This window comes from Apus apus, chromosome 7, assembly GCF_020740795.1.
Source record: "Apus apus isolate bApuApu2 chromosome 7, bApuApu2.pri.cur, whole genome shotgun sequence".
NCBI lineage: Eukaryota > Metazoa > Chordata > Aves > Apodiformes > Apodidae > Apus > Apus apus.
Genome location: NC_067288.1, coordinates 19,043,755 through 19,115,843, shown reverse-complemented (window position 1 = coordinate 19,115,843; position 72,089 = coordinate 19,043,755). Strand labels below are relative to the sequence as shown.

At 38.6% G+C, this 72,089-nt stretch overlaps 1 protein-coding gene across 1 annotated transcript; it reads right to left on the bottom strand.

Annotated features, from left to right (window-relative positions):
• Positions 1-27,985: 27,985 nt before the first annotated feature.
• Positions 27,986-70,504, bottom strand: LOC127386984 (vitellogenin-1-like). Its single transcript, XM_051624786.1, has 36 exons — positions 70,465-70,504; positions 70,127-70,147; positions 69,848-69,999; positions 67,162-67,413; positions 64,848-65,009; positions 64,030-64,181; positions 61,147-61,297; positions 60,890-61,047; positions 60,611-60,776; positions 59,458-59,580; positions 57,692-57,910; positions 55,434-55,651; positions 55,251-55,348; positions 51,160-51,284; positions 50,973-51,074; positions 50,767-50,886; positions 50,322-50,517; positions 50,139-50,232; positions 49,841-50,026; positions 44,589-44,733; positions 42,815-43,034; positions 41,758-41,927; positions 40,676-41,114; positions 40,305-40,603; positions 40,165-40,221; positions 39,233-39,430; positions 37,965-38,171; positions 36,748-36,890; positions 36,088-36,226; positions 34,747-34,882; positions 33,842-34,028; positions 33,388-33,485; positions 32,712-32,806; positions 32,447-32,606; positions 31,085-31,246; positions 27,986-28,104 (listed from the first exon to the last, which is right to left on the bottom strand). The coding sequence occupies exons 1-36, from the start codon at positions 70,502-70,504 to the stop codon at positions 27,986-27,988; spliced, it is 5,709 nt and encodes a 1,902-aa protein (XP_051480746.1).
• Between the last annotated feature and the right edge of the window lie 1,585 nt (positions 70,505-72,089).

Here is a 72,089-nt window from a genome sequence, read left to right as displayed (position 1 = left end):
ACTGACAGCAGCTATTCAGTAAAGAATTGGCTGGCTTTGTTGTTTGAACCTGATGTGGCAAACCAGCCTGCCTCCTGGATGCTTGCTCAGAGGGGGAGCCACTGTCACCCTTCCAGGTGAAATGGAGAAGCATCAGGAATGAGGCATTTATGTGCCCTGGTTGGAATGTCCCATTTCCCTTTCCAGCTCTTTCTGTGCAGGACTCTAGCATATGGTGCTTCCACAGTGCCCTCTGCTGCGGGCTCATGCTTTAAATCACAGCAGAGCTCTGTCTGCTGTACATCACTCGGGAAACTACGTATTTCTCAATAGATCAGTCCCCCACATTGAAGTATGTCTGTGCATAAAGAAATCCTTGACACAGTAGAGAGATTGTGGGCTGAGTGAGTTGTGGCATTGAAGTGCTTACCTCCATCTGTCAGAGTACACAAGTATTAGGATCTTTGTTGGAGATAGTGGTGCATTTTCTTGTGATGCTGAAACACTGAGGCTCTCTGTGAGAGATAGAATACACAGCCTGGTGGAAAGCATACCAGATGTACGTGTTTCATTAGTGTACACTGCACAGTGTCTTACGTTCTTAATGGTCTGGTAAGAAGTAATAATTAAAAATTCTCTTAAATTGAGATTAGAATTGGTTCAAGTAAGTTCAAATTGAAGCATGCACATATATAAAAAAATATATACGCATATATGAAGCCTGTTATTAATTCCTTGCTTGCCACCTGAAACAATCAAGATCTTTGAACTACAGAATGCCTGGGTCCAAGCTCAGCTGGACTCTGTCAGCATAGGTGTGTGACAGGACTAGAGAGCATTTTGACATAATTCTGCAGCTTTTGAAGGGGTAAAGATACTTGAATCCAAGGTCAATCTACAGGACTAGGCTGACTTTTGTCTATCTACTCAGATTTTTTCTGACAGATGCAGAAAACCTGATTTCAGTTTCCTCAGGGAACCTGTGAATGGAGGGATCAGTGTCCTGGTGTAGGGCAGTAGCCACCTCTGAAACACTTTGGGTATGGAGGGACCCTGGTGTGGATGTGCTGTGCTGCTGAGGCTTCTGTCTTGGACAGGAGAGGGACAAGGCAAGAGGCTGAGTCCCCTTTCTGGCTGTGCCAGCAGGATTATTTACTCCCTTCTGCTTTTTTGTTTTGCTGGAAGGATGGCAGGATTTCTCCAACTTGTTCATTTCCATTTCTGACAGCATTTGTAGTAAGTGGTGAGCGCACAAAATTATAGCTCTTTAGTGGGTGAGAAAGCTGCTTGCTGCAATTGAAATGAGACAATTAAGACACTTGACAACAGCTTTTGGTTCTTGCACAGAAAAACAGAATAAATGAGACATGTCAGGAATGATTCTGATGCCATACCGAAAGCGTTGGGTGAGTCTTGCCAGACTTCAGGCCAGATGTTTAACCCTTGCATCTTCTGTCATTACCACTTGTTAATAAAATGTCACCACTTCAGGAAAAAATAATATTTTTTCCATCTGTGACTGTGCTAAATGCTGTGTCCTATGCTGAGATGTTTCAGAGGGATTAGAGTATTCTTTGGAGGGATTGTAGCTGCATCGCCTTCCTTCTTGTAGGGAATAATCATTCCTTTGCAAAAAAATATGGTCAAACATCCATCTACTACACTCTGTAACAAAAGCCTCAGCATATCTTCTTATTAATAACAAAAAACAGTGAGCACTGACATGCTACTTAGTATTAAAATCTTAGCAAAGATAGGAAAAATTAACACTGATCAATTCATGAACCAGGCCTCATCAAAGGAACTATTAAAATCTGGTTAATACTCATTGACATTTCTGACCATGCCACAGCTGGCTTGTATTTTACATAAGGATATGATAATGTGTATTTCAGATATGGTTAATATAAGTGATTCGTTATTAATAGTTATTTTCTTAAAAGCAGACCCCTGTGTTATTTATTACAAATATACCAGCAGATCAGTATCAACAGTATGTGTCTCTAGGTAGTAGTTTCTACTGATTTACTTTGAGTTCTCCAGACCTTAATAGTATTAATATATAAAGCATGCTCTTCACTTTTTATTTAATTAGTTTATCTAAACTGGTAATATAAAGCAGAATCCTGTGGCACTGATGCTATCTTGTTTATTACCAACCTGCTGCCTTTTTGGCAAACAACATACAAATTTATCTCGGTAAGAACTCCCTTTGGATATACTAAGGAGCAAGAGAAGGGAAAAAGAGAGAGGATGAGAGGATGTAGCATAAGAATGCTATATTTGCAGCTTGTGCTCATTTTCTGCCCCCTGTGACAGTATAGGTTTGATGTAATATTTAAATACAAGCAAAGCAAAGTCATTGATACAATTTCTTTCTTGTGCCATGATCTATTTAGGCTGAATTCAGTTGACAGCTGCATAACACTGTTACCTGCCAGTATGATTACAGCAGTGTCCGCCTTTATTTTGAAATCCAATTTGCATTTAATAAAATGAAAGATGAAAGCAACCTGGCTGAAAGTGCATCATCAGCACTGACTTGCTGAATAATGGATTTGAAAAACTAGAAAGAAGTCACCAAACTAGTTACAATGATGGAGTGAATCTAGGGCAGGGAAATTTCACCATGACTTAGTGCAAGCTGATGACATAAATCATCCAGGAGAGGCCAGTGAAGACCAGCTACTAAGTGTATTTATTGTAGAGAAGACTGGCATTAATGAGCTGGAGAAGCAGAATGCATTCTTCTGGGATCAAAATATTGACGTGTCCTTCGAAGTAATGGTGACTATCCAGAAAATGCTATAGCCTAAGTTTCCAGAAAGACCCCTTGCTCCAAAACACAGGAGTGTGCTGCTGACTGCAGTGTCATACCAACAGGTGACATTGACCCTCTGTGCAGCACTGGGAACTACAAGAGCTGGAGATGGTGCAGCAGTGATAGCCTGGGTTAAGCCATTGCACTGGCCAGGATAACAAGCCTGTCTGGGGAGTGGAAAAGGGGGGGATGAATGTTGTATCTGTTGCTACTTTTACAGCCTGGCTTTCCTGGGTTCAACTGATGTTACATTTCTGCACTGCTGCTGAGAGTTTGGGGGCTGTGAGGTGGCAAAGTTACACACAGTAAACCAAAAATCAATCCCCAGTGAAAAATGCTGGGTGTCTCTCACTGTGATTCTTCTTTTGGACAGAGGCAGAGAAAATACTGCAGCTTTGATTCATGCAGGTTAAATTATTACAATTTGCTGCCTTTGAGCAGAGGGGATTGAAAGTTTGTAGTTTTGGGACTAGTCTTGATTAAGGCCTTTTTTCCTTCTCTGGGAAATAAATATTCAGTGCTTGGTTGGACTGAGATATTTTCCAGCGCAGTTCAGTTTTCAGCTGTGATTTCCATTTAGCTTCCATTTCTAAATAAAAAACCTTCACAATGATGATTTTGGACACAAAAAAATGGAAGTAGTTAGGTTGGACTGTGAGGGATTGGATGTAAAGCACCTTCCCTGACAACCTGTGTATTTTACTTTCTTTCCATTATCTGCTGTACTTGTAAGGTCTATTACCTAACTGTTATTTTCCTGGCTGGATTTCCTGTTTTGTGTTCTTGCACAGGAGTATTTATTGCTCTTCTGTCTACACCTGGTGCTCCTAAGTGTCTTAATTTTGTTTTTCCCCTGCCATGCTTTATTTTATAAAAGAGGGGACCTGGCAGGGAAGCCTTGTTTAGCCCATCAGTTCCCAAGACTGCTTATTGAATCAAAGAAGTTCCTGATGTTTCTGAAGGCGTAAATGAGTTTGGCTGCATCTAACATTGAGTTCTAAGTTATTTTAGAAGTGGTCTTCTTTTGCAAGAAAGATAATTACACAACAGTAATTTCTTTCAAGTTTTAGTATCACATGGGTGGCAGGGCATGGGGGAAGCTGTTTGGTTTCAAAAATCCAAGTATCTTAAATGGGATATGACTTTGGATGTTACTGCCAGCATGGTCCCTAAAATGCTTGTCATTTTAACAAGCTGAAGTAAATATCTAAAAGATAAGCTATATAAAACATACTTCTGAAGCAAGGAAGGAGGACTGGAATATACCTAACCAGTAAAACTGAGCAGAAAAACTGTATAAATCTTACTCTGAGAGCTGATGTAACTGCAAGCAGTATGTCAAACTTTTCAAGGGCCTGACAGCTATCAGCAGGACCTTAAGTGAGGGGAAGCTTTTGTTCAGTGGAGCTGATGAGCAGCTCACTGATGTTAATAGGATATTTTCTATGTGCTTCGAATTTTTGGACTTTGAATCAGGTCTCACATTCTCACTCAATGTGTGATATTGCACTCCCTCTGTAGTCAGAAGAACGACACCTTCTTCAGAGGAGATTATTTTCTTTTGGAAAGGGAGGGACCCATGAAGGAAATAATTGATAGTCTGAAATCCTGTACTTTGGAAATTGAAGTTCTTTTTTATAATCCTCACAGAATAGGAAAAAATGACTAGCAAATTCACAATACTTAAAGCACACCTGATAATGGCGTAATTATTTTACAGAAGAGCACACTCTTTATTGCAAAGATGAGCATTTAGTTCTATCTATACACAGCTTTGTAATAAAGGTAATAATTTCCACCAGGACATGATGATTAACTGAGCGAGTCAGTAGAGAGTTGTCAATCCTCTGGGTTCTGGTAGCAAGGAAGGAACAAGGACACCTTGTCTCTGATTAGTGTTATTGGGGTAGGTAGAAAGATCTTATGAATGTGTCCACTCACCTTAGGTGTATCCATTATATCCACAAAATACAGAATATAACAGAGAATGGAGGATAAGGGGAATAAAGGAGCTATAAGGAGTGCCTGCTTGCTGCTGAACAAAGCTGTCCCTAGAAAAATCAAACTTGAAGTAGAGGCAAAAGATGGGGGAAATGCTTGATCTGTACCTGAGGAAAAAAACCCAAAACATTTTCTAAACTAAAACTATAGAGCCTTGAAGATAATACAGATATTTTAGACCATCATTTCCCCCATTGTGTTTTTTTTTTCTTCAAATAAGTAAGTCAGAAAAGTGAAGTTCTAAGCCATTTTGTTAAAAGATGCAGGAAGCAATATTATTCTTCCTAATTATACATCTGAATTGATTAGTATAATTTTTTTTAAATTTTTTTTTTTTCATGCTGCGTAAGCTGGTAATTGCATTAATGGTTTGTAATCTACTAATGGCAATGTTACTTTGATGTATTTTGGATAAAAGACACATTCCAAAAAAAAAAAAAAACACATTACAGATGTGCACTACAATCCTCAATGTGCTGGTAAAATCCTAAAAAAATTGAACATAGTGGAAATTAAAGTGATTTTTTTAGGAACAAACATTTGTAATTTACAATTTATATAAATTGCATGTTTTTAGAGAGCTGTGGATCACAGCAGTAGGAACTACTTGTGCCTGTTCAAACCACTGACCCAGGAACATCTATGGGAGGTGACAACTGCAGCGCAGTTTAGGCTAAGTGGCTTTCTTGTGCCAAGCACTGCACCTATCACCACAATACAGGAAAAAAAAGAAACCTCATTTTCTCATCCCTGGGATTTTATATTGTGTGGCTTGAATTCAGACTAGTTTTTTTCTAGCATTTGTGTAACTATTTGCAGTATTTCAGTTTGTTTATGACCTGTGGCATTGAATTTCACAGACTGCATTCGCATGAAGTGGTTTTATTGTTTGTTTCTTCTTTGTTCGATTGTTTTGGGATTTTTTCACTTCTGACTTTCCTGTTATTTCTCACTTTGAACATTAGTTTGAGAAGACAAAGGAGTGTGACCTCTGTTCCTTGAGCCCTGTTGCAATGGGAGTTGTTTTATGGGAACAAAGCACCAGCAGAGGACAAGGGCATTGTTCATCTGCTGATTTGCTGCTGTTCAAGTGCTGTCCCCTTTGGTAGGAGAGATGGCATCTGAACTGATGAGGCTTCTCTCTCCAACTTTCTGAGGGCCTCTTGACTTAGGTGTTTGCTACCTGTACTTACACAGGTACTTGTAATTGAGGTGTTAATCAGCATGTAAAGGAAATAATCTGCATTCTGTATATATTGAGTAATATGACTAAGAAGGAACCAGCTGTTTCTTAAGGTGTTTTTAGTGCTGTGATTTGGTATTTTCTTATACAACCTGAGGAGGTTTTATCACTCAACCACCAAACAGCTCAACCGGGTTAGTGCATTTTTGTTCCTTTTTTGCAACTGGTAAAAGCCAAAGCCATCTCATTTTGGGAAGCTTTTATTCATTCTGTTATTTTCTGCTCCTTCAAGCCGCTGGTGTTTTCATTTTTCTACTGAAGGGAAACTTGCAGACCATAGGGAAGTCCATGCTAGACTCACTAACTCATTACTACTTATTCCAAGATGTAGGCAAGTGCTACAAAGTTGTGGATTTGAGGTTTAAGGAAATCTAAGCCCTCACAGTAGAAAAAACTGCTACGTGACAAAAATGTAAAACCCCAATTATTTCAGAATCCATAGCTGCAGACCAGACTGTGAAGGTTTAACACAGAGATGGAAGAAAGCAAGTGGCATCCAGGGAAACTTCACAATCCTCTTTCTAAAGGGGATATACTAAATGAAATAGGGACTTTAAGGTATGTGTGAGAGGAAAGCCAAAGTGAGTTTCTGCAAATCTAATGTCCCTAAAAACAGAAGGTTGAACCGTGCCTATATAGATGTTCTGTGGATGAGAAAATAGTTGGGTTTAAATTTCATACTGGTTAAATCCTGTTATAAATACACAGAATGGGCTCTGAACCCTTGCCTTTTTTGGTTCAAAATTGACTTATATGTTTAACTGGGTATATATGCTTAGAATTGGTGACCGGATCCTTAACGTTACTGCTAGACCCTTTCAGCCATCTCAGGAAGGGTTTTTCTATATCCCATTCTCTGATCAGCTAAAATCTTAATGAAATCCCACCTTTTATACAGAGATAGTTTTAAGAAGGGATGGGACATAATGAAGCTGATATTTTTAAGCTCCCAGTTTGCTCAGAGTGGAAAAATACACAGATGCAAATATTGCATGAAGAATATTTTTTTCAAAGAAATATCCCTTAAAATGAATATTTTCAAGAAGCACACAGTAAAGTTTATCATTGAATAGTTGAACCCAATGCTTGTATCTATGAAATCTTTCTTGCAGAAGGTATTTACAGTACCTGTGGTGAACCTGATGTATGTCATTCTAAGCATAGTTACTGCCTTTTTCTTAATGCAAAGGACTTCTATTTCCATAGGACTGTAGCAGTGCTACCAAATGCATAAGTATACATCAAGCTGCTCATTCTTCACTGCAGCTGTTTGTGAGAAACTATTCTTTTGATTTCTGTAATTTTTTTTTTATAATTGAGGGTTTTTTGGTTTTGTTTATAAGTTGATTCTCTACAGTGAGATGACTAAAACTTTGTATAAATCAATTTAGTGAGAAGGTCTGAATGACAAACGTGCCCAAAATACTTTATAAACAATTTCCTTAGCTTTTCAGAAAACAGTTTATGATCTCATTTCAGATAGTATTCTGTGTCCAAAAGAGCTTGTGGGTCCCTCTTGTTAAGCACAGGGCAGGACTACAGCAGTGATTGCAATCTGGCGGCTGTGTCAAAGCATCCCTAAGATAGGAATATCTTCATTTCTTTGGTTATTAGCTCAGCAAGGTGGGAAAAAACATTATAAAATTACTCAGGAAGTTACTCATTTTAAACTAAGGTGACGAGACTGAATACATCCCTAACTGAGCATTTCAGTGTCATGCCTAAGGCACCAAGGGGTGGCTAATGGTAACACGACCAGGGGGCCAAGTGAAGATGCAGTCATCTTGGTATTTGCAGGATCAATTTCTTGTCCCAGCAGGAGAACTTCCATTAACTTCAGTGGAGTCTGTGTCCTCAGTTCAGAGCAGTGCTTTCCAATTTTTTTCCTCTGAGTGTAGCATACAGAAAACTTCAACAAGCAGGGCATGCTACTTATCTTTTGGATTTATCTGCAAATGCATTGAGCTCGTTTTTTTCTCTTACAGCATAATCTCTCTCAATAGAAGTGCTCTTGGGACAAGAATGCATATATCTATACTTGTAGCTCATTATCTCCCATCCTACATACAAATAAACATTTTATCACTAAATTCTTTGGAAAAAAATAATTGAAGATTTAGTGTATGAATCCTGTCTAATTGCATGTAAAAAAATACCTTTCTTCTAATGATAGCTTTGTTGGATCAATATTTGTGTTCAAAATAAGTGATCAGAAAATGGGAAGTAAAATAAGTTATTTTTTAACATGCATATCTAAGCCACGTCACTCAGGCTTTAGAAATGACAGAACTGTCAGGGATACTTAGCAGACTTTCAGTGCTGTAAAAACAGTGGGGTGCTATCAGTCATTAACCAGAAGAAAATAGCTTTGTTTTTTTAATTCCTTCATTCGATAGTGTCAACACTTGGAAGTTCCTATCAGGTAAGAAGCTCCTGGTCTGACCCTCTTCTCATCCATATACACAGAAATTCAAACCGTGTATCCAAGTCATACCTCAATGGCTGAGACTGGAATGTGCCTTTGGAAATACTTGCTCAGTTATGCCCATGCCACACTGTTAGTCCATGTCCTGCTTTATCTGAGAACCTCAGGGATACGTTTCAGAGTTCAGGCAGGAAAATCTGTGACGAACAGCCACGGTGTTACCACATCCCTCTCTCTCCATCTGCAGGAGAGGTGAACCTTCAAGTGACTGTAATGCAATAAATTAAAGCATTCCCCTCAACTGCAGAGGTTACCATTCACTCCGTGTTGCCAGGCAGAAGCGCAGACACTCGCTCCCTGCTGCAACAGAAGTGATTTCAGAACAAGTGTCAGGGAGCAGTCAGAGTGCTGCTGTGAACCACAGGTTTCTTGCCTTTTCTATCTTTTGTACCATTTTTAATCTGCCTGGATTTGGATTATTCAGGAAATCTTGGAAACATTCTGAGACTGAAAGGAAATGACGTTGTGCATGTTTGAGGCAAGGTATATGCATTGTGTCACATGAAGTTTCATTTTTTAGCATCATTATCAGAATTTTGGCTTATTTACAGGTAGATGATCTAATGATTCAAAGACACTTTTTGATAATACACAATAAAAAAATGTAGAAACAGTCTGGCACACTGGTCAGAACTTTGCAGGCTAGACTAGGCATACCTAACCAAAAAAGGACACTAACCTTGTTTCCTGGCCATTTTTGCATCTGGCTGAACAGCAAAGAATCATTTTGGCAAAGCTGCCTGTGTGGAGAGGGGAAAAGGGCACAATCAGGGTGTGACAGAAAAATAATTCAAACAAGAAAACAAACAGCTGGTTTGAGTTGGTTCAACCCAAATACCAGTTTATGACAGCCGTGCAAAAAAGAGAAGGCAAGTTGGCTAGGAAAATGGACAAATAAAATTGATGTGCTCTTTAAAGGATGCAATTTGCTCGAATTCTAGAACTTGAGATGTTTTTGTAGGCAAGAAAACCATCAGCAAAACAGTCTGCTCTATGATCAGTCTTTATAGAAACTGTTATTAAAAATATTTCTATAAAAATTTATAAGTAATGCAAAAGATTAGTGGGGATGTGGATATACTTTTTCCTGTGTAGGACTGACTAATTTGATGCTTTTTGATGGCCTTAATAGATAGAGAAAAACAGTTACTGCAAAGATTACAAAATCCATGAGACTGTAGTGCTTTATAGTAGTTAAATATTTGTCTTCTTGTGCTTTTCCTTTATCTGGAGGTATAAATGTTTGGTAGTCTTGCTTGTTCTGACTCAGGGCCTTGATGACAAGGACTATCCTTTCTCTTTTGGCAGCTAACCAACTTCAGTAGCCCTGACCGCAGGCTGGTGTTTCCAAGCACCACAGATAAAGCTATAACAATGTTAATATTACCAGTAATAGGAATGGCATCTGACAAGGGAATATATCTGCAACTTTTTTTTCCACTTCCCCTTTCAAGAGAAAAGAACTATCTACAAATTACTGCGATATCATTTTTTAATCTCTTCTTTATAAGAGCAGTGTCCATGGTTACCTTGCTGCAGCCAGTCACATCAAGTGTTAGTGTCTGACTGTTGCCATCACACTTAATAAAAGTGATTGTGTTTATGGAGGTTTTATTAATCAAAATTATATTTCAGTTGAAAGATTTACTAAAGATTAAATGGAGTTTCATGTTGCATTAAGCAGGAAGGAGAGCAAAGGAGAAAATCCTATTATAATAAGAGAAAATGCACTGTATGTGGGTTTATGAACTTTACTCTAATTTTGGGAATGATTCTCTAATCTTGCTGTGCTAGCATCGCACAGTAATAGCACAGCCATGACATCAGGTTTTTAAAACTGCATATTTAGTGTGACAGACTTCTTTGGAAATGATTTAATTTTTGTGGACTGTGAGTCAAAGGCAGGTTAATGTCAAAAAAAGACGTTTATTGTGGAAACTGTGGAGACATACTTTTAATGTTGCACTCCTATATCTCTTGGTTATTTGCAACTGTCTGACATTTCCACTGAGACAAATTGCATGGTAGTTAATCCTTGCAACAGCTACTCATGACTATTGTTGGGCAAGTGGCTTTTCTTAGGAACTAGCTGAAGTAGACTCATGTTCTCCTAGGAAGTCATCTAGTTGTCTTTGATACTTGAATCTTAGGTACTTCTCCATCCCTAAAAATCTAAGTGCCTTGCAGATTTAAGTGCACCTATGCTCAAACTGCTTCAGTTAGATAGGAGTAAAATTGAGGGATAATTCTCTGAGGAGATACAAGATATTCTGTGCTTGGGATGGAGGTATCCAGCTCTTGGGTGCCCTGATACCCCATAGGATCAGTAGAGCTACGCTCCGAGCCAGTTCAACAAGCCACAGGGAAGTATCCTTTCCATTTAATAGGCGTTTAACTCCTGGCTGCAGGCAGAAGCCTTTGTACACCAGAGGCTCCATCCAGGAAGGAGGAATGAGACAGTGTCTCTTGCATGCTCTCTGATCTTAGGGTGCTGACCTGGAAATGTAACTGTCCAGTAACTCTCATCCCCATTGTAGGGAGGGTGAGATGTGTTAATAAAGACAAGGGCAGATGAATTACAGCATCTTACTATTCCTTCTCAGATCATCTTTACTCTAAAATACCTTGAAGATATTTATTAAAAAATCCTTTTGGGTATTCATTCCTGGGCAGGGGCTTCTCAATTTTGCATTTTTTTTTCTGTTATCTAATAAACTTGTAACAGGGGGATGATGCCCCAATTAAATGGATGACTGCTGTAATCACAGAACATTTTTGAAATTAAACAGAAAGAATTCCTGCTCCAGGTGCAGGCAGTACCATGGATACCAAGGCTATGTATAGTCCCAATTTAGAAATACATAATAATAGTGAAGCAGTAGTAGTTACATTAATGTTACTGACTATTATGTATAACTTTGCTCTGACCCAGGGAATGGTAAGGTAGTTTGCACCGAACTGCTGCAATAAAAGAGAAGAAAGTTTGTCTGTACTGTGCCATGGAGGGGCAGTATGGAGACACAAACCTTGTGACATTCAAGCTGCTGCAGAGCTGAGATAATCTATTTGCATCAGCACGTTGCAAGTAAGCTCTGCCAAGGGGACTGGCATCATTATCTAACCTAGTGATTATGGAGCTTGGCCAAGAGTGATGTATTCTTGGTCCCAGTTTCTACGTCCTTGATTATTTCTGGCTTGTATTTGTTTTTAATTCAGATGCCATCTAACACTCAGTGCTAGTGTTAAGATGTTAATGTTACTGTTAGAAGCAGAAACTAGGTACTGCGTCTCTTCCACTCGGTTCCAAGTTTGTGCTTTTTTGTAAGCTCTGCCTAGCCCAGTCCCTCCTGTGTTTTCCCACAGGAGGTAGAAGACATAGTTTCAGCCCTCCTCAGCAGGGAAAAGTCTGGAATCCAGGTTTACCACTTCCTAAGCAAATACTCTACTTGGGTATTATGCAAAATGCTGTGGCTGTGAATAAAAACTTGGCATGCATTAGGATTGCTGAAAGCATACCAAATAAATGAGACTCTTCAGGAGGGACTGCTAGTTTGTAAATCCCAAACAGCCTTTGTTGACAGAGAGGTGCTTAGATTGTCAGCTCAGCTTGGATTTTTCAGAAATCTAGTGAAAAATCCCTTTGTGTCTTCAGTTTTCATTACCCCTTGAGCTGTGAGGCAGAGTATTTCGTGTTCAGCATTCAGGATAAAGCATGTTTCAGCTCTTTGCCTGTCCTGTGCACCTAGAGCAGCCAGGCCCCAGCGCTGCTTTTCAGTAAAAGGTTTTGTGCCCAGAAAGCAGGAGTGGTGTGAGAGCAGGAGCTGTGCTAGTGCTGTTTGAGGATACGAGCCTGGCAGCACCAGGACCCAGTGAATCAGGATTCAGCACAGGAGGCTGATGAATGTTTCAACAGGAAAAACACAAACAGATCCCTAGTCTGCTTGCATGTTCAAAAGCTGCTGCTGAAAACAAGGAGAAAAAAGGTTATAGAGAGAATAAGGAAGTTAATTTTAAAAGAACTGTGTGAGCACAAATGGCTAGTTTGAATTCAGTCCTGAAAGGAACTATTAATACACACTTGAGCGGTTAACACTCAAAACTTACTAGTTTCCCAAAAAGTGATGCTTGTTGTTTGCAGGAGTGCTTAGAATGGCTGCCCAGAGGCTGTGGCACACACCTAAGCAGCCAGGTAACTTAAGCAACAAGTCCTTTTGTGCAGCTGTGCTGCACTTGGGTACTGCTCAGGATGTCATGGAAGATAATGTCTAATGGCAATGGCATAAGTGAGACATTTGTTTCTTGGTTCTTGTTTCAGAAATGTGAAATTAGAAAGGTTGACCTGGCTGTCCTGGGTACTGTTCACCTCACATTACTGAGCCACTTCATACTTCGATGGCATCTTTTTCTGGACAGTATTAATTCTCCAGTTGAGCTACACAATGGCTCACACATGCTAAATCTATTTATGTGTTCACAGTATAAAGCTTGCCAGGCCTTATTTGCATTTGTGGTTTATAAAACCTGAACGTGATTTCCTGAACGCATGGCGGTGCCATATATTGTTCCTGATATGCTCTGAAAACCAACCTCCTAAAGACTTTTAGCCTATTCCTAAGGCTGCTTACATTATTGTAATGTTGTTGAGTTACCTCTAACAGAGCCAACAGCTCACTACAGAGATTTCATTCCCTTGTGAGATGGCAAAGCAACTCTTTTTCTCAGCTGCATGAGTTGTCTCACTGCAGATAACTCGGCCCAGATTTGCATAGGTGTTGAATGTCACAGCTGCATGTCCCAGTGGCTGCAAAAGGCAATGGGGAGTGCTCAGTGCTTTCTGAAAAATGAGACTATTCAGATTTCAAATTTACCACTGCAAATTAGAGAAGCGGAAAGAATGGGGCAATGAAGGATGAGATTCATTTGCATTCTCCTGATTCCAGTATACTGGTGTGACTACTAAGAATATTTTGAGATCTCCTGAGTCCTTGAGAGCATGTAATATTTTTGTCTCGACAAGGAATGGAAGAAAATGATGGATGAAATTGGATTGTACAAATTTTATTTAAGCATGCTGTCACTGATTTGCATTTTATTTCTTGGTCCAACTGGAGAAGGAAAAACCTACTTTTTCAGCTCTGCATGTTCTATGATTACATGAGAACCCCCTAAAGAGCTGATAAAACAAGTGTGACAATTCAAGATAAATAATTGCTTCTGGCTAATTGTTTCCAAACTACAGATGCAGTCATATAGTCAAAAATCGTCATGGCCAGTTCATGGAACAGCTGTTTCATATAGAAGTGCTGTGATTCATTTTGTATTCCTGTCCATTATGTGCTTTTGGTGAGTTTAGTGCAATTATGCGTAGAAAAAGGCTATAGTTTTTTTGAGGAAGGCATTGGAATCTGCCCTTTTTCAACTGTGTATTTCTGTGCTGTATTATTCCCCCCAACAAAACACAGCCAGAAAGGTGTGTCAGAAAGACAGATTATCTTGAAAAATGCATGAAAGGTGGCAGTCTGGTTTCAACATGGTTCTGTATAATTTATACTTGTTTTCTGTCACCTTAACTGTTAACTGTCCTATTTGGTAAAGATGCATGTTGAAAGGAAAAAAATTCAAATGAGAAGCAACAGGATATTCTGAAGAAAAATTGCTTGAGAGAAATTTTGCTGGGCTGTTCACTCTATAGCAACAAATAAACAAACTACCACCAAAATACAAGAGATTCTGCCCAAAATTGGCTCTTCACCTGCAGGAATGCATGACAAACTGAAGCCATGGCTGATCCTGGCTGTTAATTTTCCTGAGTGTTTTTTCTGTTATCTCATTTTTCTCCCTGTAAAACTGGGATATGAATCCTTCCTTCTTTCAGACAATTAGTAAGGTCTTATACAGTTCTTTGGCACTATTAATGGAGGATTTCCCCTGCAATTTAACTGACCTCTCCTCCTTTGTGCAGATACTCCTGGCTGCAGCAGGCACCTTTCTCTGCAGAGTCAGATTCACTGTTTTGCATTAGGAGCTGATGAATGTAAAGCTGAGATTTTCCCCAAGAATCTGGAAGGGAAGCTGAAATCACTTCAGTGAAAAGTGAGCCAGCATGGTGAGCTTTATATCCCCAAATTAGCACTGAAGAGAAGGAGAAAATAAGTAATTTCACAGTAAAGCCTCAGTATGCTGGCGAGTAGGAAAATAAATTATTTTCATCCATGAATCATGCTCACTCCCGCCGAGGAGAGATAGATACTTATTGCTCTTGCCATTTGCCCTCTAGCCTGCTGTCTGAAGAAGAGTCATGCACCTATAGCCACATGTTGAAAATATCTTCTCTGCTCTCTCAAGTTGTTGTAATGGTTAGAGCAGAGGGGAATTGTGAAGGACTTCATTATTCTCATCATTTAATCTTGCACAATGCCCTTTGGTGCTTCTGCTCTGCAGTACATCAGAGTCATCCTGATTGATGTATACACCTGGTGGATACCAAAAGAAGGCTACCACTGCTAGTAAATACTGACTTCTATGTTGTGAATTTAAAAAAAAAAAAAAAAAAAAAAAAAAAAAAGAGCTCCAAGACCATTTTGGAAATGCAAAGTAGCAATGATTATTTATTTAGCAGCTATAGCACAGAAGGAGAACACCAAAAAGCAAATAAAAAACCCCTAAAGTATGGGAGTCTAGTGATAGCAAGCACCAGTTTGGTCTTATCTCCTATGGATACAGTTGGACACAGCAGCAGGAGTGTTATTTTCTCCCTGCATGATATGAGTCACTTCCGCAGAAGACAATATGCAATCCTAAGAGCTAAGCACTAGGTATTTCGTATTTGCTGAATCTCTTGCTTTAAGTCATTGATTTCTTCACATCGAATCTCATCTCTGGCCCAGTTAGTGAGCCATTAAGTGAGGAGTCTACTCTGTTGATAAAATAATAATTCTGTTTACAGAGTGCCTTTTCACCAAGGCACTGTAGATGTAGCACAGTATCTGTTTAATTCACACTTTTAATTATTAAAGCTTTTCTACCTAATGCCTTTGTGAAAAACTGAATTCTTGTGCTGTCTTCAACCAGAAGCAACAGCAGAGAGGCTGCCTGGGGAGCAGTTCCTAGAAGGTTGCCCATTTGTTTGGCACCAGAGCATCCTTTTCTCTAGAATGAAGAAAACTTTTCCTTCTTTTGAGGAAGATGCTCCAGCTGTGTACACGAGCACATCAGTTGAGAAGCAGAATGCTGTGGTACTCCATTTCTGCCATACTTCTGTCCCATTAGGGACCACCATATTCATACTTCATGTGACACTTCAAAGTCTTTTTTCCCCTTCTACAGATTTAAGATATGCTGACATTATACTTATTGGTTACAGAATAAATTGGCTGATGATAGAAGAGAAAGATACTTGGGAAAAATAAGGACTAGGATGACTTGCTACATCCAGCTGAATTACAAATGGCAGGAGTTTACCTACCCAGCTGAGAATTCCCAAACAGAAGGGAGAAAAATCTTGTTCATACAGTTTCAGACAATCACCTTCTACAGTGCTCAGTCTTTAATTTTTTTCTATTATTTTCATGTCTAAGTAGAGAAAGAAGGAGAAAGGAAGGAACTGAGGTGTGCTGGCTAAGCAGCCCATGTGTGGTCTCATCCCCTAACACTTGCACACTGCTGGATTAACTAGGAACAGTTTCTGGGTGCTCTTAAGAATCCATAGGAGCACACTGTCCAGAGATTTACTTCTTTGGCCTACCAATGCCCATTTTTGTGTGTTTAGTGAATCCAGTTCAGGAGAGAATAAAGGTTAGTTACGAAGGCAAAATATTCCTTTGACCATAAATACTTCGTTTTCCAGAACAAACCAAAAAAAAGGATGTAAAGGATCAGATGTCATAACCCTAAAGTGCTATCACTAGTGACTTGCATCTGTAGACCAGCTCTTGGCTAATACAGCATAATTAATTAGCTATATTGGCTGGATACAGCACTGAGATGACCATCTGCAGTTTTGTAGCAGAGTTTAGGCGTTAGGTGCACATTACTGCTTGTGTTTGAAATGTGCTTTGAGCAGGAAGAAAAACTAGCAGTGAAAAGATGACAGTCCATGTAGACAGGAATGAATTAATTTGCTACTTGCACCCATGTGAACAGTGATTTGAGGAAGTGGTCCATTCCTGCTGCCTTGGCATGTCTCTTGCAGGCCATGTCAGAGGACCACTGGCATACCCTACACATTACACTGGTTGAGCTGAAACATCTTGAAAGTGTCCAGCTTTCTCTTAATGTTCTTTTATTTCTGTCCCTGCTTTTTTATGTTTGAAAGGTCCCTGGCTAAGGAGGGGAGTAGAGATAGTAATTTCCATTCACATTGCATCATCCCAAACACTTTTTCTGAAGGTATTAGGCTGTAGTAGTAAATGTAGTAGTTTAAGTGGCATTAGCCCCCTTCTAAATAGTCTCTCTTTCCTGAAAGCCATCACGTGTCAGGGTGTCTGGGTGCTGACAGAGGGCTGGAGCTCCTTGCAGGCAGGGTCACCAGGCCCTCAGGAGACATGGTGGCTGAGAGCAAAATGTCATTGGCCAAACTGCACCTGAGTGGCATTGCTACTGGTGTGAGGGCATGCGAACAACTAAAACTGAGTCTCTTCAAACAATGCTTTTGAAAATATGTTCCTAAGACTTTTTTTCTTTCCTTCTGTCACAAAAAGCAAGACTGGAAAATAGTTTGAGAGCTCTTTCAGATAAATCCTTTTGTGCCTTTCCTACAGATGCAGGTAATTGCAGAGAGATTTGGGATCTGTCTTAAGTCAGATCCTGCCCATTAAAAATATATATCTCAGGGTTGGATTTGACATGCAGTGTTGACATCCTTCTTTCTATAGCAAGGCAGATGATACGTTTAGCAGACAGCTACTTTGACAACTTCCTTTCTGAGAAGCTGAAGGAAAATGCTGCAACTTTCCTGTAGCTTTTGATATTTTATGTGCTTGCTGCGCTAATCTTTATAAAATCCTGACACTGGGGGGTCACATTTACTGCTACCACAGGCTGATGCAACTCCAGAGACATCAGTGGAATTGCATCTCATTGCAGTTATGCAGCTGGACCTCCCTTTGAATAAAAATATTGTTTTGCTTACATTAAGTGGAGAACAGACTTGCCAGCTTCTGAGCTTTGATACCAATTCTGCAGGTTTGTATGACTGCAGGATCTTTCCAAACCTATAATTTTTCTCCATTAGGAGAATCACCTGCACAAACCCTTCAAGAAATTATGTAGAAAAAAAAAATATTTCTTCCTCATATTTTAAATTACAACCTGAGTTATTCCCTGTGCATTGTCTATGTTCTTTACTTTCTTCCTTTCTGTTACATGAGAAACTACCTTCTGTATCCTAATGTTGAATAGCTAAATGCCTGTATTATGTGATAATGACTAACTCCAGAAACAGGCCCTGGAGACACTATAAAGAGCTATTGGATAAGATTTGAACTGCCAGTGTGCTCAGAGTGAGATGAAAGCCAGGCAAGTGCCTTGCAGAGGGACTCAGTCTAGATGTTTCATTTTATCACCTCCTCCTTTAATAGGGCATGCCCAAAGCGTGATCTTAGCTGTTTTCTGTAAACCTTCCAACTGATTACTCTGGATATATTTTTCAAAATAATCCTTTTCCACAAGGTGAAATGTTATCTAGTTTGTTTTCACTTGTATTGGTTTGAATCATATCAAGATGTATACTAGCTATTTACTTGAGTGTTTGACCTGCCTATTTATAAGATCTTTAGAGCCACATAATGAAATGGCAATGTGTTTTGGTGCAGTTCCAACTGTGAATACTTTTAGTGTGTCTAATATTGGTGTGTCTGGTAAAATGAACCATTAAGGTATCTTTTCTGAAGGCAGAGTTAGACAAAGAGGCTTTGCCTCGCACAATAAGCCATAATTTAAATGTATTACATATCAATATAGAAGGATTTATTTTCTTAAATGCCTTGGTCACGTTTGCCCTCTAGTGGCAGCGAGTTTGCAAACGAGGGACCTCCAGGAGTCAGGCTAGAAGGTCCCTCTGCAGAGAGCACAGCCAATGGCTCTTAAATAACTCCCTTGATTTATGGTTCGGTCTATTTATCAGCCTCTGTTGTGAGCATATAACTATGCAGGGAGGGCTCCTTCTCACCTAGAGGTCAGAGTGAAGTGTGAGAAGGCCTGCTCTCCCACTGCTCTGTTCCCTCCAAGGCAAGGCCATAGAGACTACCAAGTCTCTTATCTAGAAGATAAGTGCACCAGCAGCTGGTGGCAGTAAGAGGGGGCTGCAGTGAGGTTTCCTGAGGGTTTGCTGTAGGAATCTCTTCAGCTTGTTGAGACACACTTGATTGCCTAGTTCTTTCAGTACAACCCTTATTTCTGTCTAACAAGGGAAAAATAAGCCTTACAAATAACATAATGAAGAATTCAGGCAAAAGAACTCAAAGTAGGAAAGATCTTTTCATATGAAGGAAATCTTTTGGGGAGGGAAGGGGGTAATGAAACCCAGTAGCTGTGAAATTGCTCTGTGATAACCAAGTAAGCAACCTCTCAATCTGTCATTCAGAAAAATTATTGCAGTTTTCAGACTTGACTCATTGGAATAGTGCAGCAGACTATGCTATGTATTTTATTTCTCATATACTGTTTTAAAAGAACTACCAACATTTTTGCAGCAGAAGAAACTTTTTTTTTTTTTCCTAGAGTGCATGTTGATGTGGAGGAAAATGGTGAGGTTCAACGATTTCTGTGCTGTTAGTGCAACTATTGAGGAAATAATAGAAATTCAAGGGTGGTGTTATGTGGAAATTATCAGGTAGATTCCGAAGGGTTTTGACCCTGGGTGATCCCACTTCATCTGTTTTCCAAAAACCCACTTTTTATTGTCTTGGTTGCTGTAGGATGAAGTGCTTGTAGAACAGTGGACGTGTAATGAGAGCCTTATTGGATTAAGGACTTCTCGAGCTAAAATGTGGATTTGGCAGCTTGTCTGAAAAAATACATTTACATCTACCAGTGGAGAAAATTTTACATGGTCTACAGCACACAGGTTATCAGAGGTTATGCAAATGTAAGCTGTTGTGGCAGTGCTATGCTGGTCTCTTGTAGTCGAGATGGAGCTGCTGTTATAAGGGGACTGGAACAATGGTGAAGGAGTGAACACAGTTACAGAAAATATTTATATTGCCATTATATATGGGGCAGTTCAGGCATACAGTCCTGATCACCTGACCTCAGAACAAATAATTGAAAACAAAAAATCCCTTTAAAATGAGACTTTTAAGCCAGGAATGTTGCTCAAAAGGATGTTGATAAGGCAAGAATTCGAGAGGGGCAAAACGTATACATTTCAACCACTCCTCAGTGCCATGCTGAAAATGTACAACATGTGAGTGAAGGTGACATTTGAATGTTTATACCATAAAGGATGTAGCCTTAGAATTTGTGGCAGAAACTTTGAAAGAAAGCATTTATATGCTTATTTATATTTTTATTTATATTTATTAAATATGTAATATAATTTTTCTATTTATACTTAATTTATATAAATCAATACTACAGTCTGCTATGACTGCCTTGATCAGTCCAGGTTTCTCTTTGTAGGTGTTTGTTTATGTAAAGCTGCAGATTTGGAAGGCTGAGTAACATACAAATCACAGAGCTTTGCTTGTGCCGGTAACCTAAACCTTGATCTTTAAATCAACTACTCTGTGCCTACTCACCAAAAGAAAATTGGAATGGGATGCTGAATGATGTACTAAAAATTAGTGCTTTGGGCTTCACATGCTTTCAAAATCATAAATGAAATATTCTTATCACATGACACCTGAAAACCTCCTGCATGACTGAAGAAGTGATGCAGGAGCAGCCTGAATGTGCTGCAAAAAGGAGGGGTGTCTTGGGGGACTTTGGAGCTGTTACATCGTGTCCCACCCTGCACAGGAGGGAGGTGTTGGCATCCCAGCATTTCTCATGAGTGGAGCAATCCATTTTGTCAATCCAGCAGCTGGCCAAAAGGTGAGGGCAGTGCCAGGTTCCCTGTCTGCCTGGTGCTAACCAGCTGGCCCTGGGCATGATTAGGAGCCTGCAGAGCCAAGCTGAAGGCAGGAGGCTGCATGTGGGGGCTGGCTGGTTGCTGAATGTGGAGCTGGCAAGCTCACCCCAGGAAGCTGTGCAATCCATACTGCTGCAGCTGGGGATCTCAGGACTTGGCAAAGGGGTCAACCTGCCTGCCAGATTTATTTTGGTCTGTCAGGCAAGGTCACCAATTAATTCCTCTGGAGCATTTAGGTTTGGTTGCATCAGGATTGTCCAATGAGAAGCTGTAGCATTGCAGAGACTGATGCCCAGCTTCACAAAGGAAAGTAAGTTAGCTGCAATGTAGGTACTTACACTCAAGACTGAAATCCTTATTACTCACCTCTATACCTTTAGATAGGAAAGTCTATTGGTGCCTAATTTTCACAATCTCTTCAGCTTTCCAGCATCCTAAAGAACAGCCTTTCTTCTGCTCAAAAGTGCTGGAAAAGCCACAGGGCTCAGCCCCTTCTCAGATATAAGACATGAAAAGCCTCACACAAAGTGTTCTTCTGTTTACACCCCTTAATCTCTATCAGTAAGACTCACAAAAGCACAGTGTCTGTGATTATGCACATTCAATGATACAGCTGTGGCTTTCACCTCTTCTCATACAATGATTTAATGGGTCAAACAGTTACTTGAGATGTGAGACTTCTCCCCCTCCCCACTATCCCCCACCTGTGTTTCAAAAGGGGCAGTGCAGCTGCCAAACCCTAGATGATTATTTCAGATATGGAAAATTGTTCTCAGGGAGCCCAGGGCCTTGGGAAATGGGATGTGTACAATGACCTCTTCAGCATTTTCTATTGAATAGTCTAGGTAGCCATCAAGCTGGTGGGGACAGATACCTTAAAGCCCACCTGTAGTGCTTAGCTCTTCTTAGTATATGGAATTTAGTACATCACTCTGAGGAGAAGATTATATTCCAGCTTCAGACACATGAAAGTCAGGTCTTGTAATGCAGCGATTCATAATATCAGAGACAGTGGGGACACTGACTCATAGTGTAGGGATGGCCAAGTTAGCATCAAATGGAATTGGTGTAGCCACATTTTGCAAAGGTGAAACACCATTCAGAGATACTGATGTGCCTGCATTGAGTCTGACGTCATGTAGACAGGCTAGTGTCACAGTGAGATAAGCATTTGACTGCTAGTTCTCTCCCAGCATGAGCCCGTAGTGAATCTAATCTGTACATCATTCCCTAGGTCTCATGGTCATGAACAGATCTTGAATATTTATAGTTTTGTTTTGCCAACATAAGCAGAATGTAAGTAGAAATCTAGTGTGTTATCTTATTCAGCCCAAATTCTTGGCTCTATTTCTTTTGCTATAATTATCTTTTTATCATCTGGCAAGAAAACAAAGCATCAAGGCAGCTCTAGCTAGAGTAAATTCTCAACTGCATGAGAGAGAGATAGGACCACTATTAAACAAGGCACTTAAATATTGTTTCATATGAAGTCTATAAAGAATGTTGAGTTACTTGGGAAGATTAAGATGATATGTGGAGGATATAATGTAAAAAAATAATGGAGATGGGTTTGAGGGGAGCTAGTCACAACATTTCCCACATTTGTCACCACTGACTATGTTTTGAAATTAATTTCATTACCAAGACAAAGATTTTAAGAGTCTTGGAAGTTCCCTGAAGCTTCAGAATGAAAAAAGACTGTGATCCCTTTACCCAGTGAGACAAAACAAAATGTGGCAAAAGCCTGAGGGCTGTTGTTTCAACACCCTACTTCAGCGCTGTATTTGTGATAGTGACCCTTGCAGAGTTCATGCAGGACTTGGGATATGATGGTGCAAGTCTCCAATTAGTATTTTTCACAAAAGCACTTGTGATTTACCTAAAGGCAAATATGATGGAGAACTTGGCTATCGAGTAACAGGAATGAAGTTTACTTGGACTAATGGCATGCCCAACGTGATGAATTCCAGTTAGATGCTACTGTAAAGATTTTGATTTCATTTTGCCTGTTATGCAGATGGCAACTGGAGTACTCCAGGATAATCCATAGAGGTCTTGCATGTCCAAGCTCCTTTAGGGCCCTGAACTCAAACCTTGCTTAATAATCAACAACCCTCCTCTACAACAACCATCATGTTACATATATCCCTGGCCCTTAGCCTGAATCAGTCAATGAGTGAAAGATTCTGCAGAAGGAAAGGGCAGAGAGGAGAGAGCGAGCAAGACTGTAAAGTTGCAAAAGCTTCAGTGGGTTAATGTTTTAGCATGGAGTGCAATGTGAATTTTGAAGCTGCCTGAAGAGCTTCTAGGTGGAGCACAGTGTATGGCTGCCGGGCTGCCTGCTTCCCCTGGCGCGGCGTGAAGGTGTCCTGAGGTGCCCACCTTTGTTCTGCTGAGAGAAGCTGGACAGGGCAGTGGACACAGATAAATAGAGAAGGGAAACTGGGACATCAGGAAGAAAAAGGCTACAGATAATGAAGAGAAGTGCTGTGATCAGATCTATCTCTATATAGTTCCTGCTTCCTAAAACCCATATGAAAGTAAACTTAACAATATTAGGATATGTAAGTGTTCACTGTGAATTATAGGTAAGTGAGCTGCAAGGGAAAAAAAGAGGGGAAAATAAATAGATTTTTGTACATTACAGAATTTTCAGGTACCAAAATAACAACTTTCTCACATTGATTGAGGAAGAACTGTAAGTACTATTTTCAAACAGCTTTGGGTTTTCTTAGTAAACTGTTCTCCTAGCCCTGCTCACAATGTAATTACTGCCTATCCAGCAATAACAGAAATGAGAATGTCTTAGGCAATGTCTTTTTCCTCCAGAGACAATGTGAAATGGTGTTCAGAAAGGTATAGAATTGTAATGGACTCACAGGGAAAAAAAACAACATAGTAATCAAGTGTGGAGGTTAGAGTGAAAAAATCCGCCCCAAAACCTTGATTAGAATTTATATAAAACTGCCTGGAATGTATCAGACCTATAAATAAATCTGGAGGGAAAAAGCTTTAAAACATCGTTAATAAACAAAAAAGCCAGTAGATGGCATGAGAGACCTTAAAATTCAACATAAACTCAAAAGGCTACTAATAGCTTCTCTCTTTTGCAACCTTCTGTGCTGTCTCTGATTTTAGCCCTAACCACTGTATTTGCTAGATTCCTGAGGTTTCTTATTCATCAGCAGCACTTAGATCCATGCAGTACATTTATTTTTAGGGATAACTAAAGTTCATTTAATAAGTCATTCAAACATGCTGAGTAAAAGCCTAGCTCTGTTGAGTTTAACCATTGACTCCAGTTGGGTTAGAATTGTACGCGTTATTTATTTTTTAATGCTTGTGCTGTGGAGGAAGCATTTAATTTCCAGAAGGGGTCTGATATTAAGAGTTTTGTCCTTTTCTATCACGCTTCAGCTCCTTTCTCTGGAGCAGAATGACCGTGCTTTCCTATGAGTCACTGTGTCATTTAAAATTAATGAATCAAAAGAGCCAGGTCTGATGGACAAAAGGCGTGTTGCCTTTGTCTAGGATACAAAAGACTCTGTCTCCAATAGCCTTTTGCCTATCCCACTGTAATAGCAGGATCCAATTCTAGGCTTTTACGAATAATCCACTAAGGTTTAACCAAAGCTGACCATGAACAAATTAGGTACATTGTTTTGATTTTTTCCAAATGTATAGTTATTTTACAGTTGGATGAATCTGAAAATGAAAACCTTCAACTTAGCAATAAAATATACTCATGTGGTTAGAATATCTAGTGGAAAAATTTACTTTTCATGTCTAGAATCACTGGAGAACTTGCAAGAGACATATGGGACTATAAATTCATAAGCATTTCTGACTCCATCAAGTAGGTAAGTAGTCATATCCTTCTGATGCAGAGAATGAGGCACAGAAATCCCCAGCCTCTTGCAAAACTGCATTACAGAGCTGCAAAGGCAGCTTTAGGACTCAAGTCTGGCCTATGCTTAGGCCTGAATCTTGTTTCTGACACTCTTTTTAAAAACCATTCTGGTGTACTGTAATTGCAAGGTCATACTCCTTGATTACTACAGTGAGGTCCAGAGTTCATTAATTCATATCACTGAGAAGCACTAGACATGAAAAGTAGAGAGCATAAAAGCTCAGACTGTGAAGTACACATTTTAATACTCGGTAGGCTATATAACTTTGCTTTGCTTTATAAGGCAGGACAGGCATGATTTCCAAATGAGGTTTAAATCTGGACTGCAGATATCCTCCCAGATGGGTTGGAAACGTCTGTGTGGTGCATTAGAAACTCCAGAATGGCTTTTTCACACTTGTACTGCTAATGCCCTTAATTCCTCTGGCAAAATGAGTGGGTTCTAAGTGTTTTGCTTTGCCGTGCCCACTACCAACCTCAGGTTTTACTAACTTTCATTATATTAGGATTTTACAGCTGCAACATCAGTGGGGTCTTTCAGTCAGTCAAAGGCATTCAGCTGTCACAGCAAGAAGGCACTAAGGAACAGGCACTGGACAGAAATGAAAGGTGCCCCTTCAAAATGGAAATAAGAGCTGTGTGTCCCTGTGCCCTGCCCGAGGGGTGAAAGGAGGGTGCCTGGGTTTTGCTAGCGATTGCTTTTCCTACCAGCTGTGTTGCTGGTAGGATGATGGTGAGTGAATTTGCTGGCCATGCTTTGACATTGTGGGGCATTTGCACCTTTGTTTCCGTGTGTCTGGGACATTGCCTGAGCTAGGAGTTTCTTTAGGACTTTTAGGCTCAACCCATCTCACGCAGGATTTAGCAGTTGGGAGCTTTATTCCTCGTGAACACCACAGCCAGTAGAAAGTCCTTACAGAGGAGCTTGTGCTGGGGGAAAGGCATATGTCTGTGGTTTTAGGATGGGCAGGATACCTTTTCCCAAGCATGATGATTTAGCAAAAAAAGACATGTAGCTGTTCTGGTGGCTCCCTTTAATTGGAGTGCTGGCGGGAGGTACCTCCTTATTCGTGCAGATTCCAGAGTGTGACTTCAGCAGAGACAGGCTGGACTGGCACTCTTATTGTTTTTTAATGTTGTACAGTATGTATTGTTGTTAGTTTATTCAACAACTAGAATATATAATTCAGGACCGCTGATCAGTCTCTACCTTAAATTTTTTTTTTTCAATGTTTTTCAAAGTAAATTTTTTCAGGGAGAAGGCATTTGCCTATTTGCTTATATTTTTTTTGCAGTGTATATCCAAGCTTGATCATTGTTAATTAGTGTCATGCTTCTGTCTAGATGACTGTGTTTTACTGTGAGCAAAATTGCTTGTCTTATTAATAGATGTTTGCGGTTACAAAATTCCTGTTCTAGGAGTTGAGCATGAAAGTTCATTTTTCTTCTCTAGTAGTAGTCTTCACTACCTTGGTCTTATCATAAGTGGTTGACTGGCAAAAGTTTCTCTTTTGCAAACAAGAGGATTAAAGAGAAAGGTGTTGGATTAAGGGTGCCAGTCTGATCCTATGAAAGTCAATGGCAAATCTCCCATAAGCCACAGTGAAAACAATACCAGGAAGAAAAGGTCTCTCCAAGTGCAGTATTAGTGTGATTTTAAAGGAAAGTGAAATGCAGTATTCTTCATGTCCCCTCTTGCTTGGGGCTACCCTGTTTTGCAGTGTAGTACTTCTGATGAGTTAGCAAAACACAGCTTTAATACAAGGAATTTGGGAATGCTTAATTGCAAACAAACAAACAAACCACAAAAAAACCAACCAAGCAAACAAACAAAACCCCAAAAAAACCCTAGTGCAAAAACCCATGTGACTGGTCTTAATTTGAACATCCTTGCATGAAAAAGAGCTGTTGAACAGAGCACTGGTTCTCTGCATGCAGACCCAATATACATTTCCAAATACAACTTAGAGACAGAAAGGAAAGAGGCCTCTCTGTGAGTTCTTCTCAGGAGAGAGGCTTAGAGGCAGAGGGAAACATGCTTGCCAAAGGGTATGAAACAGGCATCAGGGCTCAGCCCACTGAGCCCTGGTTTGAACAAACTCATCATGGCTCACTTTCTTCTGGAAGTAATGAAATAAGCACAGTACATTTAGGAAAAAAAAAAAAAAAGAAGGGTGTTTTCTAATTTCAAGTTCATGGCAAGCTGCAACTTGAGAGAGAGAAGAGTACTGTACATTGCTCACTATACTGCTCTTGAAAGAAGAGAACTGAGAAATGCTTTTCTGTAATTGTTCAGTTATTTAGTCTTCAATTGTCTTTCTGATAGCTCAGTTCTTCGTCAAAAAGAAAAGTATTTTCTTTAATGACAGTTTCCTGACAGCATTTGTGTTCAGCAGTACCTTGCCCATGCTAAAACTTCTCTTGGAAGACCATGCTGCCTGCTATTGCCTGCTATGGAAAACATACCATAGCTCACTGCAGGGCTCATTTGTGTGCAGGGTGAAGGCCTGGGCTGTTGCTTCGGGTTTGAAGGTGCCCCCCTATTCCTGGTCCCCTAGGTCAGGAAGGAATTGCCTTTCTGCATAGGTCTGGTGAAAGCTAGCAGATTGACACTTCACTGGTTAAACACAGTCTAACTGTGCTGCTTGTACCTTATTTTAGCTTTATGATGCTATTGATCTTACATATTTTTCTATGTATTTCTTTTTTTTAGTATTTGGAATGGTACATGAAGTATTATTGTTCCCTGAAGTTTTTGAAGGCATCATTGTCATAAATATAAAAGAGGAGATGGTAAACTAAAAAAGAAGTTCCTATTCATACTTTTAGCTTATGAAGCAACAGCGCATCCATTAAAATTTAAATTAAAATGGGGACTGTGTCACACACTATAGCTCTCTGGAAAGCTACAGTGGGAATCTAGCAGTCGAATTCATTCCTTTGTAGAATGTACGAAGGCTAATGGTCTTGCTGGGAGTGAAATGTATTTTTTTTTTGCAGAACAGTTCCAAGAACAGACTATGCTCTTTACCAGAAAACATAAAAGAAAACAAATGCTTACTGTGTGTTTAGTATGCTAAATATGAAATTCTTTGCACAATGGAATGTTAGCAGTAGCTGTAATCATGTTTTCCTTTCATCACCTAGTGAACATAATTTTAAGAGAGGACTGCTGTAATTATATTTCAGATAAAAGGAAGCAGAATTTCTGGATAATATTATAGTTGGTCTGATTGTTTTGTTGATAGGGAAAAATAAAGAGAGAGACCACATGAATACTTATTTAATGAACAACATATTTATTAAGCAGTGCGGACTGTACATAATGCATTTGCCTTTGGATGCAGTGCAGTAGGTTTATTTTCTTCAAGCATATTTCTTAATATTTTACTACAGCTATTGCACTCCCTTCTTATCCATCCAGCGATGCAATTATTTGTATAGTATGTCTATAGCACAACAGTAAAGCTTTTAGCTTAACTACAGTCACCAGTGCAGGTACAATCAATGTCAGCATCCACAGACTCCACAGCATCCTCAGACGCAGATTTCTTATCGCTGCTTCTCTGCCATTCCAGCAGGCTTACAGCAGCATCTGTCAGAAGAGTGAAGCCATTGTTAACTAACATCAAGCAAATTAACACATTTCAAGGAAATACTGTTTTGATGGCTGCCAGCTCCCTCATCAAGTAAAGAATGAAATCCTGCCCCCACAACTGACATCTAACTGACTCACTGGCTTGGAGCAGGATTTTCATCCATGATATAATTACTATAATACTTCCCTAAAACCAAAATGAATAACATTTCAGGAAGCACAAAGACAATAGCAGGAGGCAGTGAAAATGCTGGAGGTAGCCACCATTGATGTAAGCCCACCATGTACCAATACACATCAGCAATCTCTTTTAATGTTAGTGCTGCTTATCACTGCGTATTTCAGCTGACTATTTGTCAAAGTGCATTCTGAAGGATAAGCCCTTTGGAGAATTTTCAGAGGTTCATAAACTTCTAATTAAAGTTTCCCATATATTGTGAAATCTGGCAGAGCATTGTCAGTTGCAGTATTAACCCTACCACACTGCTTTATCAACAGCCATATCCCTTAATGCTGAAATAATCTAAATGGAATAATGATATTCATCCTCCCAATAAATATTCTTAGCTAGTTGGAGGTTTATCATTGCACCTAGAAGAATATTAGGACATCCATTTAGATTAAGTTTGTATAATAAGAATGGGTAAAGCTTTCATATTTTTACCTCCATTTGTTTTATCCCTAGTTGGACAATACATTTATAAAGTGCCATCTCTCATCACAGGGAAACCTGGCGACCACTGTAAGGGTTCAGGTTGTATCAGTCACTTATGTCCTGAAATGCTGACACACTCCTTGGCTAAGTTACTGTCCAACCTGAAGCACAAGTTTTGCATAATAAACTGGATAATACATATTTCCCAGAAAGGTGCTGAAGATGTTTTTAAAAATACATATAATATTTTCAGGCTGTGAAATGAGAAGTACTATAAAATTTCTGAGTTGTATTTATTATATACAATCATTCTTGTTATGTCTCTTACTCTTGGGCACACTGTGGATCTGATCACATTCATATCCATGTAGGAAACAGTTCTCTTGGCAAACTGGATCATTGCTGAATAACTATGATCCCTATGGGTAGGGCTTGTGGAATGTTTTAAATGTAAACCCGTATGTGGGACTTAAACTGGGAGTGATGATGTGTGCCTCAGTCAAGACTACAGTCTCACTAATTTGAGGACAAAAGGGAGAGTTCTGCATCCTTGTACTTAATTTTGTCCTTGCTCCACTGGTGACAGTGGAGTCCCTGTCTTTTGAAACTGCAGACTGTCAGGTCTGAGGTCTCATATGCAGAAATGAGATAAGGCCTTTGTCTAGTGTATGCAAATGCATGTTCTCAGCCCGAGAAAGATGACAATTTTGTTTCTGCTGCTTCTCCAAGTCATCAAAAAAAGAGAGAAAAAGAACAGTTTTTTAAGGATTGGCCTTGTATTCCAATTGATCCTTAGCCTGAGGAAAAGCAATTGTCTTGCAAACCCCCCCCCTGCAAATATAATATTTTCTCTTCTTCCTCCTCACCATCTTCCTCCACCTCCTCAGGATAAGTCAGTTTTAAAAGCCCTTGATTAAGAGCATTGCTAGCAGACTTCCCAGTCTCTGGTTCAGTAAATGAACCAGAGAAGCCTGCAGTTGCTGTAAAAGCAGCACTGGCTGTGACAACTAACTTTTTTTTTTTTTTTTTTTTTAAACGGAATTTCCTCTTTTCTCACACATTTTTTGTGAGAGAATGAAACAGCTTTATTATAGCTTAATATTCTGAGGCAGTGAGCAGCCCAGGGTGGTGACATTTCAGAAATACAGAATTGGACACACAAAAGAAACCTGTGAAACATGGATATGACAAGATTTTGGAAGATTTTTTTTGTGGAGGGTGGGTTTTTCTTTTCCTGAAAGGATGCATCTATTCACATCTCAGGGAGCTGTCAGAAAACTATTAGCACTCTCTCTGTGCTACTTGTTGAATAGGCTGTTGTAGATGGTTGACTATTATAGAAGGATTCTCATTGCTTTTATGGGCTGATTCAGCACATTGTGGTATTAATAACATTAATAACAGCAAAGTGCAAAGTTCTACACAGATGTTGTTAGAAATGAGGCACAAAATACTCGGTTCCTTTCCATTATTACTCAACACAGGGATCCATTTGCTGCAGTGAAACTACACACTGGATTATCCCAGCTAACAATAGATTTGGGCAAGAAAGATTAACACAGAGAACTGATCACTTCAGTAGATACTCCTAAATGGTAGGTTTTGCTCTGAGGTATATTTGTACTGTGCAATTAATGAAAAGATTGAGGAAGGAAGGCACAGAAATATTTGTATGTTCCAGGCTGGATTCTCCTCTCATGCTTAGATAACTTCAGTGTGAACATGTGTTAGGTAGCACACCAGATCTGTGAAGAAGTCATGTAAGTTAAAGGAGAAAAAGACCCAGTATTTTTAAAAATCTGGAGCACACACGTGTGTGTACAAAATACCTTCAAAACCAAACCATTTTTTGGAACAATCTAGAGAACATTTCAGCAATGTGTTTTTTGCTGATGTATTGCACAGTGGCCTAGCATGGCAGCCTAATCACAGCAGTCTTGTCACACTACTTGACTGACTTTCAGTTGCCTTGCTTGCCCCAGTCTACACAAAATTGCAGGCTGCAATGTGCATAAAAGGACTCTGTTGCTTCTCTCAACTTATGGAGATCCTGAAAACAGGAAAAAATTCTATTGATCACTGCTGCATCTTTTACCAGCTCAAATGTTTCTCGCAGATTATGCTACCTGCCGTCATCTAAACTGGCTTTTAGCTGGCCAGTAGTGTCAGTGGTTATAGCAAACACTAATGGGATTAAAAACAGCAGCTCAGAGAGGAACCAGAGCAGTATCGGTCTGTGCGTAGCTGTGCTGTGTTTTGTTCTTTCAAGTGCTCTGACAGAGTGCCTACATTACGTGACACAGAGTGAGAAAAATATCTTACCTTTCGGGAAACAGTGGAAGCCAACCTTAACTGAAGCTTTTTCGATTGGAGTACAGTCTTTCCTACATTTCAGTACTGGGTCAACAGAGTAGCACGTAGATTCCTCACCATCAATAGTGGGATTTCGATTCAGCTTCACATAACTGCGCTGCAGCTTGCACCCTAAGAGGAAAAGGAAGGGTAGTTAAAATTGTAGAAATAAATCCCAATTGATCCTTGCAATAATAAAGGTCCATATTTTCTCCTCAGCTTTTATTAAAACACAGATGCCTGACAAACCATTTTCAGAGTAGTGAGGTTACCAAGATAGGATGATAATAAGTTGGGGGATAGAGGAAAGAGTCTAAAAGGGGAGCTATTTTTAAAATCTAATTGCACAATACAACCCAAATGGAATAATGTATGCCCAGTGTTTTAGAACTACATAATACACAGAAAATAACCTCTCATGTCTGAAAGCTATTAAGAATAGATACTGCAAGGACAATGGCTACTTCATTGCATTAGGAAAAATGTCAACTGAAGTGAATGGATTAAAAAAAAAAGGCAGCATTTATATAATAACATCAAGGATAATTTTTGTATTGGATGATTTTTATAAAGCTGCAATTATCTCACTAGAAAGGTATAATGTAACTTAACAGGATCCCAGTTATAACTCCGTTTCCTGACACACAGATAAAGTACAATTCTACTGCCACTGAAGTCAAGGGGAAAACAACTATTAACTTCAATAAAGTTATCTCTGGTCCAAGGTAAATGGAGACCTACAGAACAAAACTCTATTGATGTTATGGGAAACTATCATCATTTTTCCAGCTGCATGTGAAAGGAAGCCCTTTTACTTTAGAAGTATTTCTAAATATTTCCCTGAGATTGCACCCTCAGATGGTGCAGAGCAAAAATGAAATTTTGTGCACTCTGAAAATGTACATAAACTTAAGATCTGACACTGTATTCATAGCCTGCAACTTCTTTGATATAATTAAGTCTGCAGACAAGTGCTGAAACTGCTTTAATTCAGTGGTAAAAAAATCACATCTACTTCAGTGAGAAGCAGATGATACCTGATTTTGTCTCTCCAAGAAAGAAGCTACTCAGTGTAAGAAATTATAGTAGAATCAATTATTTATAATTGAACTGCACATGAGACAAAGAATTTTGCTGTAGCATATATTCTCTGTGTTCACAGGCAGTGTTTTAAACAGTCAGTGCTTAATTACATTAAAATGAATATATATTGCTATTGTCTTTTCTAGGTAAAAGATATCTGCTGTTTTAAAAAATCTACTTTCTAGCTGTTGGCTGAGGAAAGTGAAATTGTATTCTCTCTAAGCATAAATTGTTTACAGATCTACTCACCACCAGTACAGGTTTCCTCTATCAATACCCATGAATGAACAAAGGCAGAACAGCTGTGTGCCAGCTTATGATTTGGCATTAGGAGTTCATTGTGCTTTTCTCTGTCGTTATTTCCACAAACTCCACAGGTCTTTCCTCTCATCCATGAAGCAACAGTAACCTGTGAAATAGCACACCTTTGCAGTGAATACTGAAGTGTTTGTCTGTTACACTGCCAAGGTACTAAACAGAAAGAAAGTAGTAACCTTGAAAGTAAACCCAATACCTTAAGGATTACACCATCAAACACTACATTCTTCAGTCCATGTGTTGGAGCTTCCACGATAACTGTTGTTCCATTCTTATAAATTTTAACATCATCTGTAAAAAGGTAGTGAAAAATTAGGTGATCTGCTTAATTTCAAATTAATGGAGGAACTGAGTAACACAAAATACACCATAATGAATTTCCTTCACAATGACAATTTTGCTATTAGATTGGGATTTTTTTTTTTTTTTTTGTGGAGAGATAAAAAATAAAAGAAATTATCTCTTTAATTTGTAAAAATATTCCACCGCTTTTCTCTATCGTTAGAATGGACTTTTGTATCCAGCCTAACTCTCATAGTTATGATGACATTGGTGGTGCTCTGGCTGAATATCTGAACCAAAGTGTCTAAATTTTACCATAAGGAGCTCCTTTTTTCTAAACAGTCACCAACCTGGACTTACCATATATATAAAATGTCTTCTATTTATTTCTTAGTTATGCTGGGAGAAAGAGTGTACATACCACAGGAAACAGGAATGTAAGTCAATATGAATCTTAAGAAAGTAAAGTCTCTAGTTTTTCTTTGAACTAATTCCACTTGTGTTATCTTTACATTGAGGAGTTTTTTCCTGTGGAATTTATAAAAACATCTTGAAGATGTCGGTCCTGGAAAAGCGGTAGCACAGTTTACCTTTTTCATACTCAGAAACTCCACTATGAGATAGAACTGGTTCTTCATTGCATGCTACAAGGAGTGATGAATTTGCAGCAGGACAGATTGTGATGTTCCTTCAGAAAACCAAAAGAAAAAGAAGAAACTAGTAATTAATTTAAAATGTGGAAGGTAGAGATATTTGTGACCAAAACTAGCAGAGAACCAATATGAAAACCTGAACTTTGAATGAATTAATGACTTGTTTTATTTGCAAAGTGCAAAAATAATTTGGAATGTTAGAGTATGAGATTCAAGCTTTAAAGACAAGACAGTGTGGGGACCTAATTATCTGGTTATCAGATAATGGTGGCTGTGAAATTGAAGGCAAGAACAGTTAAACCAGAGAGTCTAAGATGAGGATTTCTTCTGGAAATCCTGTCTTTCCCCAAATATGCCTAATCCCTGAGCCCTCAGGATAAACCACACTTACGCTGAGGTTGTATTTATATGAACCTCCCTTGAGAAAGACCAAGGATCAACCTTTCTTGTAGTAATGATGAATTTCGGGTGTTGAGTACAGTCTTGAGCCACTAACAGGTTGCAGCTTTTATTGAAAGAGTATGTATGGCTCATGTGATCAAATGTTTTGAAATCTCCCTCGCTGACTTCACATGTAGCTGCAAAACAAAACCAGAAAACAAATGGCAGATGTGATGATGGCATGCATGCTGCTGCCAAGTATTGAAGGCCACATCTGTGAGATGAACTACCTAACAAACAGGAAAGAAACTTCAACATCTCCTTGGCAGAAGCTGTCAATTCTGCCAGAGTCTGTAAGGACAGGATAGCACTAGAGAATGACTACCAGATATGGACTACACTAGTATTGATTTTGATGACATGCTAAATACAAAACTCAAGCTATCAGTGACTGAAATGTACCAAATTCCTGAGAAACTGAAAATAGTAACCACAAAAAACCACAACAGTTTGTTATTTCCCATGGAGGTGTTAGGCACCAAACAGCTAAGACTCACATGACTCATTTTTGAAGAAAATAAACAGGACAGCAAATACATAATCTATCTTGTACCCATCATCTGATGCCTGTCAATTCAGAGACAGCACCATCTTAGATGGGACAAAAGACAACCTCTAGGACTTGCAGACAGGAGTGATTCCTGAACTCTGAATATGTACCTAATTTGGAAGTCTTTTCATTCATCTGCCAACAAACATGCTTCTAAGTGCAGGAACAAGCAGTTGAGAAAGCATGGTGAGAGACACTATGCTTCCCTGTAAGACCACTACAAAGAAATGCAAGGCCCAGTCATGGCAGAAGAGGGATCTACTAACATTACTTATTCATGAGATGAGCATATAAGTAATATTTACATTGATCTTCTTGTGCTATTTGTGAAGCTATTTTGGGAAATAAATTCCAGGCAGTGATATCTTGAGCCTCATAAGTTGGAGATGGGCCTAAGGGCAGAGTGAATGGTATTCGGAGTGCCTGATAGTAAAGTGTTACCTGGAAAAGCAGAAATGAAAATACATTAAGATAAATTGAACCATATTTCTCAAGAGATGACTGCAAACAAAAAAACACTCATATCTTGAAAAAAAAAATTGTGAAGATGCACTTTTACAATTGCAGTTGTGTTAGTCTCTCCAGGATAACCCCAAAGCTAAAGCTTTTGTGAGGAATCATTGCCTTTTCTTCTAGTCACACTTCTTGACTTTCTGAGAAACTGTTAAGGATATTGGAAAGTAACCAATATAGATGAAGTTTAAGTGATAATTAAGTGACTTCTTAAAAAATAAGGTAACAAGTTAAGTAACCGAGTAAGTCAATGGATGTATCTTGAAAAATGAACACTATCCATTACAAGCTGAAAACTGCCATGATGAGCACTGGGGTAAGATCCTTCACTGTAGCTACAAATTACATTTACCAAGAGAATCAAATTAAAGCCTAGTGTGCCTGCTTCTTCATTATCATATATTAAAGATCCTGCAACACTGAAGCACCATGGAAGGTTAAAAACACACTAATTTCCCTGTGTATGAATAGCTAGCTGCTACTAATTTGCCAGAGATCCATAGGGAAAATTTTTCAAAGTGGTGCATAGGGATTCAGTGGACAAGGACCAATTAATCAATGGGATTCTGCAGATCCAGCCTGTGCAAGCTGCTCTGAGAGTGTAACTAAGTGCTCCAGTTTGGTTAAGGCAGAACTGCATTTGTGGCTGTCATAACTTGCTCAGACCTGTCTCATCAAGTGTGGTTAGTGCAGATGTGGGACTTGAGTGCCAACACAGATAGATGCTCTACATGGTCGCAACTGAGTCCAAGGTGTTTTCAAAGCCTTCATTATCTGTGCTGAGAGATCTATACATCCCACAGAACTCATCAGACTGGGTAAAATGAATAAAAGCATGAGTGCAGAGGAGTCCTACTGGAGACAATTTGGGCCTAACTGCTGTTCTCAGCTTGAAAATGAGGTATTTGACTGGAGTCGGATTTTCAACTTATTGCTACTTTACACCAAAGGAGCACCAAAGGAGTTCTGTTCTATGTATTTCAAGACCCAGATAATGCAGTCGAGTATCTAGCAACTCCTCTGAAAGGGAATGTTTTGCCTTTTTTTTTTTCTTCTTTACATTAAGTATCAAAGTGTTATTAATTGAAAACCCGTTCAAAGTAAGGAAAAGGACAATAACAATCGACACGTACCCCAGGAGCTTTAATTACTGTATCAATTGTTCGTGGAGATGTTGCAGCTGCCCTTACTATAAATTCATGAGATGGATTTCTCTGATGTGCTTCCGAGAAGCCCAACACAAATGCGGCACCAGGAACGTATTGCATAAATCTAGAAGTAAACAAGATGTGACAAACTCAGGCACATGAGCAAAAGCAGACGTGAGAGGATGAGGACTACTAGCAGTTCTGAAAAAATCTGAGAAACAACAGAAGAACTGAAAAGTCAAAGAAACAATACTTTGGGTCAAATCAAATAGTTGATTTTAACCAGGGGTAACAGACTGGTCTTATTTTTCTCATTTTAACTGAGCATTTATTTGTCACTGAATAGAGGAACATTTAAAAATAAAAAGACATTTCGAACTAAAATATCAAATCATTTAATATGTAAAATGAAATTAAATATGTCAAGTTTTAAAATATGTGGGGTATATCTTTTAACAAGAAACGTGAAGAAAGTAGAACACACTCACAAAATACTTTTGTGCCATTGAACTTGTGTTTTCCATTTAAAAAAATTCCCAAATATGTTTGGATTGGAAAATTATTCCAGTTCTTTCAGTGTTTTTATAAAGCCAACTAACCTAAAAAAAGGCAAAACAATAACTTAAGAAAGAGTGAATTACATACGCAGTGCTTGTCTTTTTTATCCAGGATGGAAGGTTTCCCCATTGCACCTTCAGCTGCACAGCTGGCTTTCTTGCCATTTGGCCTGTGGTAGCCATGGCTGCTATCCTGTAATCCTGGCACTCCTTGCCCCATCTCAGTCTGGCCTTTACAAGGAAGGAAACAGTCACCCAAATTCAAAAGAGAATCACAGAATCACCCTTGACTATTTAAAAATGCAAGTTTTTCTTCTTTCCTGAATCTTCACATCAATTCTTAATGTTTCCAAGTCTTCCTTTTACTCTAAATGGGCTCACAGAGAAATTTTTACTACATCTGGAAAAATCTAAGGGATAGTAGAAAAAAATTTTGCTACACTGTGCATAACTACATATACATGTTCCTGTCTCAAAGTAGCACCTGGAACATCAGGTTTGTCATAATTCCTGAGATTTCCCTAGACTTGGAAATTTCATAATCAATGTATTTTTTTTTTTCTAGAAGACAACTGCACCAGAATTTCTGTTCACCTTCCCTATTACTTCTTGATTTGAATCCCACTTTTTTCAATACTGAAATATCATGCTGAATTTTTTAGTGGCAGCTTTGAAAAGTAGAGGTTTGCAAATTTGTTTGATAAGACCTCTTGCTTTAAGAGGCACATGGGAAGCAGAGCACAAGGAGATGCAAAAAAAGGAAAGACCTGTTTGTTAATTTATAATGCCTTCTCAGGTGTTAACACATTACCCAACTTTAATATTCCCATCTTTTAATATAAATCCTAAGAAATACAATATATCAAATGCATTTGAGTTGAGAGTCTTCTGAAATTAATTATATAGAAAAAAAAAGCCAAATTTGTAGACAAGCAAAATCTTACTATAGCAAATAATAAATGGGTAGTATTGAAGCAGTCAGGTTTTGAAATATTTTTATACTTCTACAGTTCATATTTTGATGTGTCTTCAAAGTTTTGTTTGTTGTTTGTTTGTTTGGTTTTTTTTTTCCAGATTCTGAGGTGGTAGATTTTTTATTTCTTTTTAAATATTTTTTTTACTTTTAATTCAAAAGAATGGTGAAAGGTAGGAACAATTTTCTGAAATTTCACAATCTGTGGGAAACATTTCAAAATATGTATGTTTCTCCTGTTTGCTTCTTCTAATCAGCAGGTGCTCTGCACTTATTAAAAAAACTCTGAGCCTTTTGGATGTCTCTCTGGGTGAAGCTGTCTGTGTGCTTACCTGTGCTTTCAGAGGCAGTATTACAGCATCAGCACATGCTTTCCAATTGGTTTCAGCCAGCTGAACCACAACTAGTTGCACATCAACTTTGGCAGCATCACTACGAACATATGTTGTAGCTTGATAACCTTGATTTCTGTTGTCACTCCTTACTGCCTGTGCCACAATCGTAATGCCAGGTGGAATGATGTCTCCCAGGAAGTTGCGCTGAAAAACAACCCCCAACCATCTGTGCTTAAGTATTTCTGTGTATTCACTGGCGAGCCCACAGTCCAGGTTATGTGCGCTGATAGCAGGAACCAGCCCTCCTCCTCCTTCACTGGTTTAGTTTGCAGTACATATTTCTGTATGCCCAATATTGAAGAATAAATTTGATTGAAATCTTAATTATTTCATTACCACGAGAAATTTTCAAAGACCTGGTTGTTGTAATGTGGATATGACTCTTGTAAACTATCTTTATGCACTTAGTAAGATTTTGTGCGTTGCTATTTCGAATTGCCTACAACACATACTAGATACCTACATAGCCCTATACACATTCACAACTATTTTTTTGTCCTACAGCTCCTTCAAGCCAATTGATTATTTTGAAATCCTTCTTAGTATCAGAGTTCCCACAGACACTGCCTGCATTTGCAGAGCTATTTTTTCTATTATTATGTAGATAACTTACCTTAGTACAATTATAGAATACAAAGTGTGTAATAAAGATGGTCTGTGCTTAATGGGACTTTACATTTTACCAGTCAGCAAAGACCATGGGGAATCTGATTTTAGCTATACTCTGCATGCACTCACGACCTCAGGTCTACATCTAAAAATAATTAGGTGGACTTAAGTAAAAAAAAAATAATAATCTTTAAATAAAACCTATTATTCTCTGCATTTTTTACCTGAATGCAGTGTATTTTGCATTTTGGGATTTCATAGGGAAAAGAAAATTAATTCCCCTTTAACTTACAATGTCATTCCCTTCAATTTTCTAATTTCTAAATCTAGGTTTTCACATAATGCGAACACCTTTAGAAATGAAGGAAAATATACCCAAGAAACCAGCAAAAAAACCCGCCTAAAGCCAAAGGACTTTGGAAAAAAGGTTTTCACAGGGGGAAAATATCTCAGTGGACTTCAACTTTCCATTGAGAAACTTGACTTACAGTGTTCCCCCTGAGCCTAACTCCCTCAGCTGGTTAGAGTGCCACCACATCTACAGCTCCTGCTCATCAGCCAGCAAAGCCTCCTTTGTACCACACGGACAGCAGTACCTCACGCGTCTGGCTGGAACCACAGCTGTGGTCACTGCTGACTCCTCTGCTCACGTGGCTCCTCCTTGATCTGTGGTCAGAGTTTTCTCCATGGTTATGGTGGTGGCTGCTGCTCCTGCTGCCACTGCTGCTGCTGTTGCTGCTTCCCGACTCAGAGGAAGATGATGATGAGCTGCTTGCCATCTTCTGATCTGGATGCTATGAAACAAAATATGTTAAAAAGCTATGGCATGGCCTTAATTTTAAAATGGAGACATCAAAATCAGAAGTATCACCCTGCCATGTAGACATTGATTGCAAATGGCAATATCACACTGTTCAGGTCTAATGTTAGGGAAAATAAAACCTGACACTTAAGTAGTCAAACATTTCCATATTTTTTAGAAATAAAAAAGAGATTAAAATTTAATTAAAAAAACCTGTAAATCTTCTTCCTCTTTCATAAGCAGGATACATAATAACTTTACAGGTAACACTTAAAAAACCCACTACATGAGCATCCTTCTAAGATATACTTAAATACCTCTGTGCCATAATGCATACTGAACCTGGTTTCTGACACAATCCACATACATGATGATTTTGCCATGATTGCATAAAAACTGTGGACACAGCTATTCCTATTGGAAGATTTTGCTGTTTTATAATTTCCTTGTGGTCTTTGTTAACTTAGATTTAGCTGGATTATACAGTATCTACCCCAAAACTGTCCTGACCAAAATTTGAGGATTGCTAGTGCTGTAACAACAGAAGGATGTAGTGTAGTAGTTGGTATTTTAGTAATAAATATGCTTATTTTGGCCACTATCAGTGTTGATATCTGACAGTATGGAATGCTCAAGTGAAATGAACCAAACAAAGCCCTTCGGTAAAATGCTTGATCATATCAACTGTAGCCACCATGGGAATGTACACTTGAATTAGGGACCTACCCAATGGACTTGGGCAGACTTGAAATGGAGCTGGTATACTTTTGGAAGGTGATATTCCTGCAAAATTCCAAAAGAGGTTATTATCTACAGCGCAGTAAGGACGACCTCCAACCAGAAGTCAAACCATTAGAAAAATTTACCCCTTGTGCGGAAGTGTCGTAACTACTATGGCTGTTAAATTGGGACTTGTCATGTTTCAGCCCAGCTTGTCTGTCATATTTGCTGTGGCGATGGGAAACAACAACACTTTCACTGCTGCTGCTGATGCCACTACTGGTACTTCTGCTGCTACTGCTTCTACTCTGTGTTTTATGCTTCTGCTCATGGATGCTTCTCTCTCCTTCAGCAGCACTGGCATGTGGAAGTGATGTGGTCTTGGACTGCTTCTTGGCCTTATGCTTTATACCAGATGCTTTACTACTGCTGCTGTTGCTGCTACCTGTGCTCCTACTGCTGCTGCCTTTGCTGCTTCTACTACTGTTTCTGTTGCTGCCTTTGCTGCTGCTATTACTGCCTTTGCTGCTGCTATTACTGCTTTTGCTACTGCTGTCCTTGCTGCTGCTACTGCTTTTGCTACTGCTGTCCTTGCTGCTGCTACTGCTTTTGCTACTGCTACTGCTGTCCTTGCTGCTACTGCTGCTTTTACTACTACTACTGCTGCTTTTGCTGCTACTACTACTACCACCACTACTACTGCTGCTTTTGCTACTACTACTACCACTGCTACTACTACAACTGCTGCTTTTGCTGCTGCTGCTACCACTGCTGTCTCCAAAGGGATAGAATTTCTTCTCTTTAGCTTTGGATTGTCTTGTTTTCAGCTTTATCTGGGTGTCTCCCTGTGATGCTCTGTTGTCAGAGTCGCTGCTGGATGGGCTGCTCGTTGTACTCTCAGCGCTTCCACTGGTGCTGCTGGCACTGGACGATGAGCTTCTGGATTTTCTTGTCCCCTAGTCAATGGTACAAGTGGAAAAACATAATTATTTTTCTGTGTTCCTGCAGAGGGCTGTAATTAAATGAGATACAGAGAGCTATCAATCACTCTGCTGCCTTAAAAGATGAAATATATACGTGATAGCATTCCTTCAAGACACCCCAATAAGGCAAGTTCATAACAATGTGTTAAAACTGCATAAGTAGAACAATACCCCAAGAAACTGTTGATGATACAATGATATGTAGCAGATGTTGATATAGACACTGCTGTAGCTGTGACTATTTCAAGGCAAGATGTGTAGGTAGGTGTCATACCTTTTTGCTACAGTTGCAGAAGCTAGAAAGAATAGACCACCTTTTAGGCACACAACAGCTATTTTTTGTCTTACAAAGATTCTTAGAAAAACCTACAAAATCCACCTGCTCCTTCTATAGTTCTTCACCTGCAGGAGAGATGAATGCAAACAAAAGACCAGCAGAAAGACTTGTATAACCAAAAGTCTCTCTGTGTTCCATGCCCCCGCTTTTTTTTTTTTTTTTTTTAATTTTTTTAAAGCTATCTAAACAAAGGAGAATACTTAGTAAAAGAAACAGAAAAAAAACTAAGCTTTGTGTAATGTCTTCTATAAATCTAGAAGTGGAGTTTTACAACAGTACCTGGTCATAAGCATTATCAAGGATTTTCTTCACTCTTTTAAGGACTTCTTTGCTGGAAGATACTTGTGCCGCTGGATCTTCAAATGTTACTAAGCGTACCATTTTTGTAGGAGCTTGGTCTCCTGCTTGAATTGTAACTTGTATTTTTTCAATAGGTGCTTCTGTGTAGACTGAAATTGGATGATAATTAGTATTACGGTTAGCAGTAGCAACTGAATAATAGAAAAAGCCATTTTTTCCCTGTAATTTATTTAGCTGTTCCTCCCAAAATGAACAGATAATTATTGATTGATTACTTTTGGTATTGAGTAACTTCGTTAAAATTTTTTTTGTAATAGCTAAAGCACATACTGGCAATAAGAAAATTTTAAAACATTAGCATGATACTACATTCTTTTTGAGTCAATAAACAGAATGATCAGCAGATGTAAGTCAAGTAAATTGGATTGCTAGATAACTAGATAACATTATGGAGTAGTGAATTAGGTATCAGAGAGGAATTGAGGCTCTACTCTTGAGTTGTAAAGAATGGTCCAATGGTTAGTCCATTAGTTTGACACTTAGAGGACCTACATTCAGTTGCCTGCTGTGCTTTTACTTCTTATGATCATGGATTAAGACATTAAGGACTAGATCCTGGCAGGGTTAATCCATAATTCCCTTTAAGAGTCTGGGTTTTTTGAGTGTAGCTACAGGACACTGCGTCAGATCTGCTGCCCATGTCCAATTGCTCAGTGCTTGCATCCCAAATCCAATGATTCAGGACTCATCAGACATGCTCTGCAGGCACAGATCAGCTCTGCTTGATGCTGGCCATGCTGAGCGGCATCGCTGGGGGAGCTGGAAACTGCTGCTCAGAAAAAGCGGGGTAGAAAGGCATTCCTGCCACAAGCACAGTCTGTTGCCAATGCTGGTATGGCTGGCAGGTATTATGGTAGCTTCAGTGCTACTTAAGACACTAAAGTTATGTATGAGCATATATAAATATACATGTGCATATTCACACACATCTACCCACCCACCCCTTACTTCTGTTTTTGTGCGCATTTGTATTTACCAGGCTTGAGGGTCATTCTGAGGGCATGCTCGCCAACCAGGTAATAAAGAGGCACGTTTTTGATAAATGCTGCATGTATGCTTCTCCTCTCAATGCACACTTGAAACCCAAATGTACTTGCATTGGAGCACATGGACTGAACAAATGGTTCTTTTTGGGAAGAAGAGTGTCCAAAGGAAAGGGAATCTCCTGAAGAAACATCTTCTGCAGACTGTCTGTCCTGTTAGATAATAGAACAGTGAGAGGAATCTTTGCATGTTCTGAGTCCTGTTTCTGTAACAGCTACATCTATTCTACAGGAGGAATTAACCAGTGTATTTGAGATAGGCTGTGACATAGGACAACTTATTTTTCAATTGGACAAAATTATCAGCTGAATGGCTTGATTAGACTATCTAATGTAGAAAGGGCTTCAGGCTATAAGAACGGAAAATTATATCACAAATTAATTCTAAATATTTAATTTTGTTTTCCCAGAGTATTGGACAGTGTTAACAGGTTCTTGATAAATCCGAGCATGCTCTAGACTGACTGGAGTTCTTTCTTTTCATTTACAATTGGGTCAAACACAGAACCTTCATCTATGTCCAAGAAAATTATGACTCAGTTGAGGTCTGACATCAATGAGAGACTATATAAACTAGATGGTCATAGCACATGAAACGTTAGAAATTTCCAATCAAAACTATGCAATTTACATGTGCTAAGCAATGCTTGCAGAAGAACAAATTAAATTAATTACAATTAGAATGAAATCCATAAAATGAAAACTAAGATTTCCTGGAGCAAAGAAGCAAATAGCTAAAGACACTTAAAGCTTTCATTTCACATGTAATACAGGTTTGCAATTAATTTTTTACTCAGTTTATAATTTCTCACAAGATTAAAAACTTGCATAAACCCCACTGTAAAACCAGAATTTTAATGCTAGAGTTCTCTTTACAAAAGAAATTCTAATGATACTGGGAAATACTCCAGTTAGTGGAGCCATTTTTCAGTTGCTGTTCATTTAAGAGTAACTGTGGAGGGCTGAGTTTTCAGGAAGGGTAGCACTGAGGGACAAAGCAGAAGAACTTTGCTTCCAGGATATTGGAAACTGCTCTCACTGACTGTGTTCGCCTATTGATTTCTCCACAGGAAAGTGCCTTACTCATCCTCTGTTTGTCTCTTATTTTATCTGAAAAACTTTCAGAGTCACAGGACAACAATGAAACCAGAACAGAATAGTGTATTCTTCACCTCTGTCAGTCTTTCACTGAATGAACTGGCATGGTGAGGCCTTCAAAACGCTGGCCATCATAGAAAGCCTGTGCTGACTTTTACGGAAAACTGTAGCTCAGGAAGTCATTTGACTTGACACGCAAACTGCCATTCACCCTTGAGTCAGGATGTTTGTAAGTATTAAATTTGGCTCTACCAGTTGAGCAACGGAGAGTCTCGTGGAACATTTCTGACTGCCCAGGGACGTGATGCTTGCATAACGGTTGCAAAGTATTTTAAAGATTATGGGCCTATCCTGTAGATGGCAGTGTAAAATTAATTACCAAAGAAAATGCTTTCTCTTTTGAAAAAGTGTTGCATGTCTGATGTATTGCACTCCAGACTTAAAAATAATGTTACTATTGGGCTATTTGTGTTATTAGATTGAACCTGACTTATTTTCAGTGAAGCAATATTGGTCAGAGATGAATTGTACGTTTTCCTATGGAGAAAAGAAATAATCTCCCACTGATTAAAAGCCCAAAACAGAATAGCCAGACACTACATCATTTACCCTGATGTTATCAATATCGCCTGATGCAGAGTTTGAATCGAAGGACATCTTCATTATGTCAGGCACTGCTTCAGGTAGAAGAACTGGAGTCATCTTATTAGCAGACAAATCCCCAATATTTCGTGTAACAGCAAATGTCTTAGACCTGCAGAATAAACATTAGAGGGAACTTGTCTTGATAAAGCACTGCTGAGGAAAAGACCTGAACTATGCCTTGTAACATGTACTCAGCAACAAGCATCATACCTTGCAAATCCCTTCATAGATATTTACAGCATCTTTCAAGTTAGTTGTATTTTTCAAGGGCTGCTAAGAGTGAATAAAGACATGGACCAATCTCAAGGGCAGCTCAGTTAGGCTTTTAGTATCCCACTTACAGGTTAAAACCATTGCAGTTGATGGGATCTCTGCCTATGCCTAACACCTTGACAAACACTTACTAAGAAGCCTGTGGATTATATTCTTAAATTTTTGAGTTTCCTATTTTGATCTTCTGAACTTTTAAGTTTTTTAATTCATCTTCTGTGTGTTCATTGCTAAACTTAGTTCTCACTTCGACATTTTAATTGGGAGAATAGTGCCATAACTTCACAAAACAATATGGTGGTTACTAAATGCTGTTTCCTGTGCAATTTTTGTTAAAGTAGAATTAAAGAAAGGAGCCTGAAATAGTCCAGTGAAGTGTCTTCAGTTTGATCTAAATTCACTGGTACCCATGGCTTGGCAAGAGATCACAGAAATATGTGTAGGAAAGTTAAGAGCCTATTTACAGAAACATGTTCAGTACATTGTTTCCAGTGTTGTGGACAACAAGAGTCAGGATCCAGGATGAGTGACATAAGGTGCAGCATGAGACTGAAACTCTGATGGCTAAACATCTTGACCCCCTGGCTCCATACCCCATGTTTTTCATGGAGGTTGTTAGAGTGCTGTGATAACTGAGTTTTGTTTTGGGTCAGAGAAACATCTTGAATGCTTCAGGGAGATGAAAAACTATTTCCCTCAGCTAATAACATTGTGCCAGCTCTACCTTATTAGCCATTTAGCAGCATTAACATCCAGCTCAAAACTCCCCACGTGCTGTTTCTGAAGGATGAAGTTGATCTGCTTGCCCTGAGGCTTTTGTGGTCTGCCATTGGAGGTGCCTTTGTGACAGTGAATGGAAAGATGATCTACAAAATGGACTATTTTTTATATGGTCCACAATGTACTAACCTGAGCAATTCCAATCTAACCTATTTGAAAGATGAATTTGTATTCATTTAATAGCCCTCTCTTTCTCTTGAAGGCTCCTACCGTGCTGTGTGCACTGTAAAGCACACAATTGCACTTCATGTGGAACACCTCAATAAAATGTGTGTCACCTGTGGGCTTTGTTTTCTTTTCCATCTCTCTCTTTTTTTAGATAAGGACATGACAGCAATGCTCCACGCTGGGTGATAGGAGAACCTTGAAGAATAGAATCTGAAATAAAATATTCTCCCTAACAAGCTGAGGGGATAAAAGAAAATACAAATCATCTTGCATTTCAGATGGCTCATCTGGGTAAAGGGACAAAAAGGGAAATGGCTTTTATTTTAAACTTATTCAATAATTCAAATGACCACTGAACTGTAGGCTGGGTCTCCAAGCAGAAAGCCCTGGGGTTTCTTTTCCGTGTTTTTTTTTTAGTATTTTTTGTGCCAATAGTCTACTTCTGCCACCTAATGACAGTGGAGGATCGATTCCTCCCTGTTGAGCACAGAGAGCCGACAAATGTAGCTGCATCACAGGTGACACATGTCAATGTCTGCAGAATCACACGGCATAGTAAAAATAGGCTACAAGAGCCAGCTCTGGTGCTTTAACAAGAAAAACAGTCACAAAGAAGGCCTAAAGCTATGGTATGAAAGAATCTGTTCTCTCGGATCCCACACAAGGGAGGAAAATAGAAGGGAGATTTTCCAATATGTATTAGTGTATTTTTTGGATGAGGGAAGAAGCTGTGCTAAGCCAAATTCACTGCAGGGGTAAGGGACAAGCAATTCAGCTGTGTCAGGCCCACTGATGTTTCAGTGACTGTGGCCTTACATACGTGATCTCAATGTCGGTTTAAAACAAAGTAACTCAACAAAAAACTATTTTCCCAGGTTTTAAAGCATGACATTGTATCTAAATAAATGAGAAGCAAGAGACAATCCTCCAGCCAGATCGTTAGCTCTCCTTCCACTGTGGTGAAACGCAAATTTCTGCCTTTCCTACACATAATTTTTCTGACCTTGGTGCAAAGGTGTTATAAAAACAGAGATCTTGAACGCTGGTCATTTCCCTCCTCTGTCCCCAAACACACCATGCTGCCTTGAGAGCTCACAGTGTATGCTGGCTCTTCTGTATTTTCTTACATGTGCTGTATACATGTTGTCTATATAGAGTTGTAATTCTGTAATTTATCTTATAAATAAGTTGTCCACATGAAGCAATTTCTGCTTATCCTACAGCTAAAAGAAGCAAAAAAGTCCTATGATAGAACCTCTATTCAAGACTATGTATATACTTCAGTAGCCTGTCATTATGGATATGTGATATATTTGCAAAGTGCATTCTCTGGCAGCTCTCCATATTTATACTTTAATCACATGGCTCTAATTTTTCCCTGAAATTTATTTTATTTTTGCTTCTTCCTGTAAATTTTGTTTAAAAGTATGTTTAAGCAGCCATCTGTAGCATAACAAATAATTATGTTAAAAAAGCCTTTAAAATAACTATTATTTTTAATTAAATTTAACTTTGATAAAATTGAATTGAAATATATGCTATATATTCTCTCCATGATATGATTATTTTTTTTGCTCTGATTTTTGCTATAAATAATGTTTAGCCTGTAATGTGCTGATTTGTCTTGGGAATGCAATCTCACTATCACCAAAGGTTTCATTATTTTTTACTCCAGAGTCTGTGTTTGCTCACCTAAGTTTCTCTTTGCCTCCTGAAAATTTATATAAATCCCACAGCTGTGACAGGTTATAACCTGTACAGCATGTAGGATATAACTGAACTTAATGCTATTGGAGACTGTTTGCTTCCTGTGTCTGAGTGTGAGAGATGGAGGGGAAAATAATATCACATCCTGACCAGCTTTAATGACATAGTTGTATAGAAAGTAATCTGCTGACCATCAAGAAAATGTGCCAAATATTAAAATATTTTGACGAGAGCTCACAAAAAAACCAAAAAGCAAAGATTTCCAGAATAATTTCATTAGTGGAATTTAAAGCTAAAAAGGGAACGTGTCAGAATATCTCTAAAATATTGAATTAATTGGGTTTCTTATTCCTTGATGCATCTATGCAAAAGGAAGAGAAAGTCTATGTTAAACTAAAACTTTTTGGCTTGTTCTATATAGTATATATATGTATCCTCTGTAACATGCCTGCTTATTTTTCTTCATACCTTTACAATTTTACTTTGCTTGGTTTTTGACCTCCTCACTGATATGGTTCAATGTTACATTCTCTAGTTATTGCTTTGCCTTCACTTGTTCTCATTGCTGTTTCATTGCTCTGTGTGGTTTCCACTCACCATTTGTTTTGTAACAGTGAACAGGAATGTTTTTTGGGGAAAAACTGATGGTGCTAAAAGTTAGCTAGCGAGTATTAGCTTTCTCATATACTTGGCATTTTAGAGCTATTTCAGACTGACTACTTCAGTTTATAAATGATAACGCTGCAGGGTCTAGAGCAGGGCTTGGGCTGGAACTCATAGACTCCTCCACTTCAGTCCCCTGCCTCTAATACTGACTTTCTTTTATGCTTTCTGACAATTCATTTAACTCTTTTTGTGTCTGATTTGGTTTCCCCTTAAGTCAAAGGAGGAAAAAAACATTTTTATTTGGCTTTGTAGGGAAGATCTTTCTCCTAACATTTGTAGCTCTGCTTGAGGCTCTAAACTCCATGTCACTGACCGATATTCTCATTTCAGTTCAGCATCCTTATTGAGTTCATTGGTATCTGCCTCACCCTCTCCAACTGTGTGAGCTGGTGAGAGCAGGTGCCTGCTCTCCCTGATGACCTTGGGAGCAGACTGTCCTGTTCAGTTTCACATGAAACTGAACAAAACTTTTGGGCTGTGGTGTCCCAGCAGCTTACATGCAGCTAACTGATGCTCTATGAACTGCCAAAGCCCTCTCTGCATAGAGAACCTGATTATAATCATATTTGATGGAGTGGAGGAATGATCTTAGGGAGGAGGATGTGATGTTGAACACCTACTAGGACGGTCTGTGACCACTGAAGGGCAAGGGAGAATAATGATTAGCCTAACTGGTGGCTAAACTAAGGAGACCTGCAGAGCTTCTCTGGGCCAGCAGCCATGAATGCTAATTGCAGCTGGATCAAGCAACGGAGCTGTTTTGTTACAGCTGTATTCCTTGAGCAGAAACTTGTTAACATTTCTGTGAATTGTATAATAGATGATTTCTCTACTCAGTGATGCTTTTTCCTTTGTGATGAATTTTCAGCTTGTCTTTTTCAATATTTTTCATGTATGTGTGTGAAAGTTTTCTAAGCTTTGGTCTACTGCTTTGGTTCTTTGCACATACTCTTTCTGTTTCCTCCCTCTCTTTGTTCTTGTATTTCCATCTGTTTTCATTTGTTTGGCATCTGGCTACAACAGTTTTCCAAAGTGTATTGTAATTGCATGCATTGATAATAAATCAAGTAGACCTAACAGGCAAGAAAACCAAATGGCAGCCACAGGGAAACAAGGTAGAAACACAAGAAACACCAAATCCTTTATGCTTCAAGACATCAAATGAAAATATATATGTGTTATCTGTTATAACTGATAGGATTCAGCTGGCTTATATCTTACCTAGTGTCTCCAGTTCAAATATACATGTTGGAACAGAAATTTTATGCCGTTTATTTTTCAAATAGTTTATGGGTCTCAACAATAAAGAAATGCTCCTAAAGAGGTTTCTCAGGTGAAGACCACAGGATGAAATGCATATTTTCAATCAAAGCTTTGTTATATGTCACTTCATGTACAATAAACAAACTATCCCAATCATTGCCAGTTATCCAAGCTGTCAGACAAAGACAGGATCCCTAAGCAAATGCTCTTTTATTTCATGGAATGGTTTAGGTTGGAAGAGACCGTAAAGGTAATCTAGTTCCAACCCACCTGCCATGGACAAGGACACCTTCCACTAGACCAGGAAGCTAATTGGGAAAGACTCTACATTGCTACATAGAAAGATAATTGCTGTATCTTACCTTACAGTAATTACGTTAGTCTCATCTTTACATGGTGGAATTTCAATTTTGATATTTTTTTCCTTCATTTGAACAGTGGCAACAACATTCACAGGTACATGAGCGTTCATTTTGGTGCGTGCTTCCAACCCTGCCTGGATCATGTGTGTGTTGATCCCCATTACAAAGGTCATCTCCTTAGCCATGCTGAAAAAGTAGAATGAGGGTAAAATTATGTTCAGACAGCAAAGAGCTGTTTAATTTTTATGTAATCTGGCACATGGAATTGTAATTCTTTTATCGTATGCTAAATGTTTACCTTAAACTCATCTTAGACCGTAGCCTAATGTTGGCATTTAGTAACTCAGTCAATCTGAAATCAGACTTTGGAGAAGGTGTAATTTGTGCTTGCACTATTACAGAGAAAGAAAAAAAAGTGTTAAAAATCTCCCCCTAGTCCCAACAAGCATGTTTGTATCACTCAAGTCTTGAAATACATTACCATTTCCTGCCACTTTTGTGATAGAAGAGTAGTAGAAGCTGGTCTCTGTTGGGAACCCAGTGCAGGTGGGCACAATGCGGCGGATCTCAGAAGACAGTAAAGCCTTGGTCCACTGCCTTCCTACACCACTTTGAAGGCTACTGATTATTCTCTTTATCGAAGGGATTTTTTCATCAGGTCCGTACCACGCCCACGCCTGCAATTACAGAGTTCAACTTGTCTAAATAAGTAGAACTTGAATATTGTGATCCATACCATTAACTGTGCGTCAGGGAAAAGTCTGCCAGCAATTATTATAGCTAATCCTGCTCAAAGCTTGATGTTGTGTGCCTTGATTAATACTAAATACAAAAACTCTCTTGAATAAAAAGAGGAAGAGAATGTGTGAAAGAAATGGTATTTTAAAGCTTTTGATGCTTGGGTGGTGGTGTTTTCAAAATTATACCTGCAATGCATTTTGGATGGCATTTTTATCAAGTCCACCAAAGAACAACTCTTGGCCAAACATCTTCAGATATCCCGATGCAAAAGGTTTTTCACTAGAAAATGCCTTCCAGTCAGAAAGCTGCATAAGAAGAGGAAGAAAGTTTGATTCTTCATAACATTTGGGGAAGTGATACCTTAGAGATTTTATTTTTCCCAATAATTTACCTTCTTCAGGATTTCCTTGAAGTTGTAGTCAATCTCCCAGTCCCTGTCAGGAGAGTAACCCTTAGGAAACATCTCCTGCAGTCCTTCAATTGTTATTCCTACCTGTGGGAGTAATAAAGTGTAAATGCCAGTTGAATGATGGTCATAAGAAGGGATGAGAGGGCAAACTGCAGGTAGACCCTATTACCTCCAACGGATCAGCCACTCTTCCCAGGAAATGTGTCCGCAGCTGGGACATTGCCACAGTTGGAATTAAACTCCCTGCATTATTCAGTATCAAATATTTAGCTGCCAGTCCACTCATAAGGAACTCTGAAGATAAACAGGCAATAAAACACAGCATAGTTAGTTTTTAAAGCCACAATGTGCAGATTGAATCAATTTACTGATTGCATAATCCAACAGATATAGCATGATATATATGAAAGGCCAGAAAACCCAGCTATAAAGCTGATATTATAAAAGTCATGAAGAGAATAGTTTGCATTTTTTAATTATTAATGGGCGAAATTAGAAGCCCCCTGCTCATTTCATGGTGGTTAGGCTGTTTTTCTAGTTGGTTCTGCTATGTCATTTACATCCGGTCAGATTCTGTAACGTCTGCTTATGAAATGCTTTTATGAGACATCATTTAGGGCAACTTGACAAAAAGGATCAGAAATGAGAACAGATTTGCCGTTCTTTGCTAATAGTTTTGGGTAAGTGATATAGATGTCCTATAAGGACAGATGGTGAGGTGTAGATTTGTCTCTCAAATGACTTGGAAGCAATTTAATATATCTAATTCCAAATGCTGTAACTCCTCACATGAAATTCACTAACTGTTAGGTATCTATTAAGTGTTGAGTGAACCTTGAGCAACATAATTTGTGTCTATTTATTTTCTCTTCTTTAGATTTATCAACTATATTGTTCTTACATGCAAATAATCAGTGCAGAGCACAGTCATGTATTCTTCCCAATCTTGGCACAGGTCTATACAGTCCTGTTTTCTCAGTCAAAGCAATCTTAAGGCTTTTCTAAGTTTCCTCAGGTTTCAAGAGGAAGAAGGCTGACATGTTACATAGGCTTTTCTGTTGTACTTCCTTTCTTGAGGCCCTCCTCTCTCTTCTCTTCCTACCCTAGTTGGACACAGGGAAGTATTTTACAAGTCGCTCTGCTAAATTTCTGGTGTTCTCATATTAGACATAGGCACCATATACTGATTAAATCCCAGCACCACCAGAAATCAGCTTTTGAAATCCAGCACAGCCAGGATAATTGCGGAGTCCTGAAAGACCTAGACCAATAATTTCAGTACCTGTACAGAAATTACTGATGATGCCTATGTTACTACTTCAGCACTGTTCTCTGTTTTTCAGATAACACCTCACTTGTGAGTTAACATTTTCCCATTCTCTTTTAAACCTGTGCATGCAGACAGAGGTCTTGGAGGTCCTTTACCTTTGTGTACTTCTCACGCTAAGCTGTTTTGCATCAGATTACTGGGACTAATTTTGATTTCTATTTTCTCAGGACAGATTCCAACTAGTCACATGTTTCAGAAACTGTTGGAAAAGCAACTCTCTTAGTCTACTAAATCTGTATGAACTGGCATTTCATTACATCACCTTCACTGTTTTGCTGTGCGAAGCTCTGGTGCTACACAAAGTGCCAGGCACCATCTACCTACAAGATACATGGTTCAGTAACAGCTCCTACAACCAAAGTACAGGTACCAACGCCACCCCACTGATTTCAGAAGAATTGTTGGAGAACCTTCAGCAAGTAGCAAGGAGACACACCAGAAGCTCACATTTTACTGTTAGTCCTATAGAAAATAAAAAGTGATGCCACGGTGGGACATTACTAATAAACTCACTTGAGACTTGGAAATGTGAAGACTGATTTTTCTCTGAGTGAGCTTAGCCAGAACAGTCCTAGGTGTTATGTGGACTGGGCACTAGAATGAGACATGGTACTTTCAGTGAATTTATTAAGGATCTTTTTTTTTTTTTTTTTTTTTTTTTTTGGTGCTTACTTATATTTAATAAGTATTGCTCATAAATTATTATACAGATTTTGTTGACTTGAAGAGAACAGAGAAATTTTCCATACCTCAGGCATTACACAGTGCTAATGCTCTAAGAAAATATTTACCAAAGAAAAATTGTACTGACACAATCAGATGAAACACTGTACTAAAATGAGAAATGAATGACTAAATGTCTTGCTCCGAGGAAGACGGAAAGAAAAATTGGTGATCAAAGCAAGAAGCCTTTGGTACCTATGAACAGTAGCACCATATTTAATTATATCAAACTGTGCATGGTGAGATTTAGGTTCTGCCACTTCTCACGCTAAGCAGAACCTGGATCATGCCTTTGATTTCAGTAGTGGTGTGTAAAACATGAAGCACTATTTGTGGTGGCCATGTGTGATATATTCCAGAGTAGAGATAGAGTCAGCTGATGTTATTTGCTGTCATTAAAAATTAAGCATCTAGCAACACAAAAATCTGTGATGCTGAGGGCACAGTTTTGTTTTTTTAGCAAAGAAATAGGTACTGCATTACAGCCGTCACTATGGTAACTCCTCTAGAATGGACTCACTGAAACACATTTCACCTGTGGCTAGTGGTGACAAATCAAATCAGAAAGCAGGGGGATGGATCCTCTACCCACACCACTCTATAACAGAGGACTGAATTCATTTAGCTAACCGAGTTATCCAAGTCTAAGATTAGCATGTGTGAGAAAAGGATCTTGTTCCTTATTCTTCAGGGTGAGAGGTTTAAATATTATGCATGATAAACAAATTTCTGATGCTGGTCTTCACCAAGAAGTAACAGTGATTCACTGATGTGCTGCATTTCCAGGTTACAGCCAGAACAAAGTAATTAATTTTACCTAGCTCTCCACCAGCTACTGTTATGTGGTATTGCACCCTTCTTTCTTGCTGTGTAAAAATTCAGATAACTTCACTTTGAAGGCAAAAATAAGAGGACAAAATGAGCACCTAAAACTAGAAGCACATATCTGCATATTACTGGAAAATTTACATCTTCCTGAATGCATTTTAAATGGTAAAAAAGTTCACACTGTGTCTATTAGTGACTGTCTTTCTTTGGTGACTCTCTCTCTCCATCTCTGAGGAAGCAAGCATGTGTATTGTATATTACTGTGGTTGTTGTGGTATGTATTATATTTATTTTTATTATAGAGAAGATTAAATGGTCATCTTAAAACCATGAAGAGGGTGCAGGGAAACAATGAGATCTACACAAATCTTTGAAACCACTACCCTCCTCCAAATAGAAGGCAAAAGTACTTTTACACTTAGCACTGTGAGTTTCAGATTTTTCAGTCTATTTTTCTATTTATTCCTTTGAAAAGAATCTTTACATGTGCCAGTGAAAAACAAAAGTGCTAAAAACATCCAAATCATCCTAGAAAAACAGCATGTGTAAGTAGACTGTTTGTAGATATAATCTCCCTAGTCTGACAGCTACCTGTGCCAAAACACTGAGGCTGTCCTGGTCATTTACATAGGAAAGTTGGTTAAAAAACCTCCACTGAGTAAAATTATATGCATGGAAAATGGAAATAGCTACAATTTGGCCCAGCAAGAGCTATCTCCTAATCTGATCCTCCCTGCTCTGATTACATTTTTATATGCAACATACATTATGTAACTGGTCTGCCTCCAGATTCCATGCATGGATCTGCTCATTCCAGTGAAGAATCCCAGTATGAAGATGTGAGAAAAATCCTGAGTTAGCTGCTCATGGGTGTAACAAATCGTCACATCTGAATGTTTTCAGTTTGCTGTTTCACTGGGCACTACTGTTGGGGTGAAGAGTATTTAGCATCACATTTGAATTCAGCAAGGGTTATAGGTGTTCAGCACCGGTAGAAATTAATCCACTTCAGCAGTAATTTAGGTCCCTTCTGTTTGTTTGGTGCTGAAAAATGGTGTGAAATTCTTAAGCACCACTGAGACTATGGTGTTTGATATAGGAGCATGTGCCTCACCAGCTAATGAAAATGGAGAGTTAGAGCCCCAGAAGCCCTCTGGTAATCGCATGCTGGCAGTGTACAATGTAAAGCACACAGGGACCTAAATGCTCTCTAAATGGAGAACATGAGATTTTACTATTTTTTTTTCACTGAACATAAAAAAATTGGAGAAAAACCATGCAGCTAACCAGCTGGATTGGAGAATTCAGTTCTTGTAATGTATGATTTTTTTCACACATTAATTTGCATATACTTCTCTACAAAATATTCCGAATCTTACCTTTAAACACACTGAAGCGGAAAACCTTGCTGAACTGATAACCAGATCTGTCGAATTTGGGACTTAATAATCTGATAGCCATTCTGCAGGCAGATGCCCTGAAAAAAAATCAGTGAGCATATTAACACCTTAATTAGTTTGCAACAAGTTTTTCATCTAGGAAGGAATCCAGATTATCCTTACATCACTTGAAGATCTGGAGCTGTGCTTCTACCCAGTGCCCTCAGGTGGGAGTAGATGAAACTTGCCACTTGCATGCTAGGTTCCTTAAGCACAGCATCAGCTAATGTCATCAGTATTGGAAGACCTGGCTTGGTTTCAAGCAAAACCACTGCAGCTAACATTCGGACCCGAGGATGAATTTTGTGATTCAGGAAAATCTCAAGGGTAATAGCCTGGACCTGAAAACAATAGATATACTCAAATTTACAGTATGTTTGCACATTTTGCTAGAAACCATTCATCATCTGTGAATGATCTCTTCATCACTAGTGCAGTAAAAAAAAAGTATTATTTAATTATTATGGCAACAGTGTTCTTGTTTCATAGTCTGAAGGCTGAAAGGGACATTACGGTAACATAGTCTGACTTGCAAAACACTCAAGGACAAGTAACTTCACTGGATAACTTCTGCATCAAATATATTACCCCTTTTTGAGCTACAGCAAAATGTATCTATAGCATAACTACTCTAGCTAAAAGAGATTTCATGGATCCATCACATACCTGAGAAGTGGTTTCAGTGATCACTTATCCCTACCCATAATGGTATGCCTTATTTATAATAATTTGATCTTGTGGAGCCCTTTCTGCTAAAAAAAAAAAAAAGCCAGAAATCTCTATGTCATGTAGGCAGTTTATACAACAAGTGTAATTTCCACAGCACTACTTCTGACCAATGTGTTGTTTAACCCTGGCAATATTCAGTATCCAGACTAGTTTTGTACTGGAACCTTTCTGATTTCCATGAGCTGCACTGAAGCTTTTCACTTCCACTTCAGAATGGATGTGGATGGTTTAGGCCGTTCTGGCACCCCTCTGCACATCCCTGTCCTGCCCGCCCAGCGCACGCCCACATGCTCCAACCACAAGGCTGATCCAGAAAACTTCAACAAACTCTGAAAATACCCTGACTGGTTTTGTCAATTTGCATATGTTGATTATCAGATACCAAGGGAAAATGATGCAGTGGCTGCTTTCTAAATGTAACTATCTTTTCAAATGATACAGTCAAAGAGACAGACCATGTATTAATTCTGTTTAATACAAACATAGGTGTGTAGCTAGCTGCAGACCAGGCATTAAATTGGTTCTATGAACAATGAAAAATCTGACCACAGGCATTAACTTGCTCCAGATCAATTTTTTCCAAAGGGAAAAAATAGGGGTGGCCTGGGTCACACGTGGAAAGCAGGGTCAAAGGGCAAACAGAGATACAGCATTGTTGTCAAACACCAAACTGGCTTTTTTCTTCCCCAGCAAATAGCTTAACTCCTAGCCTTGCTGTTTTTTCCTCCCCCTCTGCTTTTTCCCATCTAGCTCCTGCACTCTAGTAAATTGTTTCTTTATTCTTTTGCTTAAAAGCATACCCTGGCACACTATTGTCTGTGGATCAATATATGTACTCAAACTGGGAGTCACATGCAAAAAAATGAGTGTAATGGAAAAACTGATACAGATTAGTAGGAGAATAGTTAATGAAAGCTTTTATTTTACTGTTTCTATTAAGAATAGTCTTATATAAAACAAAAAATGCACTATTAGGAAAAAAATATTGAAAATGCTGCTTCCTTTTAGAAGCAGATTTCTTTAAGGTGAAAATGATTGTAAAGTGATGTCTGTGGTGGATGTGAGGATGTCTGTGTAATCATTGTACGTGATATCTAATCATTATCCTGTTCAGGGACAAAGTCACATTTATTAAATGTTCTGTTTATGACTTAAACCCACACAATGTCCGTAAATTTGTAATTAGGATGCAAACCTCTAGTATATATTTACAATAAGATCTGGTCTTGAATTATGATTAGATGTGACACTCAGTATTAAATGTCAGTTCTCTGAAAACCTTGTTTTGTGGTTCTCTCACATACCAAAGTTGAAGAGGCACTAAACACATTCTGGTCAATAATTTAGCTTTCTGTCTAATGTCCTTGGAAAATAAAGGTTTGCAGTGGAAATACTGATTTTTCTTCAACAATAGGGTAATGAATGTACCCTTTAAGTGGGATTTTTGTTGCTATCTGAAACACTAGGTTAATGTCAAAAAGAAGAAAACGTCAACTAATGGTTAGGTATTAAAAAATACACTTATTATGGCTATATTTTTTTTTTAATAAAATAAAAGAAATAAAAGGTATGCTTTCCCCCATCTCCCATCATCAATTAGCAGCCTTATGCTGGGTTGTCATAAGTGAAAGGAGGCAGCTTTGTGTCCTTACCATTTTGGGGTCTTTCATTCCTATGTTTTTCAGGGCTATCACAGCAGTTGCATGAACCTTGAGTGGCAGATCTGAGGCACTGGCTGCATATCCTGGCAAAAATTTCTTGATGTGCTTGATGCTGGCTGGATGTCCTACATTCCCAAGAGCTTTCAAAGCCAGGGAAATTTCTTCTGTGTTAGCCTTGCTCAGTGCCTCTCCTGCAAAGCCATGAAGTAACTGAAAAAAGAAAACAAATCTTCTGTTGAGTTCAATTCTAACTCTTATCTACATCCCATCCCCTATTCTGAGGTTTGACTTTGATAATTTCAGTTTGTTCAATTCATTTATTTTAAATATTTTCAAATTATTTTTGTCCTCATGAATATGACATTTTATTCATAGAACAAGCCTATCCAAGAAAGCTGCAATGAACAACTTCTTCATCAATATGCCTTAAAGTTATCAAGTAAGATTTTTAAAGGAAAAAATAATAGCTAGGAACTACTTCCCACTGCCTTTCAGGGTGAGCTGGGAACCCTTCAATAATGCTATTTGAATATCTCTAATGGTTGAAGGCAGGTGCAAAAACGCAGATACAGTTAAATTCTTCAGACCATTAAATAAGATTCCTGAATATATGGCTAGTGGTGGTGCCCCTAACTTCAGCTGTGACAGCCACTTTTTATTGTGGATTAGTAGCTGACAGTGTGATCATCAAGTCATTTTACAGTCTTTGTTGTAGCCAAGTGGATCACACATTTATGTGGCAAAATTAAAAATAGTTGTCTGAAGGCTGAATATGAGAATAAAACTAAATCCTAATAGAAAACTCTTTTCAATGCTAAAAAATGTCTCTAAAGAAGAAACCCTGAACTGTTGCAGAATAATTTCAATGCAGTTCCAATGCTATAAAATATCACATTTGAGATCCACTGATGGTGTGAAAACAGTCCATCTGATATTGCTAATTGAATGAATGGTCATTTGAAATGCATTGAATAAGCCTATACAATCATTTGCTTTGGGAAAGAACTTCCATTCCCTGGCATTGGGCTTAGATTTAATTAGCTCAAGGGCACTGGGGGCAGTTGAAACGCAGGAGATACATGTAGGAATGTCAGCCATGCCTGTGTACTGCAGGAAAAAAAACATGGCAGGCACATGATGTATTTGGAACACCCTACTCTTACTGGGGTGGTGGAATGACCAGCGTTGAAGATTGAAAACACCTATTTCTCTTTCCTTCTGTATCACGGTCTGGGTGGCCAACCTCTGTAAATCATGGCATGCATGTCTAAAATGGAGAAATGTTATTTACTACCTATTTAAATTGTTTTCAGGCCTGCTGTTTAAAAACAGTGTCAAACAGGGAGGATACTACTATTATTAAAAACTTCCAGTCTGTGTGGATGACTGGGCTCTGCTTCTGGCTGAGAAATGGCCAGGCTACATGAGTGGGCAAGCTCTTGGGCTTTCATGCCATTTAGTTTATTTACAAGTATATGTAAGTCCCTATATTTAAAGTGTTTCAGAGCAGTGCCATGGGACTTCATTAATAATTGGCAATAAAGCACTCAGAGATACTCAGATAGAAAGCGCTATGACTTACATGCTTCTTCCTCTCACTCTCGTGTGTTAATCTAAAGATAAAAATGTGGTATTTAACCAACTGGGGATTGTTTCCCCAAAAGAAGCACTGTAGTGAAGTGGAATTCAGGTTTCTGAATAATGAAGAAAGAAGTCAAGGCTTAGTTTTTCTTCTACACAATAAACAATGCAGTTACCTGGAGACATTCAGAGCAGGAGTCTGATGAAGAGCACTGTTTGTGGCAGAGTGACGCGTAACTGAGGTAGCAAAACTTTCCAAGTATAGTGGGTGAGCGTGGGCAATGTTTTTTCACGATGAGCTGGAGAGAAAGCAGTTGTTTGTTAGCACCATTAGTGAAGAGCAACAACATTAAAAAAAATGTTTCCGTCAAAACCAAGGTTTTGATATTTTTTGATTGATGGATTTATAGCTAATCAGTGGATATTACTATATTTGAAAATGCAATTGTAAAGTAATTCCAACTAACATCTGGAAGGCAGATCTTTCATTTTTATAGTGTTCCAGATTTAAACTTGGCGTAGACTGTAATCCAAAGGGAGGAAATCAGTTCTGGAATGGAAAAACACACTTTATGCGAGAAACATTAATAATTGTTTCATAATTGCCTCAGCTATAGGTACAAAATACTTGAGATACATTGTGAATGGACCTCAGTACTTTGGGCAGACAGGAATATTTTGTATAAATGTAGGAGCTGACAGGAGGCATCAGCCCACTGCTTCCTTGAGTGGGAAGCAGAGCATTACAGCACAGTAACAGCCAGGTTGTCACAGCTTTCACAGAGGGCAAAACTCTAGTCTGAGATACATGGTCTTTACCTAGGATAGGCAGAGATAAGTTCCTGCAACTGAGACTAGAATTATACCCTGCAGAAATGGAAAAATTGTAAAAATCGTTAGGCTTTCTCCTCCACATTGGCACAATTCCCTTATTTTCAATAGATCTTCTCCAATTTATACCCATCCTGCTAGGTCAATCAGGACAAATACAGGATAAAACAAATAGATATTTCTTACTCCCTTGTCTTTGTACACACTCAGATATCTAATCTGATGTAACTGTAAAGTACATTTGCACAAAGGGAGGCTGGAAACCACTGTTAGCAGCAATAACCTCTGTCACTGAGAGGTATTTTTCTGGATTCATTTTTGTCCTTTTGATTTGCATTCTCCTTCCCTTAAGACAGACAGGAAATAAACTCCTTTCAACCTCACTAGGGGATATAAACCCTTTATATTATCAAAGCCTTCACAATCTTGTCAAAGGAATAAATAGGACAGATGTCAAAATCAATAATGAGCGATTCGAGAGTGTTGAACAAATCCTACCGTCGCTTCCTCCATCACGTCCTGAGTTGGTGGGCTCGAGTGCAGAGCCACAAACACCGTCTGAGCTGCTTCCCAGCTGGTGAGCTCTTGCCTTTCCATTTTATGCCTCAAGAACCTGAGTGCACGGTGACTGGCAACTGCAGGAATTATATCCAAAATGTAGCGCCTGCAATGGGAAAGGCAAGGTCCATTTTCCACATCTGCATGTTAACATGGTCATTCCAGATGGTCTCCAACAGGGTCTGTCAGCAGAAGCATCACCACTTGTACTGCTTGTACCTGTACACTGGCCGACTGGAAAACTGCTTCCATACTGACTCATAATTCTCCTCATTCGCTGCACGGAAGAGGTGCAGAAGCTTGAGAGCTTTTGCTGGTGCATCACTGGGAAGCTTTTCAGATGTGGTCTCTACTAGGTCTTGCAGGCTTTCCTCTATCTGCAGGAAGATTAAAACGCACAAAGTTTACATGCCTAGTTTTCCACATGCAAGGATTCTAACCTCCAACAAAGAGTCTGTTCAGTGGATGAATTTTACCTGGCTCTCCACATCTTTTATTTTGAATAAGTGGACAGGGAGCTGAAGCAATTCACTGCTGAACTGGTACTGAAGTGATCCACGATTCTGGAATTCTTTTGGTGGGACCTCTGCCATGTGCTTTTGCACATCTGTCAAAGCAAGTTTCTGCCTGGAATGTAGGAAGCCAGAGAGGTAACATCACAAGTTGCAGGGTACAAGCTAAAAAGAGAGCAGTATTTCAGCCTCCCTACATTGCAATGCAGCTACTAGTGTTACAAAAGGGTTTTGATACTGAGGGGCAAAAGCACTTACAAATAATTGTGTTTGGACAGGGTGCTCAGAATCACACTCTGAGAAGGTATGCACTTACTCAGCAGGGCTCAGGTAAGAGCCTTTACCTTCCTTTGGGAGTAATATGGCTTGAGAATTTAAGGAAGAAGTGGGAGCTGAGAAGCTGTGGTCCAAACAAGATCACAGGAATTGTGTTGTGTCTTAAGGAGTAAATTCAAAATTAGAGAAAAATAACTGATGGGAATTTTTTTATAAATTATCACTTAATTTAAACCTTTTAAGAAGTTCATAAAAGCTCTTATGTGTCTGTGCGTCCTGGAAGCTTCAAAAGCTTTTTTTTCAAAAGCTTTCAGAAGCTTCAAAAGGAACTGAAAAACTTTAGATAACGTAAGAAATGCTACAATATTTTTATTTGCACTGTTAAAATTCCTTCTCCATTTTGCCTGGCAATCTGAATTTCCCGGGGACTGCAGAAGGTAAAAGGTTCTCATGAAGTTTCAAATTGGGCTTCCCAAGGAAAAAGTGAGATAAATTCAGGATTAATTTTTGGAAACTTTACAAGGAGAACCAAAGCTTCATCCTTTGTTATTATGAATTCCAATGAGAGTTTGTCTTTGCAAACATCTTCTGTCTGCTACATTTTCAGCTAAAGAGATGCATCCTATTCCATCAATTATGTTTAAAATAAGTCATTTAGGACACTATAATAAAGTTAGGCATTTATACTGAACAACTGAAAGCATTCCAAAAGAAATATTGATGTACTACACAGTATCTCAAAATCTCTGTAGAAAATTGGTGTGTTTATTTTGAGATCTCTACGATGATCTTCTGTATCATTTCTATCCACTCCTTCCATATGGATTGCAGAGAACTGCTGTAGAAAATAGGATAAAACTGCTTTGCAGGCAAGACACTGAAATTTGAATAGAAATCGCTGCCGAATCAGCAGAGATTTTTTTCTCTCTTGAAGTTTTATACAATATTATTGAAAGGGCATGTGGGTCAGAAAGTATAGCATCAGGTACACTTGGACTGATTTAACTCCCCCCTCCAGAACATGATGAATCTATTATGTCTTCATCTTCATTGTATCAGGAAGAGATATATCTGCCTAGTATTGATGGGAAAATGTTATACTCCGAGGAGAAGAACAAATGAATACTAAAGACAGGATTAAATCTGTGAAACAATAGTAAACCTCTCCTGGCTTTGAAAGATCCTGCAAGAGGCTTATGCTGAACAGGTCTGAAAACTCAGCTACAAATATTAGATTTTTTTTATTATTATTTTTTTATTTTTTACACAGAAAAATGCATTGTAGAAAAAACTTCTGAAGACTTGGGTGACATGTCCACATCTTCCCAGCTAACTTATGTTTGTCCCCATCTGCTAGGTAATGCTAAAGATATAAAGGAAATGGATAAAAGTAAGGGCACTACTTTTTCCAGGGGCTCCACACCTGAGGGATAACAGTAAAGGAGTCTATGCCCCTTGCAGAAGAAGAGTTTAAATCAGCAAAAGTCTATTGCCTCCAAACTAATGCTCACTCACAACAACCTATAATTCAATTAAGCACTGCAGTTGTATCTGTCTTCACCATGATTGCATGAAATAGTAAAGCCACTTTCACCTTTACTGCTCTTTTGTTTTGTTTCGCTTTCTTTAGCCAGACTGAATATGTTAATCATAATAATTAAATCAATCAGCAATATATTGACATGAACTTTCTGATGTTGCAGTTTCCAAAACTATGTAATATCCCAATAGATTGTTGCACAAACTAATGAAGGAATGCAAGATTACAGCAGCTGGAGTGGCATTGGTGCATATTCTCTGTACAGTAAATGTTATGCAAAAAGCCTCCCACTCCAGCAGGGCACCCCCTTCTACACAGTCTGTTACTAAAGCAAGTAACTAAAAATTTTTCAATAGGTGATTTTTTGACCTCTGAAAGTTGGAGCCTTGAGCTAAAAATGAGCCAGGTTTCAAGTTCTTAGATAACCGTGATTCTCATTTTGCCCAAACTTGTTTAACAAATATGCAAAATTTCCTGTAGAAAAGCAAATGAATTTTACATGCTTTGTGCACAATCTTTTTGCAATAAAACCCAATTTTCTATTGAGAAACTGTTTTGATGGGAGATTTGCAAGCAGCCCATTGCACTTAGGAAGTACATAGGAATCTAAAGTCTTATCTAGGTTTCTTGTGAACTAGTCTCCAGAGTCTCTTCTTGCATTATTGTTTTCCAGGGAACTCTCTTTCAGTGAGTAACTGTCTCTCACAGTATTTTACTGAAAATATATTAGTTCACAATTTTTCAGATGGAATTACATTTGTTTTGGCTTTTATGACATAAAACAAATAACCCTGAGAAATAAAATAGTCAAATCCTGCCAAGTTTACCTAACAGAATTTGGATAGCGATGTGCATGTTTCAGATTTACAACTAACAGTGAAGGTAGTTTTTATGAACTGTTTGGGATTTTATGTAATTAAATACTGGCAAACAATAGGCTGTGGAAGGAAAGGATTTATTTCAGTTATAGAGTTTGACCAAATTACTATGAGGCTGAGGTAGTTGCTGAATTAAAGGCATATGTACAGTACCTTGCTTCTACTATAGCATTTCCTCCTGTTATCTCATTGAAGGGTGAAAACTGGTGAATTTCCTCAACATCAGCTTGTGTAATTACAGCTTCATTACGTGTATATTTTATTTTATAATTGTAAGTAGCAGTTGCTCGGGAATTCTTGTTTCTCTTTACAGTATTAAAAAAAAAAAAAAAAAAAAGGAAAAAAAAAAGGAGAAAGTCATTGAACTTCTAAATTCTGAGTCTAGAAGCTATTACACCACTCACTTCAGCCTACGTTTTTTTCCAGGGCTGTTGTGTTTATTGCCCATATTAGTGCTTTATGTGAATTCTGCATGCTCACTTCCATGGGAGAGGTCAGACACACTGCCTGGCTCCCTTACTGTTAGCTGTTTTTGTCCTTTCCTAAATCTAAGTCATTGTTTATTTCTGTGAGAAGGAGACACATTTTCTGAAGAGAGCAGCAGTATAATCCACACAATTTCTTATTTCAGAGGGAGTATTATGCTAAGATGCACTAGTATCTATCTTGAACAGCAGAAACTGGACATCATGACTATCTTTTTTACTCAATAGAGTAGGTGAATTAATTCGTGCTGGTATTAATGGTTTCCAAGCCAGCTAATTCAAGATAGTTGAAGTGTGCCTGCAGTATATGACAGTCTGCAGCAGAGACCTCTGCTGCTCTGTGGTTCTGATTTTCATACAGTAAGAAAATGTTGGTAACTAGATGCAGAAGATCTTACTCTTCTCTCATTTTAAGCGTAACAAAGCAAGAGGTAACATGGATGCCAAATGGCTCCCTGTATACGGATATAATACACTCTAATTTACCTGCTGGCAGGTCTGGCATGGTTGAGTGTATGCTGAGCCTGTGACCATTTGAACTTTCTCTTCACAACTGTTCAGGTCCTTGGATTTTGTCACGTAGACTAAGTTCACTCTCTTTTTCTCCTGGATTGCATAGGTTGTGTTGCAAATACCTTCAATCCCAGCCTGGTAAAAATGAGAATGGGATCAGAGAAGTTCACCCCTATGCAAAACTTCTTCAATTTCCCACATGGACTTTCCTGCTTAATTCTGTATTTTCAAAATTCCTGATAGAAATTAATGCTTTTTAGTTATGGTACTCTCCAAAAGCAAGATCTGGATGATCATTACTCTCATTGCTTTTTAACACGTTTCCAGTAAGCCAAAACAGCGTTTCACTGAGAGAACTAAAATTCTCAAGAGTTTCACTGAGACAAGTCTTGGAGGCTCAGAAAAGGTAACAATTTCCAGATAGAGCTGTCAATTATGAAATACAATTTAAGGAATATTAATAAAAAGTGCCAAAATAATTTGATCACTCAGAATAAAATCTCAATAGCACAGTACTTTAAGGTTGAAGATGAAATTCTGCCCTTAAAATTTTCTTTTATAGACAGCTTATAAATGCGTATGGAACAGGCCTTGCAATATTGAATGATCTGTCACAATATGAACAGTAATAGTTAAAGAGAATTTCAGGATAGCAGAGTTGTGATTGTTGGTTTTCTTGAGTTTGCAGTTTTAGCTCTGATCTTCAATAATACTTCAAGAATATATATATTTATAAGAGCTCTTAAATCTCCTCAGTAAGCGATGAGATTTTGCAGAAGAAAAATATTTTATTGGATTTTAGGAGGAAGGGTTATTGTCATGATTTTTTTTAATGTTACTGATAGCACAGCCACTCCAGAGAGCAGCTCTGGGCTATGTCAGAACAGCTAAATTGTGGCAAGATATACTCACTTCATCTCTAGCTTAACACTATTCCTGAACACACTGTGGCTTCTGTAAGGGCAAGCAATAAGAATTGCCCAAGCTTTCTGATAGACTTGCACTCTGCAAATACAGCTGTGGGGCTCCTCTTCATGGCAAAGTAGAAACATACAGACTTTAAATGGGCATGTTCAGCCCATCAGGCTCAGTGGAATACAGTAGTCTCCTGTCTAGCTGGACTTTCTAGCTGTGTGCAGTTCATGGCTAGTTCAGATAACCTTAACCTTACACTCTGAAGGATGTGATGCAGACTTTCCCCAGTTAGTCCTTGAAATCTCTCTGCAGTTCTGATTTTGGGAAGAATAATGCTTATATTCCTTTAGAGAGAGATTGTCAAGCAAGGGTGCCAATGTTCATTAAACAGTTACTGCCAGAGAAAAGCAAAGAAACACTTGGAAATTATTCTGCGAGGTGAAATCCCATATATTGCTCATCAACAAGAGTAGGACATACTGCTAACCGAATTAGAAATAACAAAGATATAAACTAGATAAAAGAAAATAGCACTACAGAATATGCAAAACCGCTGCCCAAGTTTTCATGTGTAACAAGCAGTGTGAAATATTAAATAATGTATTTCCTTTCCCAGAAACAACACTACTTACATTAAAAAATAAAAAATATATATATTTAAAGTTACTCCAGTCTGCATTTTCAATAAAAATAACATGAAAGTATAATAATTTCAAGGTTTTTGCTGAGCTCTGAATCGAATGTAGTCTAATCAATGTAAATACGGTTTTGCAAAAAATAAACACATTGCAATTTCTGTGGTGAATAGTAATATCAGATGATTTACCTTGACTAAGATATTAAAACCTGAAAAACAGTAGAAATTCCAATAGAGCATCAGCTCCAGCTGTCAAAGCTATTACAGTAATGTCATGGCATATATATTGTTTTCCTCCTAAAAGAGGAGCGAGAAGAGATTAAATTATACATGATTGGTAAAAAAGTCAAATTACTGTTATTGTGGTTTTAATCTTGTGCTGTATGTTTAAGCTTATTTTAATACAGTATTCAAATTTTACGTGGACTTCAGCTTTCATAAGAGTTTACTTTCTGTAGAATCACATGTCAGATTTTCTAAGGGTCTAATGCTTCAAATGTATTTTAAAAAAAATATTTTCATCAGCTAGATTAAAAATCTGCTATTCTGTTGTCCTTTTGGGCTTCAGCTCTATCAAAGGTTGTCTGATAAGAACAATTTAATAATGATTTCCCCAGATTAAGTGTGTCTTGTTAGTGAAGTTTATGTCAAAGATGAATCCAGAAAATGCAGTAGGAGTATCTGAAGGCTTACTTATTTGTAAAGCAACCACCATGGCCAAACCCAAAAGCTCACCTCCTGTAAACTGTATGAATGCTGCATCTTCTTTATACTTATCTCCAGCACATTCAGGACTCCTCTGTAGATGTTCAGACCATCATCCGAGACAGAATCAGGAGCCATAAGGTTTCCAACATGGCCATGGCTATACTCAAACTTGATAGGGTTACTGAGTTGCCCTGTTAGTACCTGGGCTAGTTTGAGTGATCGAGAGAATGAGCTTGTAGGCCAGACACCATTGTACTCTGCTGCTTCGATTGAGTGAATCTGGAACAGAGGGGGAATATAATTCCTCTTTAATTTTTCAGTTAACATTTTTCAATACACATAAGGGTCTAAAGCCTTACGTATGTCAAAAATAACACTTTCAAATAACACAAAGCCTCTTCACAGGGAAAAGTTAAAAACTGTCATTTAAACATAGCCACTATTGCTATACATATTTCTACACATAAAAGGAGAGTAATGTAAATGACTGTGATATTTCCACAGTCACTGCACTCTGTTCTGTTTCATAGATAATCCATATTGCCAAAGGTTGACTTGTATGAAGAAATGAGCCAGAGAAGAGCTGCATGAAGCAGGTTGCTACCCAAAAGTAGTACAGAAGTTCTGCAGGAAATTGCAGGAGAAAGTTAATGTTGCATAAAGCATCATTAGCTCCTGTTGTGAACTCTGTCATCTCCCTCGCTGGGGTCACAGAGCACAGACAGCAGTCAGAAACTAATAACAACATGGCTGCTGGGCCATCCAGATAGTCATAATTAGCTTGAGCAGTGGAGAGCAGATTACAAAAATGGTCCTACACATTTTGCTGCAAAGCTGGCAGCTCAGACACAGCCCCCAGTCCCACTCGGCACTTCACACTCCTGCCTCAACCTTGGGCACATCCAAGCAAGTAGAAAGTTGTGCTAAACTATGCATAACTCGAGTGATTTCTGCACCCTGGGAACAGAGCATGTTTAGCTTAGTTTCTCAAAGGACCCTTCCCTTCTATATATTTTGACAATTTAAAGAGACTTTTCTCTGACACCTCAGGCTGGCGATGTGATGCAAGACGCGGATTAATTTCTCAAAAAGCCACACAAACTAAATCCTCACACAGCAGGTCACTGGAGACTGCACTTTCATATTTATTTTTGTTATTGTTGGTGGAGATCACTGCCAACCCCAGTAACTGAAGCTTACAGAGGCGGCGGTTACGGAGCAAATCCCTCATGCTGCCTCTTGGACATGCTTCTGGCATACTGTGCACAGGCAGGTTTGGGACCATTCTGCAGGGTCAGGGCGAGGTAGTTTTCCTTAGCCCTCGGGGCCCAGTCAGGACTTAAGCTGCCTGCTAGGTTTTGAACACAGCTGGCAATTCCTACCTGTGGATTTGTGATGAAAAAATTGTCAGCTGGAAACCACCCAGGGAACACAGCTTTTTCCTTGGGCTGAACGTGAACTAGTAGACTACAGACAAAGACTAACTCCCTGAACCATCCCTCCAAAGTGACTAATTTAAATATAACAGCAGCAAAATAAACTCCCAGAGCAACAGGGAATAAATGTATCATTATCTTTCACTTAGAACTTGTCCCAAAATAACTTTTTTTTCCCCTTCTTATTTTCTTGCCTGAAATTCTTTCTGTATTTATTTTTTAAAATGAAACTTTTTACCAAATACACAGGTGAAGTGATATTGGAAGGTTTTAGGAAACAGAAGTATATTTTTTGTAAAGATTCACCCTGGCACACTAAGAACTGTTTTGGCAGGAATAGGGCAGGTTGTATGGCAAACACAAGACTGCTTTTGCCTCCTCTCTGCCAGGAAAGCCTTCTGCTCACCCACATAGATGTGTGGCTCTTATTTCCTTGGTTTTTTTTTCAAAAAAAATCCAGCCATTTTCAAAGGTCATGGAAAAGCAATGTGCCCTGTCTAGATCTATTATAATTCGAACTTATAAAAATACCTAGTAGCAGAAGGCTAATTCAGGCTGGAAGGCTACAGCATTTAGAAGTATTTATCAAACAGTCACCAGTCTTTTTAATCTGCAGTTTTCAATTTTCCAAATAAAAGCTTATAAAAAGATCTTTTTTCTTCCACATATAAAGAAGACTAAGTTGAATTTGTGTAAGGCAATTGAAGAATGTGTTTCAACACATTAATTAGAAACACATATAGGCTTCTGTTAAAGGCAAAAGTGTTTTTCGCATAATCAGAACTCTTAGCAATTACTCAGCATGCAGTAAAAATATACAATTGAGGATGACATAGAATGTCATTTGGGAGCCTGCAGAAAAAGAAGTCACCAGATGACATTAATTATGCTAAATATTGAATCACATCCAGCTACTGTCACATGTTTTATTACCCTTCCTTTGCTGGTTATGAAATCAGTTGATTAAATAATCCTAGATTGTACAGTTTGGAACAAATGGATTGTTCCAGTAATAAATTAGTGTGTGTTTCCAATTATATTCCATTGTCTCCCTGACCACAAAGCAGAAGAAACTGTTCAAGCCCAAGTTTGGCTTCAGCTGAGAATTACCTGGCAAAGTGCAAACAGGATTTAGGACACTGCATAAAAAACAGTGTTAGTTACATTCTCCCTGAGTAAGCACAATACATGATGAAACTTAATTACTTCCTAAAAGCTTAAAAAATAAGTCAAGTATGAAGAAAATGTTACCTTTCAAATTGAATACATTTTCTTACCCTAATAAGACAAAGTTTTGGCCCAATACCACTAATTTCCACTTTACTTTTTATTCTTATTCCAGCTCTTGCAAGTCCTTTCTCTGGAAGTCCACTGAGAAGCGTGCTTTCATAATCAAATGTATAAACCTTGTTTTCACTGAAATCAGGTTCTGGAAAGAAATGGTTCCCATAAAACATTAGCTGTTACAAAGTTGCATTAAGCATCGATATACCTTCCAGATTCTATTTTGAATTTCACTCATTATAATTATATTAGCCCATAGGAAAATTACTTACGGTAATTAAGATGCTGGCTCCCTGAAAGAGAAGGAAAAAAAAAAAGGAGTAATGAAATGACAAAGCAAAAAACCCCTCACCAACAACCCAAAATGTTAATGTATTTTAGTCTGAAAGGCTATATCTCATCTTGTACATACAGCATAGCTTTCTAATTAACTTCACTTCTAGTTCAACACATAACCAAAAGCCTTTTTTCCCTAAACAAACAAACAAATAAATAAAACCATGTTTCTATAAAATGTTAATGTTCATGTTTGTAAAGGAACTATATTTAGATTCTGAAACCTTTTCCTAAATCTGTTCTTTTAAATTCATCAAAGCAGAGAATTACTTACCCACCAGCGTTAAAACCAGGGCTAATACCAAGCCCCTCATGATGGGGATAAAGTAAAGGTGAACAGGCTGGGTTGTCTTTTATAAAGGTATGTGCTATCACATGTTTCTTTTGGCATGCTGAGTAGACAAATAAGCATATTTTAGAACCTGTATTGATCAATCAAAAAATAAACATTTCTAAGGTCACGAATTCTAACAACTTCAAATCGCCCCATAATTTAAACTAATTTACTATGTGAATCAGAGATTTCATTTTCAAAATATCCTGCTTGTTATTTTTTGCCATTTCTCTGCATTGAAATTCAACAGTAAAACAATAATTAAAATTTAAAATTAAATAAAAATACTCCCTCTTCAGTCTCCTGATGATTTGCTCTTGCCCAAGGGCCACAGCTTTGGAGACTCACATTGCTGTCATATTGAAACTCTACTTTTAGAGGAGAATTTGTGACTGATTTGATAGATTTAGGATTGAGATATCTCAGAGCTCATAGACATGCAATAAGAGACTGTCTTTCCATGGTCTCTACCATGGCTGTCTTTCCAAGTGTAGCTCATTATGCACACCTGGAAAGATAAATCTTGTCAGTATGACCTTCATGTTAGCTTCTGGCTAATGGTCAGAGTTCATGCTATGAAAATAGGAGGGAAATTAAAAAACAAGTTACATTCCCAGAAGGACTTCAGTGATCTGGGATCATCTAGTACTTCTCAACGTGTTCTCATGGAGCTTTGCCTGTTGCCAGTCTTGTGAAAATAGATCCAGAATTTCCCACTTATAATGATAACATTCAGATCAATCTTTAGCAAAACTAAGTCAGGTGGGAGTTTGCTCCCTAACCTCAGATGTACATATATTTTGAGATGGTTTAATATTTACTTCAAATTTAAGATTGTCTTTTGGTCAAATGGTAAATTACAGATCACGTAAAAAACCACCTGGGTACAAGGGTTACTGAAAGGGCAGGAAGGAGACCTCAGGAATGTATATCTGGTATTTCCCCAAGGCTATGAAAGGTACAACATAGTGCATGCACAAGTAGTGCACATAGGCAGGCAGATAGATTCTATCCTCTGGGAGCAGAGCAAGGTTTTCTCAGCCAATGCCTTTCCTCAGGGAGAAGGGTGAAACTTGAGGACAGGTCCTGAGGCCTCTACCTCAATGGTGTACATATACCATTGAGAATATATTTACTGCAAGCCTCATCAAATGGTCCCTTTACATTGTTCCTTCATTTACTTGGAATGATGCCACCTGACTGAGGAATAGTGAAGTTTATTCTTGTGGTGACAGTTCACCTGAGCAGGAGTCAGGGTGCAGCCCCATAAGCCTGTGCTTGGCCCCTATACTCTGCCACTGCTGCCCAGACAAACAGGAGAAAATAAAAAATCTAATGTGAGCTGTTCCATTTGGGCACCTTTGATACCTCCAGAAGTCTTGAGAACTTTAGAATCACAGCTTTCTTTCCAGAAAGGGAATTATATGCACTAGGCCAAGTCGTCAGATCTTCAATGAAATGTGTGTCTAGTAAAATATTTTAAAATATATAATAGACATGTGAATTGTTACAAGAGATTAATAGTTGGGTGTTGGATTGCTGTAGGTTCAGTCAGCAAAAAATTT

Bases quoted from the DNA above. Each gene is read 5' to 3' on its own strand.
- LOC127386984 (XM_051624786.1), bottom strand. From the start codon at position 70,504: ATGAGGGGCTTGGTATTAGCCCTGGTTTTAACGCTGGTGG. The intron at 70,000-70,126 runs GTAAGTAATTTT...ATTTCTTTCCAG, and splicing joins GAGCCAGCATCTTAATTACC to AACCTGATTTCAGTGAAAAC. The intron at 40,222-40,304 runs GTAAATTTTTCT...GGAATTTTGCAG, and splicing joins ACGACACTTCCGCACAAGGG to GAATATCACCTTCCAAAAGT.